Consider the following 70,394-nt stretch of genomic DNA (forward strand, 5'->3'; position numbering starts at 1 on the left):
ACGAGAGAGCTCAACATTTTACCTCCCATGTACATTTTCACAGAAAGCACCTGGAAAATGGGCTCACCAAAATGAGCCAAAGACCCAGGACACAGAAGATTCATCTTCTGTGTAAGAGAAGCAAGGGGAAGCCCTGAAAGACTATGGCCAGCAACAAATTCAGACAGAAGGAAAAGAAAAGGGCCCCAAAAGATCTATCTCCTGAGCGAGAAGAAATTAGTACTAATAGAACAGAATACTTGAGTATGGTGAATAAACAGAAAATAAAGAAGTTTTACAACCCCATGGGAAATCTGTTAATTTCAGAAAGAACAAAATGTTGCACAGGAAAGAAACTGTAATCATAATACTCTATTTGTTAGTTAACCAGTGAATAAAAGTTGTAAGTTAAACAATGAATATTAACAAAAAAAATTATATATCACTATATTAGAAAGAGAGAAAGGTAACTCATGGGGTCATCTTCCATGAGTAAAGTCAATAAATAAAAACATAGTAGAATATATCTATTCTTTAAAAATATGTTGGTAAATACCAGCAACAACTGCTAAAAGAGTTTGGGGCAATGGACTCAGGAGTGGGGTAGAATGAGATAGGAAAATGCTGTTTTTCATTCCAAGCTTTATAGTATTATTTGAAATTTTAAACAATGTACATGTATTAATTAGATCATAAAAAAGTACTTTTATTTTTCCTAAATGAGGCAGGGTAAAGATAAGGACCTGGGTGAAAGGAAACAATTTGAAATGCTTATTTTTTTTCTTTCTTTAAACATGAACATGACATCTTAGGCTCTACACTAGATCATAAAATTAAGGACAACTGAGTCCCAATGATATAAATCAAGGCAAACTACTGACTCAGGCATTGTAAACCATTTCTAGGAATAGCGAATAATTCATAATGAAGCCAACAAATGCTTCACAAATAAGTACATAATAGAATGAGCTCAATTTATTTTAAAAAGTGGGGAGAGGTATTCAAGTGTATATATTTATGTACCTTTGTGTGTGTATACACATAAAGGAAGAAAATATACTCTGCCTATAACATATACATGTTCAGTCTAAGAAGTCCTGTTACTTAAAGAAAGATTTTCAAATTATTGTTGAATAATTCACTTGTCAATCATATTTTTCAGTATCTAAAGAAATTTCAACCACAAAACATCCAACTGCATTTTTAGAATGAGAAGATGTAAAAGCTACTTATAGGAAAAAAAATGCTTTTAAGTCTTTAAAAAAGTTGAAAAAACTATAGAAAAAAAATACATATTCAATCACAATCGCAAGTTTTAAATATTTGTAACTCAATACAAAACCCCTAAAGTAGTAAATTATAAACTTTAATGATGTAAATATCAATCATACTTTTTATTTAAAATTGTATTCATATGATAGTCTTCTTAATTAAAATAAATTTAATTGCAAAAAAATTTGTCTTAATAATACAGTATGAGATGTTTTCAGTGTGCATAATGAACAGTACAAATACAGTAATTATAATATTCAAATCACAACAATAAAATAACCTCATACCTTAAAAACTTTATAGAAGTACTTTTCACTTGAACAAACACAAGGCTGTAACAAAACTTAATAGTTTGTTCATGTGCCAAGCAACAAGGCTAAAATTAAATTAATCCTTTAAAAATGTCTATGAACTGGTACAATTCTTTTTGAGTTTGATAGGCAAAGACTATTAAGGAATATTTAAAGGTTTAACAGAATCCAATCCAGCAGCAACAAAGTTAAATAAGGAGTTTGGAAAGACACCAAATAGTTCAATATTAACAGTACAGTATCTTTGCTAGCATGACCAAATCAGTGTAAACATCTTTAAAATGTGAATGCTGAATTTAGTAAAATGTTATACTTTATCTACTTAGATACCTGATGAGAGTGCCTTCTGGAAACATTTTCTTCTCTCTTACACAGGGACTTTAAAGCAAACCCAAACATATACTGTAATACAGTGCTTTTGAAAAAATATTATATTAATTTTAGAAATGCCCATAATAAGCAATGCTGTCTGGCAGTATCATTACGTGAAATGGCATGGTAACATGAAATGCAAAAAGGATAACTAGATAATTTTTACTTCAAAGCCTGAAGCAAAAATAGAAAATAGTGAGCTCATTACTTTATGTATCTATTATAACTAGGAATTGCTCCCTTTGAAATATTCCTTCTTAAAATATTCATTTTTAGATTGCCTACAATTTGGCAGGTATTGTGCTAGGGGCTCTATGTACATTGATGAAAAAACCAAATAAGGTTCTCTGCAAAGCAAGAAACCTTAGTCTAGTAAGTACTTGTTATATCCTTACAAATGTAATTAAATATGGCTTTTGGAACTAAACAGAAAATTTTTCCCGAAAAGGTAACTTTCCACTTGAATGTTTATGTATATAAATAGTAAGACAAAATTTCAGAGGACTTAGAAATGCAAAATTCTAACTATTTCAGCTAATGTAATACTTATCTCATAAACTGTACTTCTAGTGTATTCTTCCCAATGTATGTTCTTAACACAAAATTTTTTAAAACAAACATTACATCTATTCTTGCATACCTAGTCTTAATAAAATATGGAATAATTTCCAATTTTTTAATTTGGACATCAAAGATGAGTGTCAGCAAATCTGGGAAAAAGCAATTATGATTGAATATGAGGCTGTTGCAATTAGTCTTCATCATCTCTTTGCAAAGGTACTATCTGGATTTCTTTGGCTATCCTTTCTGCTAATGTTCTGTTACTTGCAGCAATTATTCTTCGTGACATCAAATCAAATGGTCCACCTAAAGTCAAATCAAATAAGGAAATGGTTATATCTCATACAAAAACAATCCATATAAAACAAGTACAGCAATATGTACCACGGTCAATCTTAATGTTTTAATACTTTCAAGTTTCTTTTAAAAATCCATGCTGTCACATAACTACAATGTTTAAGCTTTGGCAGTACATAACTGATTTTCTAAGCATCTTTTTTTGAGTAAATACTTGCTGCAGTGAGTGGGAGAGAATCTCAACTCACATCATTCTGAAAAATGTCATCTTTTCTCTTTCTAATTCTTCTCTTGCACACTCCTTACTACTTCTTTATTGTCTGAGAATCTATGGACAGAAAATCTGACTCCGGTGCACTTTCATACCACTGTCCTTCCCATTTCCTTATTTCTTCATTGCCTTTCTCCCAGATAACAAAAGAATTCTTTGAACCCAGGTTCACTCTTCACTTTAAAATTTCACCATCCACTCAAAGCAAGTATTTAACTTCTCTAAGCCTAAGACAGAGGGCAATAATAGAGGAAGTCTATGTCAACTACCACCATAGTCACCATTCAGAGAGTTCTTGGTACCAACCTCAGACTCAGTGACTGTCTAGAACTTCTCAATAGCGTTTCGTTAATTCCTGATACTCACTTTTGAAGAGGCTTAGCCATTTATCATTATCAGTCCCACATTACCATTGGCTCTTATTCTTACTTATATCTCCTAATGTTTATCTTGATTTCGCAGAAAATCATAGTTTGTTTTTGCTTTAAAAGATGAAGTATAACATATATCAAACATTTTTTTAAAAACCCACATATGGGGAGCTCCAGGCCCCGCCCCCACACCCTGAACCGGCATCACGCAGGTGAGCCCGCCAATAGCGGCTGGCAGCAGCACCAGCCAGTGGAACCGGGCAGCTCCACGTGGCCCCCTCACCCCGCCGCCTCGGACCCAGGCCGGGGGGAAGCTCCAGGCCCTGCCCCCATGCCCTAAACTGGCAGCACGCAGGTGAACCCACCAGTGGCAGCAGGCAACAACACCAGCCAGCGGAATTGCATGGCTGGATGCAGCCCCTCACCCAGCCTCAGACCTAGGGGGGAGCACCAGCCTATGGATCCGACCCACTGAGTTTGGCCCAGCAGAACTCCATGATGCTAGGCGCTCATTTTATGACCACGGAGTCTTGAATGGGAACAGAGTCCCGAAGGTGGTTTAACATAACTACCGCCACACCTACTGTCAAGCAAAGACAAATCACCCCCCACAAGAGCAACCAGGGCCACTCCACAGCCAACCTCAGTGTAATAGGAGAAGCAAATCCCCTTCCAAATGACCAAGCATCAGCGAAAAAATACTAGAAGTACAAACAACCAAGAAGAAATGACACAACTGAAAGGATACAGTAATGTCCCTCCATGGAACAAGGGAATCTTTGAAATGTCTGAAAAAGAATTTCGAGCAATGATCTTAATAAAACTTGAATAAAGGAAGACTCAATTAGAGAATACAATGAAACAAGAAAAAACATCCAGAATATGAAGGAGGAAATCTACAAAGAGTAATTCCATAAAAAAGAGTGTAGGAGAACTTCTAGAAATGAAGGACTCACTCAATGAGATAAAAAACAAAACTGAGAGTTTGAGCAGCAGGGTAGAGCAAGCAGAAGAAAGAATTTCAGAGCCTGAAGATGGTCTTTTTGAAATAAGTCAGGCAGACAAAAAAAAAAAAAAAAAAAGGAAAAAAGAATTTAAAATAATGAGGAAAACCTAAGAGAGATAGCAGACAACCTCAAGTGCTCTAACATCTGAATTATGGGTATTCCTGAAGGAAAGGAGAAAAGAAAAGGTACTGAAAACCTACTCAAGGAAATAGTAACAGAAAACTTCCCAGGTGTCGGGTGAGATACAGATCTTCAGATCTAGGAAGCTCAAAGGTCCCCAAACAGATTCAACCCAAAAAGATCCTCCCCAAGACATATTATAGTTAAATTTGCAAAGCTCAAAGACAAAGAGACAATTCTACAAGCAGCAAGAGAAAAGTGTCAGGTCACTTATAGGGGAACCTAAATCAAAATAACAGCAGACTTCTTAACTGAAACCCTACAGGCCAGAAGAAAGTAGAATGATATATTCAAAATATTGAAAGAAAAAAATTTCCAGCCAAGAATTCTTTACCCAGCAAGGCTCTTGTTCAGAAATGAGGGAGAAATAGTGTATTTCCCAGACAAACAAAAGTTGTGGGAGTTCACCACCACACAACCAGCCCTGCAAGAAATTCTCAAGGGAGTCATTCATCTGGAATCTGAATAATGGTGACCACCATCACAAATACACAAGAAAGAGGAAAGCCCACAGTTAAAACAAAAATGCCAGCAAGAAAGAGAAAGAAGCTAAATCATTCCGCCTTAAATTCCCAACTCACATTGAGGAAGAGAAACAAAAGGGGAAATAATGATCAAAAGATATATAAACCACCTAAACAAGTAGCAATTAAATTATAGGAATTAAACAACACTTCTCAATAACTACTCTAAATGTGAATGGACTAAACTCCCCATTCAAAAGACACAGACTAACTAACTGGATTAAAAGGCTAGACCCAAATATATGCTGTCTTCAAGAGACCCACCTCTAAAGACACTCATAGACTAAAAGTGAAGGGGTAGAAAAAGATATACCATGCAAATGGAAAACAAAATGAACAGGAGTAGCTATTCTTATATCAGACAAAATAGACTTTAAACCAAAAAACATTTAAAAAGACAAAGGCCATTATATAATGATAAAGGGAACTATCCAGCTAGAAGACATAACAATCATGAACATGTATGCACACAATACTGGAGCACCCAGATATATCAAGCAAACACTCTTAGACCTAAAGAAGGAGATAGGCCCTAATATGTTAATAGTGGGTGATCTCAACACCCCTCTCTCAGTATGAGACAGGACTTCCAGGCAACAAATCAACAAAGAGACACAGGATTTAATCTACACCCTAGACCAACTGGACTTGGCAGATATATACAGAACATTTCACCCAACAGCTAAAGAAATGCACTTTCTTCTCATCAGCTCACGGTACATTCTCCAGGATAGACCACATATTAGGTCACAAATCTAATCTCAGCAAAATTAAAAACATTAAAATCATTCCAACAATCTTTTCAGACCAAAATGGACTAAAACTGGAGATAAACAATAAGCAAAACACTGTAAGCTATACAAATACATGGAAAATAAATAATAGGCTCCTGAGTGACCTATGGTTCCAAGAAGAAATTAAACAGGAAATAAAAAAATTTCTAGAAACTAATGAAAATAAAGATACATCATACCAAAACTTGTGGGATACTGCAAAAGCAGTACTAAAAGGCAAATTTATTGCAGTAAATGCTTATATCAAAAAAACGGAAAGACTTCAAATAAACGACCCAACACTATGCCGCAAAGAACTTGAAAAACAACAACAATCCAAACCTAAAGGCAGTAGATGGAAAGAAATAATTAAGATCAGAGCAGAACTAAATGAAATAGAGACCCAAAAAACAATAGAAAAGATCAACAAAACTAAATGTTGGTTTTTCAAGAAGATAAACAAAATATACACACCATTAGCTAGATTAACAAAAAAAAAGGAAAGAGAAGATCCAAATAACAAAAATTAGAAATGAAAAGGGAGACATTACAACTGATACCACAGAAATACAAATAATCATTAGAGACTATTATAAACAACTGTATGATAACAAATTTGAAAATCTGGAAGATATGGATAAGTTTCTAGACACATACAAATTACCAAGACTGAACCAAGAAGAGACAGAAAACCTGAACAGACCAATAACAAGCAAGGAGATTGAAGTGGTAATTAGCAATCTTCCAACAAAAAAAAAGTCCGGGTCTGGATAGTTTACAGCTGAATTTTATCAAACTTTTAAAGAGGAGTTAATACCAATTATCATGAAACTATTCCAAACAATTGAAACAGATGCTGCTCTCCCAAACTCACGCTATGAGGCCAACATAACTCTGATACCAAAACCAGATAAAGGCACAACAAAAAAAGAAAATTACAGGCCAATATCCTTGATGAACCTAGATACTAAAATCCTCGACAAAATATTAGCAATTAGAATACAGTAACATATTAAAAAATTATACACTGTGATCAAGTGAGATTCATCCCAGGAATGCAAAGATGATTCAACACACAAAAGTCAATAAATGTGATACATCACATCAACAAGCTCAAGGACAAAGACCATATGATTATCTCAATAGATGCTGAAAAAGCATTTGACAACATTCAACATTCCTTCGTGTTAAAGACTCTCAACAAATTAGGTATAGAAGGAAAGCCCACCACCAGTATTATTCTGAATGGGGAAAAACTGAAGGCTTTCCCATTAAGGACAGGAACAAGACAAGGATGTCCACTCTCACCATTTCTATTCAACATAGTACTGGAGGTACTAGCTAGAGCAATCAGGCAAGAGAAAGAGATAAAGTGAATCCAGATTGGAAAAGATAAAGTCAAACTTTCCCTATTTGCAGATGACATGATACTATATATAGAAAAATCTAAAGACTCTACCAAAAAACTCGTAGAGCTGGTTAATAACTTCAGTAATGTTGCAGGATACAAAATAAATGCCCCCAAATCAGTAGCATTTATATACTCAAATAATGAAATAACAGAAAGAGAAATAAAGTAAGCCCATTTACAATTGTCACCAAAACAATATGATACCTAGGGATCAATTTAACCAAGGAGGTGAAAGACCTCTACAATGAGAATTACAAACCACTTCTGAAAGAAATTAAAGAAGACACAAAAAGATGGAAAGATATTCCATGCTCCTGGATTGGAAGAATTAACATTGTGAAAATGTCTATACTACCCAAAGTGATCTACAAATTTAATGCAATGCCCATCAAAATACCAATGACATTCTTCACAGAAATGAAAAAAACAATCTTACCTTTCATACGGAAAAACAAAAGACCCCCAAATAGCCAAAGCAATCCTGAGCAAAAAAAAAGGCCAGAGGCATAACTCTGCCTGACTTCAAATTATACTACAAAGCTGTTGTAACCAAAACAGCATGGTACTGATATAAAAATAGACATTCAGACCAGTGGAGTAGAATAGAGAACCCAGAAATCACTCCTCAGGCTTATAGACATCTGATATTAGACAAAGGCAACAAAAATCTACATTGGGGAAATGACTGCCTTTTCAACAAGTGGTGCTGGGAAAACTGGATATCCATATGCGGAAGAATGAAACTAGATATGCATCTCTCACCATTACAGTAAAACCAACTTAAAATGGATTAAAGACCTATGTATAAGACCCAAAACTGTAAAATTACTAAGGGAAAATATAGGTGAAACAATTCAGCAGTTAGGTCGGGGCACAGGCTTTATGAACATGAGCCCAAAAGCACAAGCAGCAAAAGAAAAAATAAACAAATGGGACTATATCAAACTAAAAAGTTTCTGCACAGCAAAAAAAAACAATCAACAGAGTGAAAAGACAACCTACAGAGTGGGAGAAAATTTTTGCCAACTGTGCATCCAACAAGGGACTAATATCCAGAATATACATAGAACTCAAGCAATTATATGGTAAAAAAATAAATGACCCAATTCAAAAATGGGCAAAGGAGCTGAATAGACATTTTGCAAAGGAAGACATACAAATGGCCAACAGATACATGAAAAAATGCTCAACATCATTAGTCATCAAGGAAATGCAAATTGAAACCACATTGAGATACCACCTCACTCCAGTTAGACTGGCTATAATCAAAAAGACAGTAAATAAAAAAAGCTGACGAGGGTGTGGAGAGAAGTGAACACTACTGCACTGTTGGTGGGACTGTAGATTTGTACAACCACTTTGGAAAACAATTTGGAGGTTTCTCAAACAACTACAGATAGATCTTCCATATGATCCAGGAATCTCTCTTCTGGGTATATATCCAGAGGAATGGAAATCATCATGTCGAAGAGATACTTGCACTCCCATGTTTATTGCAGCTCTGTTTACAATAGCCAAGATATGGAACCAACCTAAACGTCCGTCAATAGATGACTGGATAAGGAAACTGTGGTATATATACATACTATGGAATACTACTCTGCCATAAAAAAGAATGAAATACTCCCATTTGCAACAAAATGGATGAACCTGGAGAAACTTACGTTGAGTGAAACAAGCAAAGCACAGAGGGCTAAATACTGCATGTGCTAACTCATATGTGGGAGCTAAGAGAGAAAGGAAGGCAGGAAAGAAAGACCACAGTAAGTGCCGTGATCCAACAGAGGGAAGGAACATTCCTAGGGCTACAAATTGTAGTGGAGGGGAGAAGGGGAGGGGGAGGGATGTTGGGGGATAATTGGGAGGGGACAAAGGGTACAAAACTAATTTCTGGTAATGGGTATGCCCCAGTATGAATCTGGCCCCCACGTAATGGGCAGGAGGGGGGACAATCAGCTTTGTATCTCATGAATATTTGTAATAAATTAATTAATTAACAACAAAATACATATGGAGGAAAATCCAACAGATGTGAAGAGAAAACTGCTTTACTGTCTCATAATTTTACCTGTTATGTCCATTAGCACTCCACCAGCTTCTGTAACAATAATGGCAGCTCCTGCCATATCCCAGCAGTGAATTCCCATTTCATAATATGCATCTGCTCCTCCAGTTGCCACAAGGCACATATTAACAGCTGCTGTTCCAACACCACGGATCCTAATAAATGGCATTGAAAAATAAGATTAGAAAAAATCATCCTTTCAAATAAGAGATTCTTCCTTAACTTCTATTTAAGTGTTGATTGAGATAACTTGGCCCAATGTAGACGATAACTGTAAAAGAAGGTGGTATCTAATTTTAAAATAAAAATATGTAAAATCTAACTATCAGGGTATACTATATAAATCACAAAACTAATTCTCATAAAGCAATCATTTGTAATAAGATAAACATTAATACAATGATTTTTAAGGAAAGAAAACATGGCAGAAAAGGCTATAATTTTACTATAATGGCATGAATGTATATTCATATTTGTCTAAACCCAGGCATTATGGCTTACATTACTATACAAATACACACACATACACACACTTACCACAATGCAAATAGTCTCTAGGTAGCATTAAATATCATGTTATTGATCATTCCCAACTGACTGTGCATCATAAATGTGCCTAAAGGAATACAGCATGCCTGGCTTCTGCATAGACGTAGGCCTGCCTTGGAAGATGACTTCATGTTTGCCTCCTCATAGCACCTCTTCCTTGGAAATATACTAAGTTAAGATAAATATGGCTACTATTTGATAGTCATTATATAGGTTGAGTATCCCTGTAATGCCTTTTTTTTGATTATGGAATATTTGTATTATACTTACTGGTTGAGCATCTCTAATCCATAAATCCAAAATCCTCCAGTGAGCATTTCCTTTGAGCACAATGATGGCACTCAAAAAAGTTTGGATTTTGGAGCATTTAGAATTTTGGATGAGGCATGCTCAACCTGTAGTAACAAATGATTCAGGAAAGAATCATCAATAAATGCTAAAATGAGTGGGTAAAAGTTTGATATTTACATGGTATCAAAGTATCTCCCAACCAGATACGAAGTAATTACAGTGGGAAAAATAGCACCTTTACAATGGTTGACTGTTACCAAGTGATTAAAGTTAGTATCACCCATAATGGAACAAAAAGGTATCATGTGCCTTCTGATATCACGCACTGAGAAGGACAGAACATTACTTCTGTGGCATTCCTATCAAAAATGCATAATCCAAACATAATCATGAGGAAAGCAGACAAACCCAAATCAAGAGATATACTACAAATTAACTGGCCTATACTTTTCAAAAATGTCAAGGTCATAAAAGACAAAGAAAGACTAAGCAACTGCTTGAAATTAAAGGAAACTGATGAGAAATTACAGCTAAATGCAATACATGACCTTGGGTTGGATCATGAGTTAGAATTTTTTCAAAATTTGAATAAAGTTCTTTATATTAGGTTATATATCAATGTTAATTCCCTGATTTTTATAATTGTACTGTAGTTATGTTAGAGAATGTTCCTTTTATTGAAGAAATACACACTGAAGTGTGCATTTGGGAGAAAGGGGTCATCATGTCTACAAGTTACTTTCAAACGTATTTTCCTCAAGCTCCTTTTGTAATGTTTAATCTTCTGGAAATAAGGAGTGAGTTCTGTTTACTGAGATCTTTCACAGTTTATTATTTAAAATATAATGGGAAATTGATGACTAATGTGGTATTTGTTTTGTATCTAAAATATAAAAATAGAAAATATTGCATCTGAGTGCATCCTTTACAACAAAGCAATTTTTAAGAAGAGGATTAGAATGACATGATGTCTTTGATTTGGAATATGTTTGCCTGCCTATGTTCGTGCTGCACATTAAATGTTAAGAAGAACTAGCAAGTGCAACAAATTTCCACAGATGCTTGTTTTCCAAATAAATAAATCAGATTAATTTTAGTGGCTATTTTTAGTTTATAAAGAAAGATGTGTTTTTCTCCCTTTTCACATGGGATATGTAATAGTTCATTTCTCATGTTATAGAAAGCAACTACCAAGATCTTTCACAAGTAACCCCTTGGTATTTCTATCCAGAGATAGAATCCCAGGCTGGAAGAACAGCTGTGATACTACTAGTAATGCTTCTGTCTACTTTTAATGAGTATCACGGGCTCTCAGGAAAGGGGTCTCGTAGTCAGAAAGAGAATATTCTTTTGTGGACAAGTATCACTAAAAGATTACCAAAAAGATTACTTAATAACAGGTAATTAAGGCCATGGTCTAGGATTCTGTACTATGTGTTCTGAATCCTATCTTAGTCTGATCCTCCAACAGAGCTAGTATAGCTCAGAGCAAAAATGACTACCTTTGGTGTCACAAAGATTTGAGTTTGCTCCCCTGCTCAGCTGCTTAAACCTATAATCTTGAAAAAGTTTCTTCTTTGCGTTTTAGCTTTCTTGTCATCAAATGGGGATACTATCTTATTTTTCACCACTACTGTAATAATTAAAAATGATATATACGAAGCACCCCGCAGAGTACCTCGCATATATATCCTTAGTAAAATTTAGCTACGTTTATAATGTAATTATTGTCTAAACCATGATGCTAGAAAGCATAATATAACAGACATAGTGCATTTCATCTAAATGAATTCCCAAAATTAAACAAAGGAAATGGACCCACAATAATTTACTTTGTCTCATAAATGTTATTTCCTAGTTAGGAAGTTATCAGTCTGCTTCTATTTGTTTAAAGCATTCATTCAGATTATAACTTTTAGTTTCATTTTGTTTCGTATAAGTAATTCTGAAATCATACTGAAAAACGGAAGAATCAGCTGATTGCAAAAGATCATAAAAAGAAACCAATAAATCAGTACTTCTCCTTGGTAACATTTTTCCAGTTATACTTTTTACTTCAGCCAATGGCAAAATAAAAGGTTAAAGTTGTAAACCACTTGTAGCTCTTTTATGGCTAACATAACCATTTTATTGCCCGTGGTTAAAAGTCCTTGGTTCCAAACAGCACACTCACTGTAGCAGCAGGTTTTTAAATCTTATTGCTCTTCCGTCAAGGACATCATTCTGGGAGTTTCTATAGCTACGTGATAGTGACACTCTCTCTTACTTTATCTAGACCACAGATTTACAGCCCATAATTATAGTTTGTATAATGGTCAAACTATACTTCGAATGTCCTGACTCTTAAAAGAGAAGTCAAATATTGTAAAAAGAGAAATGATCTGGAAGCCAGGGTTCTAGTCATGTCACCATCTAGCTGTGTGATCTCAAGCAGCCACCTTCACTTCTCTGAACTGCACTCAACTTACCTACAAAATAAGGCTGGATTATTAGATGATCTTTGATCAGTTCTAAGAATTTTATAACTCGGTGACAATATTTTCAGAAAAATGTAGGAACAGTTGGTGGTGAAATAAAATCATAAAAGTCTGTGGCTATTCAACAGTTTTGTATATTAGGATTTTTTATGCAAACGACTACAATAAAGGTCAGAGAAATGCTATTTAATATAGCCATTAACTATATTAAATTTAAGGACCTCGAACTTCTGGTTATTCTTGAAAATTTAAGGATAAATGTAAGGACAAATATTTGCTTTTACTTTCTTCACTTATCAGACTCTTTATAGGAAGAACTCTGAGGTTTGGAGAATAATAGCACCATCCTGATTTTGAATTCCCTATCATTCTCCCCTAGAAAAATGAAATTAAATCAAGAAGAAGGACAAATAAAACCTACAGGACCCATTCCTTCAGCATTTCTAGGAATCAGAAAACACACTCTTAAACTACCTGTAAATATAAGGAAAAATAAACAAACCAATTCTAATAGAGCGTCGCAAGCTCTTGGATGCAAACAATGGGGGAGAAGAGGCAGAAAAGACTTACGACAAAAAGCAGAGAGGAACAGAGGACCCACAGGGACCACAGACAAAATCACTCTTGGAAAGAGAAAGTGAGATAATAAATGCAAAAATACTGAACACAGATCAGGACTTGATAATTCGCAGTAGTGACTACAGAGAAGGAGCTGAAATATATGCAGAACCTGACTCAGCAGCCTCAGGGAAGCTGTAATTCTGGAGAAGAATCAGATGAGAGAGAACAGGGGGTACCTCTTGGAGACAAAGAAGTGAAGGAAAAGTAGGAATTATGAATGGAAAATTAAGGATCCTGCAGAAATGGAAGAGCAACAAGACATGACAACCCCACCTCCCCACCACCACTTAATAGATATTCATAAAGGAAAATGCACAGAAGGGCAGAACTGGCAAAAGAAGGAGCTCTGAAACCAGGAACGCTGATCACAAAATGAACAGAAATAAAAAAAGTAGACCACATCCACTCAAAACTACTGGAAAGCATCAGATATTGCTAATAAAAATGTTTTTTGAGGGCCGACCCCGTGGCGCACTCGGGAGAGTGCAGCACTGGGAGCGCAGCGACGCTCCCGCTGTGGGTTCAGATCCTATATAGGGATGGCCGGTGCGCTCGCTGGCTGCGCGCAGTGTGGACTGCGCCAAGCCAAGGGTTGCGATCCCCTTACCGGTCACGAAAAAGACAAAAAAAAAAAAAAAATGTTTTTTTGGCTGATTAAGACTCCCCCAAAAAACAACAATTAAGCAGAAGAAAATCTGAATTAAATATCTTCAAACAAAGACTTGTAAATATCGGGGGGAAAAGGTTAAATGAGAAATACAGGAATTCAGAGAATGGACCAAAAAATAAAAAAATAAAACGAGATGATTATTGAACTCAGAAAAGAAATGGGGAAAACAGACAAAATGATATGAATGAAGAATAAATTTAACAAGGTGCCCAGAGGAGAACAGATGCCTAAAAAAGGGAAATGAAGAAAAATGATAAAAGAAAGAAGTAAAAAAGGGGCAGAAAGTGGCAGAAATGGAGGACACAAAGGAAGTTGAACATTCCGATGGGTGTCTTTGAAGAAGAAAATGAAATGGAAGTGAACTGATATTTAAAACAATAACTCAAGAAAACTTTCCAGAAATAAAAAATACATAAATCTACACACTGAAGAAGAAAATTGACCCAGAACGAGCAATTCTTAAATATTTGTAAGCCTATTAGTCTTTTAAAATTAAGGGGGAAAAAAAATTCTCACAGCCTTCATGTAAAAGATAAAATAATTTAGAAACCAAGAAAATGGGGCTGGCTAGTTAGCTCACTTGGTTAGAGTATGGTGTTGGTTAACAACAAGGTCAAGGGTTTGGATCCCATACTGGCCAGCTGCCAAAAAAAAAAAAAAAAAAAAAAACTAAGGAAATTAGATTGGCACCAGACTTCTCAAAAACATACAAAGCAAAGCAACAGTGAAATAACATTTTCAAGAAATTTAGTTCATACTTTCTTTCATTAAGGATATATGTCCAGCCAAGCTGTCCTTCATGTTTCAAGGCCACACAAAAACAGTTTAGAATATACCAAACTCAGGGAATAATACTATGCACATGTGCCTTCCCCAAGAAATCTCCTAGAGGATGAATTTCATCCAATCAAAACATGATTGGAAAACTTTATAAAAGGACTTTGAGAATTTTATAAAATCAAACAAAGCACTAAGACCAAAGGAGGGATCATGACTGAAGAATATATAATAATGATATGTTCTAACAAAGTACAAAGAATGCAACTTAAAAAATGGGATATAAAGAGAGAGAAAAAGGGAAAAGTGGAGTAAAATCATTTACTGTTACATAGTTAATAGGTGGAAACTTTACAGAGGTTCCAATTTTTAGTAAATGGGTAAGAAAAAGAGTATTGATGGCAGTATAAAAAGTTTTAACACCAAAGAAACCTGTTAGAATAAAACTTAACCTTTCATAAATAGAGGGGGCATAAAAAAAAAGAAGAAAGGGCACACCAAATAAACTACACCATAATAAATACAGTAATTAAAACATAAGATAATGCAACAGAATTGAGAACAAACGAAAACAGCTATATCAATAAATCAACAGGCCTAATTTGTCTATTAAAAGAAAAAGATTTTCAAGTTGACTTATAAAGTGAAGCTCCACTCTATGCTATATACAACAGATACACTTAAAATGCAATAATTCAAAAGGACTAAAAATGAAAGAGTGGACAAAGATTTAACAGGCAAATAAGAATAATAAGAAAACAGAAATTACAATTCTAATGTCAAAGGAGACTTCAAGCCTAAAAGGATGACACAAGACAAAGGATAGTTTATAATGTTAAAATTATACAACGCAGGTGTAACTATTATGACAGACAATAAATAAATAAATAAACAATATAATAAGGCAGGTCTATTGCCTATATATTGAACACCCTGAAAATAGAGAAGGTACATTTTTCCCCCCCAATGCATAGGGAACTTTCACAAAAATTGATCACAGACTAGGGTATGAAGAAGACATCAGGAAGTCCCATAAAGCAGAATTATTACAATGCAATAAAGGTACACATTAAAAATGAAATTTAAAACAAACCCAAAAAGGCCTCTCCTTATAGAAATTTAAGAATACAATTCGTGTGTAAAACACAAACAAATTACAGAATTTATGAAAAATATTTATCATGAAAACAATACATGGAATCTATGGGATACACTGAAAGAAGTGATCAAATAAAAATTCACAGCCTAAATACTTATATCAATAAAAATCAAAAAATTAAAATAAATTCTCTACTCAGAAAGAAAAAAAAAAAAAGAAAAAGGAAACAACAAGGTGAACCAAAAGAAAGCACAGGATGAAAATAATAAGAGAAAAACAGTAGATCAGATTAATAAATCTAAATCCTGGTTCTTTGAAAAAAATAAACAAAATAGACAAACCAATAGGTAATTTAATCAATATGAAAAAGAAAAAAAGCACAAATACATAAAATAACAAGTGACAAGAGGGAAATAACTATTGATACAGAGAAACCAGAAATTAATTATGAGTCTACCTCGCATTCCTCTATGCAAATAATTTGAAAAATTAGAAGAAATGAGTAACTTTGGAGGCTGTGGAAATATTCTAGATTAGAGGAGGCTAAAGAGACATGGCAACTTAATATAATGCCTGCCCTAGGCTGAATCCTGCACTGGAGGAAGGAAGATGCTATAAAGGACATTATTAGATTGACTGACAAAATTGAATACAGACAGTATATTAGATCAAAAAGTATATTTATTAAGTCAATAATTGTACCTTGGTTATGGAAGAGAGTGACACTATTCTTAGAAAATAAACTGAAGCATTTAGGAGTAAAGAGATATGATGTACATAATTTATTCTAAAATGGTTCAGGGGAAAAAATACCCACAGAGAAAGAGAGAGAGAATGATAAAGCAAATGGGGTAAAATGTTAACAACAGGTAAATATGGGTTAAGGATATACTACTGTTCTTTGTACTATTTTATTGCCATAATTTTTTGTTAAATTTTAAATTACTTTCAAATAAAAAGGGTTCAAAAATACATTACAAAATTAGAATAATGATACCGATTCCATGCCTGTTAATAAAAATTTCATTTCTAAAGGAAAATTTATTCATTCACAATGTTAAATTATCTGGAACTTTTAGGTGGGAAATAAAAAGGAGCTTACCCATGAACGGGAATGCATAAAAGCTTTTCCATATTAGAAAGAACAATTCTTACAGTCTCTGGTGTTCTACAAGAGCCCAACTCGGTCACCAAGAGTGATTTGGTAATATCTAAAAAGAAAATGTTTTAAATAATCACTAGATTTTAATAATCAGAATTCGAGAAAAAATTTGACACTTGTAAACAGAATAAAACAGGACACATTTACCCTTTTCCTAGTTTTATCAAATTTGTTTCTTTCTAAAGTCTTTAAGTATTAAAATGCTGATAAATTAATTATCCCCAAACGATTGTTTTTATAAGCATCAAAAAAAGTCCAGCTTCTTAGACCATTCCCCCAAAAGTGCAGAATATAACCAAATTGCCTGCATGTATGAAATGTTTAATGGGAAACAAATATCTTGAACATAAAGAAAGTAGAAGTTAGAAATTAAATTCAGTAAGAAATTTATGTATAGATTTGAAATGAAACTAAAATTAAGTGGTAACTCTCTTATCTGATCTCCATTTACTAATTTGACAGATTATACAGAGATTTCCATTTTCACTCTCAAACACTGTGACAAGCTCAGGACACACTCAACACTGCCCACAATTCACCTCTTCCCACCAGCTAAGGTATATGTTCACCTGCTGTATTTGTTCCAAGCATGTTTATAACTGTTGTGATACTTTCTAAGAGTTACTTAATTTAATTAAATATTATGTACAGTGAAAAATGATTATAAAAAGGGAAAGAGTTGTTTCTATGAAAGCTACCATATTCCTTTAGTTCTAAGATGCATAGTTTTTCACATGTTAACATCTCAAAACTTGGAAGCACCGCCCAGTCTTTTGGGTCTTAGAGTTCAATGAAAAGGAAATGAACTAAAAATCTGCTCTCAACTTAGGTGTTTGATTGAGGGGAAAAACTGTAAAAGTTTAGAACGATTCTGAACTCAGACTGTTTTGCAAGTATTGAATTCTTGTTGAACTAAAGAGAATCGGAAAGTGCAAACTGTGGATGATGTTAGATGTGGTTAGAAAAGTGACTCAAAACTTCAATCAGCTGTCACAAAGAAAGACGACTTAAAATGTCAATCATCTAGCTCATTAAAAATGTGTATGTATTATTTTTAATGATTCCCAGCTTTAATGGACTTCTTAAAAAATTGTCTAATAATTGGTCCAGTGGCATCAGATTAGAGGAATTCTACAAAGAATTTGAAATACAGCGGCTGAAACAACAAAACATGAACTCCTCAAAGGTAGGAAGCCAGTCTTATTCATCTTCCTGTTCCCATCACCTAGTGCAGCACTGAGCCTAAGCGTATGTTTTATTCAATTATGTTTGCTTTTCCTGCTTCTGCTACCACATTCAAAACTGAAGGCCAAATAAAAAAATAAGGAGGAAATAAACACAATTTATGAATCAGTAACACTTAAGATGAACATTAAAAAACAATATGAGTATATAGTATCACAGTATCACAATATCAATATCAGAAATTGGAGGATAAACCTACCTCCTTGTTGTGAAACCTGTAGTTTTTGACCATTACAAAAGGCACCTTTTCCTCTCCTGCCAGTATACATCTTATCTTCCACACAACTGTACACAACTCCAAATTCTATCTACAGAATAAAAAAAAGTTTCCTTTACCAAACCTGAGTATTTTTTGTCATTAACTCGATACTTTCTTGCCCTAAGAAAGTAACAAAATCTGGCATACCAACTAATAATAATGGATTCAAATGGCTAAACTGTGGGATACTTGAAATGCTAATTTCCAGCCTCAACAGAGAAAGAGTCCATCAGGCCTAAAATGCTTGAATCTCCTCCCATCCACCTCTAGACTTAACCAAGAGCATCTACCTTGCCTCTCTCTCTCCTGCCTCAGCTGAAGACAGATCTTTCCTGTTCTCTAAGGTGAACATTTCCTCCTGTGTTATAATTCCTACCCTGTCATATATTCTCTAGAAAACTGCTCCATCAACTGATCCCTCTTCTCTCAGATTCCTCTTCTGGCACCCTCTCACCAAGTTTCTTAATGTTATAGTTTGAATATCTGTCTCCTTCAAAACTCATGTTGAAATTTAATTGCCAATGTAATGGTACTGGGAGGTGGTGCCTTTAAGAGGTGATTAGGCCATGAGGGCTCCACCCCTTTGGGTGGGTTTAATGCCTTAATGAAAGGGTTTTCGGGAATGGGCTCTCTCTCTTGGCCCTTCCACCTTCTGCCATGTGAGGATCCAGCCTTCATCTCCTTCATTGGACACAACCTGCAAGGCACTATCCTGGAAGAAGAGAAAGGCCTTACCAGACACCAAACCTGCTGGTGCCTTGACCTTAGACTTCCCAGCCTCCAGAACTGTGAGAAATAAATTTCTATTCATTATAAATTACCCAGTCTCAGGTACTCTGTTATAGCATTGGAAATGGACTAAGACACTTAAAAAACCTTTTTTTCATTGCCAAAAAGTAGTCTGGACTTTATATCCCCTCACCACTTCTTAGTACATTTCAATGTGGCCTCTGCCCTGATCACTCATTCTTCTCAAACTCCTGCATGGTGATCACCAGTGAACTCTTACTGCCCAAATGCCCTGTCTGAAGAATCGGAGCCTGCTGGACATCATTAACACTTCTTCAATATCCTGTGTGGTACCTCCACACTCCTGGCAGTACTCTCCTGCTTCTCCTGCCTCGCTTACTCAGTGTCGTCCACTCAGCATCATTATTTAAAACATTCTCTGCCTATTCCTGAAAAGTTGTGTACTTCATTTTTTTTGTACTTCCATTTCCCTTTTAGCTCTTCATATTCTTATGGGTTGGTCCTTACCAGTCCACAAATTCAACAACCACCCGTAATTCTGGCTCACATCAAACCCATTATCACACGTAAAAACCTGTGCTTCAGAGTTCTTAGTTTTGCAGAAACCTTGTTCAAAGAGTTCAAAATCACTCACTGCCTAATTACACCCCATTCCTTCCCCATGAATCCCCTCCTTCAAATTTTATCTTAAAAACATTTCTTGGTTTTGCAATTTCCTTGGCTATTCTCACTGCCTCTTCTTAGTTCAGAATTCCCCACTCTCCAGTATAACCTCTACATTGCTGAAATACTCTGTCACTGTCCACTTAAAAACCTCTACTGGTTTCCTACTCCCTAGAAAAAAAATCTAAATTTTCTCACATGGTCTGGCCACAATGCCTCACAATAAGGCCACAACTCACTTACCCCACCAACCTCTGCTCTGGCCACTTTTGATGAACATCTCACTGTTCCCCATCCTCATCATGTGCATCAACTTCTCCAAGCTGTTCTTTTTGACTAAAATGCTTTCCTTTTCTTTTTTTTTACTAAGTGCCAGCTCACATGACCAACTTCTAAGACCCCTTCAGTTATAAAGATTTCTCCAACCCACTCTCTGCAGAATTGGTTACATCATTTTCTGTTTCCACAGTATTTTTTTTTTTTTTTATGGTATCTTTATCTGTTCATACATCTAACTTTGCACTGAACTGTGAGTTCAATGTCAGGGACAACTCACAGCCCAGGGCTGAGTATATGCTGAATGCTCACTTAACTCCTTTTGAACATTAGTGAGAACAATTATGTAAGACATTAGTAAACATCCTTCACTGTTTGGCCAACCACATAGCCAAACAGCAAGAAAGTGCAATAGCATGGATTTTACTCTATGGGGCTTTAGATATAAGAATTCAATTATGTTTAAGTTTCTGAATTTACTGTGCATTTTCCAACCATGCTAGGTCTCTGCCACTTCCTGGTCTTTGAATGTGTCTCTTCACTGACACCTATTAAACATTCCTAGCTCAAATCCCACCTCTTCCATGAACCATTTTAGATTACACATCAAGTCTTATATCTGACTTTATCACAACATATAATGATGATTACACACTTAATTGTATATCAGTTGCTTGTACGTATTTCTCCTTACAACTCCTGCTTCTCAGAAAACATTAAATTTCCTTCACTTAAAATCAATTGTGAAAATTTTAACAGTCCTGTAGCTTATGCTCAAAATAATGCAGTTACAAAAAATTGAATACAGAGAAAAATCTGAATTTTTTATGGAGACACATTTATTCTTTCTCAGAAAATAAGAGCAAGGCATTTTATCAACCATACATTTAAAACAACATACCTTTTTATTTATAACAAAGCCAATCGAAACAGCTACAAAAGGAAAACTAAAAAAAAACACACAAAATTATCAAGATAGAACTTATTTTCAATAAAATTCATCTTTTCATAATATAAGTGCTTACAAATTTTTATATAAATTGTCTCATCCCTCCTCTTCCAAAAAACATGTAGAACAGTATGTATAGTATACAATCATTTGTGTTAATAGGAGGGAAGAGGAGTTAATATGTATATATACATACATACATATAGGATGCTTCTACAGGCAGGACACATCTCTGAAAGGATTCACAGAAAATGATATTTATCAGAAATCTTTCTACTTTTTTGATACAAGCACTTACTGCTATAAGTTTCCCTCTTAGTACTGCTTTTGCAGTATATCATAGTTTTTGGCATGTTTTGTTTCTATTTTCATTTGTTTTGAGGAATTTTTTTTCTTAATTTCCTTTTTAATCCATTGGTCATTCAGAAGCATGTTGTTTAATTTCCATGTATTTGTATAGTACTCAAAGTTTCTCTTGTTATTGATTTCTAGGTTTCTTCTGGTCTGAAAAGACACTTGAAATAATTTCAATATTTTTAAATTTATTGAGATTTGACTTGTGGCCTAACTTGTGATCTGTCCTGGAGACTGTTCCATGTGCTGGTGAGAAGAATGTGTATTCTGCAGAAGGTAGATGAAATGTTCTGTAAAAGCCTTTTAGATACATTTGATCTATAATGATGTTTGAACCCAATGTTTCTTTATTTTCTGTGTAGATGGTCTGCCCAGTGCTGAGAGAAGGGTGTTGAAGTCCCCAACTATTATTGTATTGAAGTCTATCTCTCTCTTTAGATCCAAAAATATTTGCTTTATGTTTGGGTGCTCTGATGTTGTGTGCGTATGTGTCTACGATTATTATATCCTCTTGCTGAATTGATCCCTTTATCATTATATAGTACTCTTCTTTGTCTCTTTTTATACTTTTTGGATTAAAGTCTATTTTATCTGATGTAAGTATAGCCACCCCTGCTCATTTTTGGTTTCCATTTGTATGCAATATTTTTATCCATCCCTTCACTAATAGACTGTGTGTGTCTTTACAGGTAAAATGAGTTTCTTGTAGGCAATATATAGTTGGGTCTTGGTTTTTAACCCATCCAGCCAGTCTTTATCTTTTAAATAGGGAATTTAATCTATTTACATTTAAGGTTGCTATTGAAAAATGTGTCCTTACTTCAGACATTTGTTACTTGTTTTACGATTGTTTTACATATCCTTTGTATCCTTCTTCCTCTTACACTGTTTGTCTTTGCTGTTTAAGGGTTATCTGTAGTGATAAGATATAATTTCTCTCTCTCATTTGTGTAACTGCTCTCCCAGTGAGTTATATGCTTTTGCATGTTTTCAGGAGAGTAGGTATTGTCCTTTTACTTCCAGTTATAGGACTCCCTTTAGGATTTCTTGTAGGGCCAGTCTAGTGATGATGAATTCACTCAATTTTTGTTTGTATGAGACCCATGAGCTTCTTAACACTGTTTTCTTTCCTGGACTGAACTCATTCTATATACACAACATTCCAATAGTGTTCTCTTGATCTCAAAGAAGCAATGGTGCTAGCTTACATTTTTATATGGTCCAATGGTGAGAAAAGGAGTAGTGAACAGGGCACTTTACAACAAGACAAGTCCATAACATTAATATTCCTTCACTGGCTTCTGGTCAAGTTGGCAGAATAGACAGTCCCCAGCCTCACTGTCTCCCACAAATCAACCAATTTATAACTATTAAAAAGTAATGATAGCCAAGCGGGGGCCACTAGAACTCAGGGGAAGAGAAGGAGAGACCTACGGAGTGCAAGAAGGTGAGAGAAGCTACAATGAGAGAAAGAAAGAAGTGCTTCAACCATTTCAAGCCCCAGCCACTTTAAGGCTGGAGCTGGTGAGTGCACATGGAACAGGAGCTGGCAAAAGCTACAGTTGTGCCCTTTGGATAGAGTTGCTTGGAGGCTGCAGAGGAGGAAAGGGCGTTGGTGGCCCTCAGGCCAGCAAGTCTACTAACAAGGTTCCCACAGACCCACATAGGAGCAAGGAGCTACAACAACTGAAAAAAAGGAGCCACTCAGAGGCCAGTGAGTCACTACAAGGGATCGGCATATGGCCCGTCCCATGGGAAGTGGTTGGAGCACAGGCAGTAGGGGAGATGGTCCCACTGGGAGAACACTGGGGCACAGCAAGGACAGCTGATCTGCCCCCCATTCAGCACAGGACCACTCAGTGGATACTGGTCAGGAATACAGAACTGCAGGGGGTGCTGTTTGCTGAAAAGACTCAGGCCCAGACCAGAGTTTCTATACAATGCAGGTGTACTTGATCACATGAGTCCCAGAAGTACCTATAAAGTCAACCATTATAACCTGAGCTACACAAAAAGCCTTCCCCAGGGAATCAGCAGCAAAACAATTTAGCTCAACCACAGAGCTAAAGTACTGGTCCCCATAGGAAGTTCCCACATTTTAGAAGTAAGCAAAGGACAACAAATTAGTTCCAGTGCAGAGTTTAAGTGGTAGGAACAGCAAATAATCCAACACAGAACTGAAAGAAAAAACAAAACCCCCACAGACCAGAGACAAAGTTTGACATTAACTAGTAAAGGTCTCTCATCACCAAAGAACACCCATAAAACCTAGAAGAACCGTAAGTACCCTGGCCTACCAAGCCAGGGAGGGGAAAGGGCTGAGTGCCTCAACCATGCCCCCCTGACACCTGCAACAAGTCCCAAGGGAAGGGGGCCGAGGGCCTCAGCCAGGCACCCCCAACACTCACAACAAGCCCAGCGATGACACTGAGTCACCACAGGAAGTGCCCCAGGCTCTCCCAAGCTGGGGCATTGGGGGTCAAGGGCCTTGGCCATACCCCCCTGACACCCACAACTAGCCCAGCAATGACCACTGAGCTGCTGCAGGAAGTGCCCTGGGCACCTGTGCAGGGGTGGTAGCAGGGGCAAGGGCTTCAGCCACACCCCTCTGACTTCTGCACCCAGCCCAGCAATGACCAAGCCACCACTGGCTGGAAGCCGCCTGGTCTCCCATGTAGGAATGAGGTGCCACAGGCCTCAATCCTGCCCCTCCTCTTTTGCCTCCCACCCTATTTTCTTCCCCTTTCCCCCTCCCTCCAACTGTTCTGCAACAACATCATAGAATGTAAAAAAAAAAAAAAAAAAAAAAGAAATAATATTAATAAATAGACTTAAAAAGAAAATATTCCTTCACTTCCTCCATATCTGATAAAAAGTCTGCACAATACACTTTGCTCTACTATTACATTTTATATGTACTTTCTTAGAATAAAGAAGCATAAACAAATTACACAATTCTCTAAAGTGTATATGTTCCTCAACGGAGTGCACTAAAGGTCCATCCAGTTAATATATAACAGTAACTACATTAAAATTTTAAAAACATACCTATGTACAAAGTTAGTTGTTCCATCAATGGGGTCAATGATCCATGTAGGGTTGTCCGTTAAGACACTTTTTTCCCCAGCTGCCACAGATTCCTCACCAATGAAACTAAAAGCGAGAACGACAAACTCCTTATTTTTACATTGCTTTCAACAATTTTCAAACCATAACATTTCCTCAGCTACACAGACTTTATTGTAAAACTTAACAAATGTCTATACACTACTTTTCTATTGTTGCTCCTTTTTCCTTCCTATAGAGACTAGTAAAAGAAAGCTTTATTTTATTTCCCCTAAATCAAAGTCATATGAAAAATTACAGAATTCAAATTTTTAAATGCAATACCAGAGTACATAAAGGCACACACATGTGCACACACACACACACCTGAAAAGGGCATTTGCTGCAGATGAGAAATCATTAAGGAAATGTGGTTATTTTAAAAAGTAGTCCACACATTCTCTAATACTCCTCCCTTCAAGAGATAAAGCCTACTACCCCTTGCCTTGAGTGTGAGTTGAACTTAGTGACTAGTTTCTAACCAATACAATAAAGTGGAAGTGACAGCGTACAACTTTGGAGACTAGCTCACAAAATGGCCTTTTCCTACTCTGGGAGAAGCCGGCTGCCATGTTGTGAGCAGCTCTGTGAAAAGGACAACATGGCGAGGAACTGAAGGAAGCTGCCAACAGGCAACCCACGAGGAACTAAAGCCTGCCAACAATCATATACATGAAAGAATCCTTGAGCCCCAGTTCATCCTTGAGATGACTACAGCTCTGAGAGTTTGACTAACTTCATGAGAGACTTTGGCCAGAAACATTCAGCTAAGCTATTCTCATATTTCCAATCCCAGGAAACTGTGAGATTACAAATGTTCATTGTCTGGAGCTCTAAGTTTTTAGGGTAATATGCTTTGCAGTAATAGATAACTAATACAGAGAATATTAAATAAGGCAATGATAAAGCAAATCACCCACCAAATTAGTGTGTGTACATGCTTTCCTAAAACATGCTATGCAATAAATCTTAGGTAAATTCCATAAATAGTGTCTGAGTTCATTGGTTTTCTTCTTTCCCATTTTCTTTTTTATTTATTTTCCTTTATTCAACAATGAGCTGTCCTAATAATCACTATCATGATCATCTTTTATCTCTTTTTCTCTTAGCTGTAAATCCTTTTATTGGGAATAAGTATATGTAGCTGCAGCTTTAAACATTTTTCCTTCTCAATGGCTAAAAACACCAGGAATGACCAATGGCATGACTAGGAAGAAGTGCAGAATGACAGTGCTAAAACTGTAAAATGATGACAATGTTTCTACTATATTTCTGTGCCTGTAAGAGAGCTCTGATTTTAGGATTTTCTCTCAAACTCCTTAAAGCTACTGCCACTTTAGCATATATAGAAGTTTATAATATACAAAATAAAATCAAACTTCTAAATCACGTCTATCTATGGCAGACATTTGTCACATCAGCATCTCAGCACCCGAACATTCCTCTTACCATGTAGAAATCCAAATACTCCCTCTTCCCTGATCCCAGGCAGCGTGAGCATGGGCGAACAATCTAAGCTCAGAAACCACATGTTCCTGCTCAGGACTTGTAATTTTAAGCTAATAAGGTAAAAATATAAGGTTGGTTAGAAAGTATTCAAAACCACCAGAGTCAGGAGTTAGGCCACCAGTGGCATCCTAAGCAATGGTTCCTGTGTCCCCAGTATGCCTTCCTTCTTCCCATGGTTCTTGCCTGAGCTACCCAACACCCTCAAAATAAATTCCTTTTCAGTTCAAGTTAACTGAAGTCAGGTTTTGTGTAGAGTCAAAATTATTGCCTAGTATATTGACTCCAACCTAGGCATTATTTTATCATATGAAATTGAAATAAGAAATACCTGTGAGATGGATACTTTTCCTTTATAGAAGAGATAAGCATTTTTTCAATTTTTTGGTCAGTAGCAGTTACCAAATCAGCGGGAGAACTTTTAATCATAACGTTCATTTCATTTTTTAGAGCTTCACGAACCACCTAAAAAGATTTTTTGGTAGGAAAATAGAAAAGGCACAAGTAATTTTAAATCAAACAAAAAGATGAAAATAGAAATAATTTAAAACATTCACTCTGTCTTATATGATATTCTTAAAAGATATTCTTAAAAATGTCTTACAAGAATGTCTATAAAATAAGCCTTTAATAGTTATGACATTATATGTACAAAATTATACAATCCTTCATCCTATTTTAGATTCACAACTGACATCACGAAAAGTTTAATGATATAAAATTGTAGTATTCACTCTATTTAAAGTGTTTAATAAAATGAAAACAAATGTAGATTAATTAAAATAGGTGTTTCATTTAACAAGGCAACCATACACTGTCTATATCCATCATATTATAGCTGACAAAATTTTAGTTCATACCTCTCCAGCTTGTCTTGCTAAGTTTACTGCATAATCCATGCATTCCTGCCAAGGATCAGCCATCTCCTGAAAATATTTAATACCTATCAGTGCAAAGTAGTTACAGTTCTCTAAAAGTCTTAATTATAGAATAGTTCACAAAAGCATTTCAATTAGCAACAGACTTTCATTTCATGATTCATCCCCTGCCCTATTCTAAAGTCCAACTTTTTTTCTAAGATTTGGGAAAATGGGTTTTCCCAGTAAAAACCATTTTTTTATCTAAGTTACTTCACTTCTATTGTAGAAACATTTTCATAACAAAAAATATTCTATGAAATCATCTCCCAAAGTGTCCATACCATATCACATTAAAAAACAAAACAAAACACTAGTTTGAGGAATAAAGAAAGGACAAAAAATATTTTAAGATATAGGTGCATGTCTGGGTGGAGAATAAGGCAAAAATAAGAAAGAACACTGGGAATACTGTAATAAAAGCTTTGAAGGGAAGTAGGAAAAGGTGCATTTACTAACTGAATGCTAGGCAGCTAGGTGCTTTACATATGAGACTTTTAAAAAGATAAGATTGTAAAAATGAAGAACTTAAGGCTCAGAGATGAGATATTTGGCCAAAGTTATAGAGACAGATGACATGGTCAGAATTTAAACTCAATTCAGATTTTTTTCTGTTCTTTCTATTATAACATTCTGAGGTAAGAAAGTCCCAGGACTAAAAAAATAAAGTAAAAAGCAAAAATAAAATTTATTTTCCTGAATTTCAGAGAGGGGTGAAAAACAACATAATTTTGTGTTCTGGACCGTCCAACTTTCCGCTGATTTCTGATGACTAAAATAACTCACCACTGGTTTGACCATACTCTAAAATCTGTACCTTGCACAGTGAAGCTTTTTAAGTCGTCAGACTCAGAAAATGTGGCATCATTTATAAAGCAACCCTAATTTTGTCTTCTTCATAACTGAGGATAACTGACACACTTATCCCTAAACACAGTGCTCACATTATCCCTATCCATGGTCCTCACGTTACAGCAAAAGGGAGAGGAGAGAAAGGGAGGGCAAGGACAGATACAGCTGGTTTCTGCTAGTTGCATTTTCTTCTTGGCATAATCATTTAACATCTCTTTAAAGTGAGGCCACTTTTGGAGTTATATAAGTAGCTTCTTAGAGCTCTTGAGGAATTGTTTCCAAGCTTAGTTTTTCATTCTTACTCCCATTCCATTTGACTAGTCTTAACAGAATTAGATGTTCTCAAAGTGCATCTGCTTTCTTGCCAGAAACTTTGCTCAAGCCCCTCGCACCACCACCTTCTAATAGCACTGATATAACTCCTACCAGGTATTCAAGGCTCATTTCAAAAGCTACCCTCTCTTCTAGGGATTCTCCACCGAGAAGTCACTATTTGTTTAATCATTCAACAGATACTTGCTAAATACGTATTATATGCTGTACACTGCACCGTGATGAGGAAAAACAGGAGTCAAATATTAATAAAAAAATCACAGTCTACATGCAAACTCATAAATGTAGTAAAGGCTAAGTAAGAGAAGTGTAATGAGAAGCATTTAACAGGGAAACTTTGAACAGGATTCAGGCATCAGATAAGGTCTCCCAAAGGAAAAGATTAAACCAAGATGTGAAGGATAAGTGAATAGGCATTAACTAACTCAACTACAGGATGCCTGGTACATGAAGAGTAACTGAAAGGCCCAAGTGTGACAGTTCAGAGATCAAGGGCAACCGGAAGGGTAAGGCTAGGGAGGTAGTAGAGATCTTCCCTTACCGTGCCTTACAGATTAGGTTATGATTTGAGAGCCATGAGGAATGATTTCATTGAACAGAATGCATTGGAGGGTGGAAGGAAGAGCAGAAAGTGAGTGTGGGTGGATGAATTAGCAGATTTAGATTTAGGATGCAGTAGTTCAGAGGACACCATTGGTTGGCTGAAACCTGGGGAGGGCGGTTTTCTAAGCAGAGAAATTGAGAGAATCAAGAGTAATCTGTTTGGGGAGATAAAATTGGGGGGATTTTGTAATAGATTGGATATGGCATATGAGGGAGAGGAAGGGTTAAACAATGCTCAGATTCCCCACTTTGGCAACTGAATGGATACATCTACCAAAACAGGGAGCTACAAAAAAGAGTCAAATTTGGGATTTGGGTAGGAAGTTGAGAAATCAAGAGTTTAATTAGCAGAGGATGAGGGGCCTTTGTGAAATCAAAAGGAGGGCCGAGCCCGTGGCGCACTGGGTAGAGTGTGGCTCTGGGATCGCTGCTACGCTCCCGCCGCGGGTTCGGATCCTATATAGGAATGACCCGTGCACTCACTGGCTGAGTGCCAGTCACGAAAACGACAAAAAAAAAAAAAAAAAAAAAAAGAGAGAGAGAGACATTAATTAGACGGCTGGCTAACTTATATATGGATTCCGAGTTCAGAGGAGAGGTATGGCCTGTAAATATAAATATGTAAGCAACTGGAATATGCAGCAACTGAGGTCCTGAGTCTGAATGACATTCCCTAGGAGGGAACTGGGAATGTTCTGGCCTGAAATGCAAGAAGCTCTGAGGAAGCCTTTGCCTGGAAGAGTCCATAAAACTTCGTATATCCCTCTTAGGGCACACAGCAATGTCTTTCTTGCATCTTAGCCATTTGTATGCAAGCCATATTTTCTCAAGTTTGAGTGGATTTCTTTATGGAAAGGGGCCATATTTTATTCAATTTCATTACCCCAAAGCCATAAAAACCTGAAACGTTTCCAACTGTTTCTGCCCTGGTCACAGCCTTCCCGGTAGTGGGAGCCATATCACCATCCTCTCTGTCACCTGTCCCCAGCAGCGCTACATCATCACTTACACGGTGACTACGTGACCCCGGGAATGTGCCAGGTCTTTCTGAGCTTCTTCGGTACAATGACAAGGGGCAATTATTCTACATAAGCTGCCCAAGGGGTAAGTGAGATCGCGTGGGTGAAACCGCTACACCAACGTCTGGACCGTTGCCAGTGACACTCGGCGGCGGCTCTGGGTAGCACCGCCGGACAGAGAGGTCGCTCCAGCTGCGGCCTCCGCCCCCCACCCCCCGCACCGCTGACCGCGACCTCCCACGCCGGCCACGGCCGGAGAGGGGCCGCTCCGGGCCGCCCAGCTCCGCAGCGCCCACCAAACCCGCTAGAGGGTGTCCAGGGATCGCGGGAGTAACACGGGTCTCACCTCGGGTTGGAGGGCGTCCTGCTCGCTGTGCACCCCGCGTCGTCCGCTGCTCAGCTTTTCCGGGGAAAGAGGGGATACGCCGGAAAGGAAGTCCCGCCTCCTTAAGTCCCGTCCGAGATGGGGGCGTGGCTTATAGGCCCCGCCCCACTGCTGGAGCCCCGCCCCACTGCTGGAGGCGCGCCCCCGGGAGGCTTCTGCCTTGCCTCTCCGCCTTCTTGGCGCTGTTTCTGCTAACTTCCTTTCTCCTGCTTGTCCTTTCTTCTCTAAATTAAAAAAAAATTCCTTTCCTCGTTATTTTTCCGTCCCTTCTTTCGTCTTCCATTTGTTCATGTTTTCTTATTTCTCTTTCTCCTTTTCTCTCCTTTATTCCATACTACCATTTTGACAAAACGAATTGGAGATATGACTCCACTTGTGTAACTTTTATTTGCTAAACCTATACTGGATTTTGTTGTTGTTTAATCGATAACCAGAACTAACTGCCCCTATTCTCGATAATTCATTTAGATGCTATTTATTGAGCACTTTCCATGCATCAGGCAATTGGGTTTTTATATGCATTATATTTTATATGCATTATATTTATATGCATTATTTAAGTAAAATAACTTAAATGTGGCAATAGTTCCACGAGGAAGGCATGATTAGCTTCATCATACAGATGGGGTAACTGAAGCTAGGTTGCATTATACGAGGTACAAAGGCTAGTCTACAGTTCCTAAAATGTTTCCTCTTCTTGAAAGGTGTGGCAACATGGTAAATATATCATCATAATGCAAAAAACATTCACAGATATAAGATGTCCTAGACATAAACAAGACAAGAAAAGTGGGTTATTTTGCTTCTTGCTTGTGAAGAGATTGTTTCCCTTAGTTTAATCAAGACAAGATGTTCTCACCAATGTGTTACAAATGAACCACGTCTTAAAGATGAATGACGTGAACTGTGGATCCAATTCTCAAACCTCACAAACAGCCAGAATTTGTCTTTATTCTCCAAAAGAATGATGTCTTAGGTTTCTGATTGGGATACTTCTATTTGTCTATCAAATGATACTTTTATTTTCTTGATTTGAAAAAAGCCTTTAGAAACTAGCTTTTTCATTCTTCATTGTCAATCATCTTAAAATAAAAATCTTGCCAGCTACACGCCGACACGTGTTGACTTGTAACCAAATAAAATTTTCCAGGCGTTTGCAGACATGTCATAAGAATCATCTTTAAACCTTTTATAAATGAATTGTCCCAGTGACTTGGCAAAGCTGCTAAAATTATGTAAGCAATTTGAAATAAGACAGATAAAAGATCAAATATTAAAAACATTTCAAGCTACATCAAATGAGCAAGAGGTCAATTTTTTTCAAGAGACCTCGGCTGCTACTTCACAATTGTTCTTAGGTAACTCATTTTTTTTTTTCAGTCCAAAGAGGCCGTTCTGCTTCCAAATACCTTACTGAAAGTGAAATGAAGAAACTGCCAGTACACAGGGAAGTCTAGTGGTCAGATCTGGTTGTGGCAGTGTTGCAAACTGGCCCCACAAAATCCAAAAGACCTCTGTGAAAGTAGTTCAGATGGTTGCAGAGACCTCAGTACATGACACATTGTGCTTGTGTTTCCAAGGGGGCAGTATTTAAAGCTACAGTCACATCTGCAGCCATTGTTTCCAATCCCAAAGAACATCCGCTGTGCCAAGGTGGTTACAGCTGGGGTTGAGGGTGAGAGGACAGGTTCCCACCTCAGTCACACACTGTGCCGGGACAAAATCTTTCCCTGGTATGGTGTCCTGGTCATCACTGTTCCATCCTTTCTTAATGATGAGTCTCTTCTAAGAGGCCTTTGATATCCTTGCCTGCCACCTGACTCTCTGTTGGGGCTCAAAAGAGGATAACGCAAAATGAACACCTAAGCAGCAGCCTCAAAAGCAAAGTTTTCCTCTGAGTTTCTTCTGCCTTCTTGTCTTTCAGCCTCATTCTCCCCTGAGGCAAGCTACAGAAACTAGAATCCTTCTTCCCTAAGGTGGGTCATAGAAACCAGAACCCCATTTCCCCAAAGTGACCCATAAAGACTATATTATTAGTAAAGACTACTAATTATTCTAATTATCATAAAAACACTAATTATTCTCTAATCTTCCCCCCTGCTTTTCTGTCTTGGAGCTGGCCATAAAGAAATTCTCTGGCTTACCTTGTCTGATTGTAGGTCATTAGACCCCCATTCCAGAAGGGGTCTTGCCCCATACCTGGGAGGAAGGAATGCTACATAGAGAGGCCAAGAAGAATCTGAACAGCCAGGCCTTGTTGAGTTTCCCCACTCAGTCTATTAGCATTCTAACATACTTTTTTTTGTCTGATCACATTTGTACATGGCTGTCTCTGCTTCATAGAACCTAAGCATAAAATTGGAATTCTCAAAATAGAATTAAAATATGAATATTTCCATGAACTTTTTGAAGTGCCCTCATATCTTTGGGTCTTTACTCTGAAGGCTCTTGTGTCACATAAAACTATGATTAAATAAGTTATGCCTTTTTTCCCTTATTAATCTTGTCAGTTGATTTTTCAGCAAACCTTCAGAGACTTCTTAGATACCTGACTGTACAGAGGAAGACTGAGGAAGGATGCCCTTTGTCAAGCCAAAGTGGTCTGGCCATCACTCCCCATAGACAATAGGTGCCTAATTGCCCTGTATTTGCATAATAAAGAGGGACCACCACCAGATTACTTTCCCAGAAATTGTGGGCATTTTCTAACTCTAGTCTCTGGAGCTGACTTCTTTTAAATGGCAACTTCTTTTAATAAAAACTTCAGGTTCCATATACCAAAACTTTCTTAGTTAATAAGTAACTGTTTAAGTGTACTTTGATAAAATACGATCAAGGTTACATAAACAATTTGCAGCTCAGTGATAGCCTGTAGTCCCTGCCCTCAGGAAGCTCATATTTTGGTTGTTGCCTTTTTAGGGGACAAACGAAAAACTCCTTCTGTGCCATGAACTTTCACTGAAAAATCAACTGACAAACACATATTAATAGGAAAAATAGGCATAAACATTTTTATTTATAGTTTTTTTCACTTTCAAAACATCAAAAAGTGAGTGTATTTAACTGTACTCAGGTCATAATAGAGCTAATAGGTGAACAGAATAATTCATGCTATAGCATGTTTAATAAACTGGCAAGACAGAGAGTTGGTCAAAGGAAGGCAGAGGAAGTTTGTCCTGTATGAATTAGAACCGAGGGGCTCCATAACCATCTGGCATTCACTCAATGTTGTACCTATGGTTAGAAATGTACATGATAGAAACTCCAGGCATCTTCTGGATTCTTTAAGGTCAGGGTCAACTGTGGCCACAATGTAACACTTGTGCTGAGTTACTCTCTGTATTAAGCAGTTATCTGCATAGGTTCCTTTGTGTGTTCATGGTAATCACTGAACTCTTGGATTCTTGGCAATCCTGAGAGCCACTCGATATTTCTGCCCCAATCTCTCAATTTCAGCCATTACATTGGGATACACTTGGCATACAGACAGCCCACCTTCAACTGCACTAAGTCCAGTTTGGCTTAAACGGTAAAGTTGGTATCAACCAGGATGTGGTAAGGTAGGCCCAGCTGTGTATTATATTGGAATAGGCAGGAAGGGTGTTGGGGACTTCTCTTTCCTTCAGTGTCCTGGGGTCTTTCTTTCTTTTTCGGTTTTAATCTATCCTTTTCTTTAAGCCTCTGATCTCTGAGACTAAGCATTCACTTCAGTCGCATACTTCCTTGTTTTCTTTTGCTTCCCCATGCTTACGCACACTCTGGTTCTTCTGGGATCTATTTACTTATAGTTTTATGTGACAAAGGAGTCTTTAGAATGAAGACCCAAAAATACAGGAAAAACTGTCCATTTTTTTTTTCTTTTTTAGGTTTATTTATTTCTTCCAAATTTTATTTTATTTTGTCAATATAAGATGTGGTTGATTATTGTGGCCCATTACCAAAACCTCCCTCCCTCCTCCTTCTCCCCCCTCCCTCCCAACAATGCCCTTTCTGTTTGCTTGTCGTATCAACTTCAAGGAATTGTAATTGTTGTGTCTTCTGCCCTCCCCCCGGTTTTTTTGTGTATTTATTTATTTTTAGCTCCCACAAATAAGTGAGAACATTCTGTGCCTGACTCGTTTCACTTAATATAATTCTTTCTAGGTCCATCCATGTCATTGCAAATGGCAGTATTTCATTCTTTTTTATAGCAGAGTAGTATTCCATTGTGTAGATGTACCACATTTTCCGTATCCACTCATCTGATGAGGGACATTTGGGCTGGTTCCAACTCTTAGCTATTGTAAAGAGTGCTACGATGTACACTGGAGAACAGGTATACCTTTGACTTGATGATTTATATTCCTCTGGGTATATTCCCAGCAGTGGGATTGCCGAGTCATATGGTAGATCTATCTGCAATTGTTTGAGGAACCTCCATACCATTTTCCATAGAGGCTGCACCACTTTGCAGTCCCACCAACAATGTATGAGAGTTCCTTTTTCTCTGCAACCTCACCAGCATTTATCGTTCACAGTCTTTAGGATATTAGCCATCCTAACTAGGGTGAGATGGTATCTCAGTGTGGTTTTGATTTGCATTTCCCGAATGCTGAGTGATGTTGAGCATTTTTTTCATATGTCTGTTGGCCATTCATAAAACTGTCCATTTTTATGCTTAGGTTCTATGAAGCGAGACAGCCATGTAGAAATGTGATCAGACAAAACGTATGATATAATGCTAATAGACTGGAGTGGGGAAACTCAACAAGGCCTGGCTGTTCAGATTCTTCTTAGCCTCTCTGTGCAGCATTCCTTCCTCCCAGGTATGGAGCAAGACCCCTCTGGAATGGAGGTCTAATGACCTACAATCAGACAAGGTAGGGCAGAGAATTTCTTTATGGCCAGCTCCGAGACAGAAAGGCAAGGATAAGATTAGAGAGTAATTGTTGTCCTTATGGGTGGCATTGGGTGAAAGGGGCTCTGGTTTCTACGACCTGCCTTGGGGAAGATGATTCTAGTTTCTGTAGCTTGCCTCAGGGGAGCAGGAGGCTGGGAGACAGGAGGGCTGGAGAAAGTAAGAGGAAAACTTTGCTTTTGAGGCTGCGTTTTAGGTCTTCAATTTGGGGTATTGTTTTCTGAGCCCCGACACCTAATTGGAAAGCAACAGCAGTGTGTGGTTATTCTCATCAACCTGAACCTTCTTCACTTTACCCCATCACTCTGCCCACGGTGCTATGTCCAGAATCACAAACTTACATAGTTGAGCTGTTTTACAGATTTTCTAACTGAAACAGAGAAGTGTTTTGTTGAGATCACATGGTTAATGATAAAGTTCAACTAGAAAGGTAGGTCTCAGGTCTCCCAATTAGTAAAATATGTTCATTAAAATGTATGTAAATAAATTTGTGCAAATTTACTTATATTTTAACCCCCTAAGTAGAGATTTCTGTTTAAAGAAGTCAGTAGTAAAATATTCCACATAGGCAATTATTATTTTATAAATCAAATAACCATCCACCATCACACTAAACCAGGCCTTTTATAAATCTTTGTATTCATACACCGGATTTGGTGGCATCAGAAAAAAAGGAACCTTGGTTGTCATATCAACTGGCAAAATAAACAAAAATTCCCTAATACTATGGGCAAGAAATGGTAAATAACACCGATAGGAAAATGTTAAGGTTTCAGGTTCCATACATAATTATCAGATTGATATTTTCAAAACAGCAGCAGATATGTTAGGGTCAGAAGTTTAAACTCTGATAAAATAATAACAGCAGCTAATGATTACTGAGCACTTAACTATGCAACAGGCACTCTTCTAAGCACATATGATTTCATTTAATTCCCAGGACAATCTGACAGCAATGGAGTTGACACCATTATCTTCAAGCTTTAGATGTGGAAACTAGATTGCAGGAAGATTAACTAATTTGCCTACAACCATAAGGCTAGGAAATTAAACAGAATTATTTAGACTGATATTTCCTATTCTTGATGCCCATACTTTTATTGGAGAAAAATGCAGACTAGTCTTAGATACTAAAAGTTTCCTTTGAAATTTCAGAAGTGGTATAGGAAAAAGCACACTACTCATTTGGGCCCTAGTCTGTGCTTCAACACTTTATTTGCTAGACATTACGGGGAGCATCCAAATGAATAAACATAATTCTCATGCCCAAAGATTTACAGCAAAATAGAAAGGATAAAACAGAAATATAAATAGCTGTGAGACAAGAAAGTTTGGCTAGCATGAACAAAGACATATTTGTAAGATACCAAGTCATTCTGTTTGATTGGAGCAAAGACTGTGTGTAAAGGAGAAAAAACTAGAAAGCTAGATTAAGGTGAGATGGTAGATTATAATAAATGCTTCACTAAGGAATACAGACATTAAGGCAAAAAGGCTTCGTTGCAGGGAAGTTACATGATCAAAGTTAGAGTTTAGGAAGATTAATCTCACAGTGATTGGAGGGTAGACAGAGAGGCCAAAAGCCAGTTTAGAAAGGTTTAGGGAAGAGGCAATACAAGGCAGAACAAAGGTGGTAGCACTGGGAATGGAGAGGAAACTGATAAAATGATACTATAGGCAATTTTCTGTAGAAAATGAAAAGTTGTCTCCTTCCACTAAACTCCTGTGTATTTTACCTTCTGTACCATTCATTAGCACATATGATTTTATAAATATATATTCTCCACCCAATGTCAGAATTTTAACTACATTATCAGTGGCTTAAGAGTAGACATCATTTCAGACATTCTTTGAATCTCCCACAGTGCCTCCCCAGGGTAGGAATTCAGTAATGCTTTAATTATTAGACTAGGGAACATTTTTTTCTTTTATCTTCTATAGTACAGATACATCTTTTCTTAGTTTTGTAGACCAGAAGGATTAGTAACATTTCACATGCAGAACACATGGCTACTGTAAAAGGAGCCACAGAAGCTGAGACTGCCTTGGACTGTGGAAAAGAGAGCTGAATAACAGCAAGGGCTAAGAAACTATTTAACATCCCACTTTCGATAGCAACAGTTTTACAAATAGGGAGAGGCAGCATACAAACTTTAGCAAAGGAGTACCCAAACAACAAACCCAAAGTGGGAACCATAAGACCCAGTAGAAACACTTTCAGGTTAGTTGCTTTCAGAAACATGAATCCCATTCTAAGAGTCAAATAAATCCCTACAAACATTAAAATTAAACTCAGAGGTCTAATTATTCTCTCTAAGAAGTTTGCTTTTTCAGGCATTCTATGCTTGATGACTATTCCAACTGACATTGGTATAAGTATGAAAAGGAGTGTTGACACGATTTTAAAAACAGGATTATGAAACGCACCTGATGATCCTAATATCCTACTATATATAAAAGAATTGACAGGCATTATTATCAGGGCCAATAATGTTGATGTGCAAGTCATCAAAATGGCCAAAGTAATATCTCCTTCCAGCAGCAAAGCAAAGAGATAGCCCCCACCCCCTCCTGGGCATGAGCAGGTCATTACAAATCCAAAAGCTTGTACCTCAGGTAATGCCAAAATCTGAGACAAAAGAAATCCACAAAATGGCATTAGAAAAAACTGTGTAACTGCTCCAAGAATTATTGGTAAAGGTCTCTTCCATACTGTTTGAAACACTTGTAATTCAATCTTGCAACCAAATGCACACTTATTTAACAGTATCACTGGTAAAATAAGCATTAGGATATTTCTATCAATAGGCATCGATGATTGGAAAAGACTGTCTTTTGTTTGTTTGAGCACTTTGACTTTGACGTTCTTTATTTCTTCAACGAGTCTTTCTTGCTTACCTTCAAAATCCCAGAGTTGAACGGTCAAATTTGTCTCTCCTTCTTCTTCTGTCACTAGGTTTATGGTAAAATTTGTAATATCCAGTGTGGTCTTGGTGACATTCACCACTTGCAGCATTTTAGGATCTTCTAATTGTACAAAGAGGTAGCTGGAGTTAGGCTGTTTCTCTTTGTAACTTGACCTTACAATGACGCTTTCTTCAGTCTTTGTGAAAAAAAGTATTTCAGTCTTTTCTAAATTCAGAAAACTGAGAAATGATTTTCTTTCTTCTCCCAGAGTCACAAACAACAAAAGTAGGACAATAAAAAGTTTTCTAATCATTTTGAAAGCTTAAATAAATCATATACAGAAAACCGTTTTTGAAAAACCAAAGAAAATTCTTTGGAGAGGTGTTCCAGTGAATGTCTGAGTTTGAGTTAGGTAACTGTAGTTTTTGCTGGATGAAAGTCCAGTAGGAGGGACTGTTGTACCTTTCAAACAAATATGTAGCTATCTAATAAGTGACACAACCTGTTTAACATGTGGTTAAGAAAATTTAAAAGCCATTGCCATGACACTTAGGTTTAATTTATCCCAACAGAAACCTAATCTCTTTCCCCCTAACTTCCTCATTTTTGCTAATTAAAAAACAGCCTTCTATTTACCTGAATTTAAAATCTTGGTGTCATATTTTTTTAGTTCTCTTCCTTGCTAAGGAAAATTTACACTAAAAGCAGTCAGAAACAAAAAAATATAAAATAGATATTGAAGAAGCCTGGAGGTCAGTGTCACTATTTTATTCATTTGAGTCAAAGTCAAATAAATACTTACTGAACATGTTTGCGGGAGCACTGAGCTAGAAGGGGTTACACCACAGCGATCAAGCCAGATGCAGTCTGTTCTCATGGAGCTTAGTCGGAATGCACGTTATCATTATTCAGAAAACTGCAGAGACCATAAACTAGCCTTGACAGCATTCTTAGGCTGGTAAGAGTTTTCCTACAACTCTAAAAAGTGACTGTATCCATCAGGCAAAAACTGAAATTGTTTTTGGTGTGCTTACATAGGAAAATAATTTCCTGGATGGTTACCAGATAACTTGGGAATGTAAGGATAGTAGGTAGCTGGTACCACGGTCAAAGGTACATCGTGGCAAAAGGACTACTGCTACTGAACACTTGGACCTTGACACAGTGGGGCAATGGAAAGACACTGGCATTAATTCTAATCTCTTATTCCTTCTGTGTAACACTACAGTTAGGAACAAGGACATTCAAATGACACAATTTAGGTCATATGCCTACGCCGCAGATGCCAGGGATAAGGAATAGCATCAGGGTTTTGGGAGTTCAACCCACAGACTCACAAAACTGTGTATTTTCCAAACAAGGGGAGGGAATTCTGATGCTAAGCAGCAAAAACCCAAAATAAAATAAAAAACAAAAACCCAAAACAGTACAACTGTCTATTATTGAGCCTACAGGTATAGCAGTCTTTGAACACATGACCTTTTCAGATCTTTCATGTAATCATGATGCAATCTGTGCTAACTATAACAGCAGTATATATTATTTTAGATCATATTAGCTCCTCAAAAATTGTCAAAGCGATTTTTATCAGACATTTTGTCAAGTTTTAAAAAATTCTACTTACATTGGTTCATCTTTCAAATGTAACAGACTTTAGATCTCATAAATTTTATTTTCATGTGCCACATTAAGAAAAAGAAGATACACTGTACCAATGGTGAGAATAGGGAACAGAACTAATCTGTTTCAGTAACATTTCAGTTAAATTCCCAGGGAACTTCCTAGTTTACATGCGAAAAACAAAACAAATATAAACAAAAACTTTATAAAACCAAAGCAGTCTTTGCAGTTGTGACCAAATACTTTAATTTCCAATTTTTGTTGTGCAGGTCAGAGATGTGAAGTATGCCATTTTTTTCCCCCTCAGATTCCTGTATCTGCAACCTTTTCCCTTCTTCAGATTCTCAAAGCCTTCTCCTTAACTGAAAACTGTGGGAATAAAACCTGACAAACCTGGAGAAAATCTGATAATCATTCACTAGGGTGGGGTGGGGACAGTGAAATCCTAAAATTTCAGTAAGTTATTTAACTGAAAGCCCTAAAGGAAAGCCTGAGAAAGATGTCTGATTTCAGAGTAATTTGTAAATAGGGAGCTAGAAGGATTCATATTCTCTCTCTCCCACATCTTGTTCTGTTTAGGAGACTACTCATGTTGGAGCTGCCAGTCCCTAGCACTGGAGATGCTAGTACCGAAGTCTCCTCCAGACTAGTCTGCTCTACTGTCTGGGACTTGACCTAACAAGCAGTATGCCTACTGATATACATAAGTCTTTCCCTCCATGCTGTTTTGTCTCTTTTCTGTCTAATCATTAATAGAAACTCTTCTTCATTCCCCCTATGTTTAATTCAATCTCTGCAGCCTTACTTCCCCTCTTCTTAACCCCCCCAGTTACTGTATCTTCGGAATATTTAGTTTTAGTTCAATTCATGAGACATGTGTTGATCACCTACTATATGCAATAGATGTGATAGATGGTAAGGAAATACTTTGTATTAAAACTTTATGGTTTTATATATAGGAATATATTTAAGGATTATTTCTACCTCTAAAACATTTTATAGTTTCTAATAAAAGAGCTATTGGAACGTAGCTACACTTATTGTTTATCTACTCATTTGGCACTTTCTACACTACTTGGTATTATAGTTATAAATATGTATACACCTCTTCATTGTATCCACCATGGCAATCAGAAACAAATTACATTTAGTAGGTACTCAAACAGGTATGATAATGAATGAATATATAAGCACCTGATAAAAGTCGGAAATTATCTCCATCCTCACATGAAAATAATATGAAGAAAGAATTAGAGACGAAATAGACCAAATGAGCATTCTGACTTTATTGCTTTAAATCTAAAGCCATTATACATGTCCAGGATAATTACAATAGAAAAGGGAAAAAGAACAAATAGAAATAGAAAAATTTCTATTCCTTCTATACAGTAGTACTTTGTTAGGTATAGATGGAAAACATCAGTCAGAAGCATTAATTTGAATTTGTTGATAAAATGTAGTTAATTTTGGCATGTGTTTTACTTTGGTATATATACAAAGACTGTAATGAAGTTGAACTATCCTACCTTTCTTCTCATTTGTAATACTTTCATACGAACAAAAATGATGAATCCTACTGGAGGGGAGTCTTTATCAGAGACATGCCCCAACACAGGTGAAACGAAGAAAATCATTTTCCCTTCTTAGACCTCAGATTCCTAATTGAAAAACTTAGAAGACTGAATGAGATGATCTCTAAATTTCTACAATTCACATACACACATCAACTTATATATCATGATGTAGGTGGACAGCAAGACTATACTTTTTGGCCCCACGATACTAGGGTTGTCATGTGACTTGCTCAAAGCAAAAGTGATACATCCTAAGAGCCAAGTGAAATAAAAGTCTGGCATCTCTTTCTAACTCTGCCATAAAAATGGCAACATCCCCAAAAGAGGTTTTTCCTTCAGTTTGGATCCTGGAATGAAGATGACATGGAGCAGAGCCACAGCTAGTCAACAGCTGGCACTAACCAAAGGGAAATACACCTTTCTTGTTATTACTACAGAATAACCTAATAAAAGCTAATTAAATACAAAAATTTGCTAAAAATTGAGTATCGGTTTGTAGTTAAACTTTAAAACACAAAAACTCACAATCAATAGAAATCTGATCATGTAAGTTATGACATAATGGAAATAAGTTAAAAAGCAACTTTTAAAAATAAAAAAAACATTGTATTTGTAGTAAAAGAAATTAATTTAAACATATACATAGCATTTTCCTTGTGATTTCTGGCTTGAATCCTTGAATGACTATTCCAAATAAGAATCAATATTTCTTAAAAACTGTTCTTCATCACTAAGATATTCCAAGATAATACTTCCGCCATTATATAAAGGATAATTTTCCTTAGTAATCCAGGTTTCCAAAGTATGATCCAATGGTAAGGCTTCTCCTGAAGGAATATGACATAACCTTAATTTCTGTTTGGAGAGAAATAAATCATACTAATGAATAAACATGCTTGTATAGAGTATCCTAAAACTTTTAGAGAAAAATGATTATAGCTAGATGTTACCTTGGCTATTAATTTGTTATTGTCATTTTTAAGACTGGCTAGAGAAGCTGCACAGTCTATGACCTTTCCAATGCTCCATCGATGGCAAAAGAACATTGGTTTGCTCTTTTCTTTGCTCCCCTTAGGTAAGAAAACCTGAAAGTAAATTCTTTCTGTCTGTAAAAATAAAAAGTTAAAATACAGATTATATATATGAAATAGACATCTGTTTATGTTATGTCTGGTGACATCCCTTCCTTTCTTCTTCTGGTAAGAAGATTACCTTCTAACAATGCAACTTTTAGCAGGAATACCAATCATAGTAGCCCAGCATCCACCTAAATGCACAGGCATATGACCAGGACCTAGCCAGGGTGATCTTTGTAAAGACAAGCAAGTGACCTAAGTTGGGACAATCATGGAATTTTATGTTCAAAAACTGGGGGGAAGGAAATCCTCTTTTTTCTGAGTTTTTAAAGTCTTACTGAATTAAACCTGGAGCTGCCTGCAACTATTCCCCCCACTCCTTAGACATTCCTAAACTAATGTGGAAAAAGTCACCTTAAATGGGAAAGAATGAGTACAATACACAGAGAGAGAAGTCAAGAAAACAGATGGACTCTTTCTGTATAATTTGAGCCCCTTGAGACTAGATCAATCCATCATTCCCCATTATATGAGGAAAAAAATTCATTTTGATGGTGCTAGTTGGAGTCAAGTTTCTGTCACTTGTAATTGAAAGCTTCCTGACACATATAACATTTCATGTGAAAGACCTCACTAAATATTTAGAGACAGCAGAACTTTTTAGAAGAAAGTCAAAACGAAAACAAAACAAAACAAAAAAACCCCCAGACAAGTACCTTATCAGCAAAAGAGAGAAACTTGGAGATGGTTTCTCTAATATTTTATACCCTATCTGCTTCCTTATATTGTATTTTCTTGCTTAACTAACAAATGCAGGAAAAGGAAAAGTAGTAGCAAAGATGCTAGGTCTTTAATCTTCCCTGATTCCTAAAAACTGTAAGTGCTGGCTTGATCAATTATTGCTACAATAAAAATTTTGGCATACCTGGAGCATCTCTAAGTATGGGGGAAAACATCATAATTATTTAAGATATAATAGATTCAACACAATTCCCATCTCAGCACTAAGGAATTTAGATGTCTTGAAGACAAGAGGAGTATGTTGTTACAAATAACAAACGTTAAAAGAAAAAATAAGAAATAATTGGAAATTCAAGCTTTGGGCCAACTCTATAACCAAACAGTCCCTGCTCCAAAAACAAAGAAACAAGAACACACATATGAGAAGAGAAAATTAAAAAGACATAGCCTCACCTAAAAAAAAAATTAAATAAATAAATAAATAAAGTCTGAAGATCAAAAATAAAACAGAAATGCAAAGTGATAGGCAGGCTGAGTCAGTGGCTTTCAGAGCTTCAGAAGAGGAAGAGGTAGTTAGGAGTTCAGCTTGTGGATAAAGGGGAAATAACAGCACCCCATGGAGATAATGATACAGCTCCTGGGTCAGGCCCACTGCTTGGAAGTGGAAGCTAATGTGGGACTTGTGCTCTAGGAAAGGAGACTAAAGAAGTTACTGCTGTATGTTGACTAAGGCGACTGCTTATGTAAACCAATATTTAGGGAGGCAGAAAAGCACAGATATAACCTCCTGACAGTGAACAAAGTCACAGTTTTCCAGCCCAGTAAATGCATGTATAACAACCTGGAAATCTCTGTAGGGCAGAAGCACAAACTGCCAATCTCAAAATTGGATTTGGAATGAAGGTCCTGGGTGAGTGGGCCAGGAAGAAGAAAATGTAAAATTGCCAGATAAGCATTGTTGAGTAAGGGGAGGAAGAGAGATACAGAAAAAACCTCCTACTTGAAACAAACATATAAAATCAGTAAACTAAAATTTCAAAACTAATTGTAGGTTATTAACTAGCTCGTTATGAGCAAATAACTGAACTTAAAAAAAGACATTCAAATTAGTTATTCGGGATGCATGAGGAGATAAATTAAGGAATAACATCCAGAAAAACTAACAGGAAGTTATGAAACCAAAACAGGCAGAAACGAAACAAGAAAAAACATAAAAGATCCAATTACAAATATAAAAGTTAAAGAAGTTTCATACACTGTGAGTTCTGCAAGGAAAAGAAAAAGAAAAAAACAGTTTCTGAAATAAGAAACTCAAACAGGATAAATTTTTATAATTCTCAATAAAAAGGCTTAAAAGGCTTAATTCATTAAAAGATGGATTTGAGGAAGTCATCTAGAATGCAGCACAAATAGACACAAAGAGAAAAAATTACAGATTCCCAAAATATGTCAACAAGAGTTACGAATGAGAAGGAATGGTGAAGAAGCAATATTCAGAGAGAAAATTACTTCAATTTTCCAAAAGTGAAGAGGTAAGTCAAAATTGAAAATGTACTTGAAGTGCCCAGCTGGATAATTAAAATAAATCCATACCTAGAGAACACTGCACTGGACTCAAAATTTTTTTTCTCTACATTAGTAGTAAGTACCTAGAAATAGAAGTGGGTAGAAATATTTTGTTCACAATAAAAACAGAAATCATAAAATAATTAGCAATGAGAATAAGGAATAAGACAAAATGAGAAAAATATAAAATGCTACAGGAAGCAATAAAACATGATTTGAATAAATTAAAAGGTTTTTTTCATATGAGGTTCTTAGGAAGGCAATGTCATAAATATGACAATGTCAAAAAAAATTTCCTCCCCAATTAATATATATCATATAATGCAAATCCAATGTGAATCCTTCAGGAGGGGTCCTGAGTCAAGCCTAAAGCCCAGAGTTGCTAATAAATTGCAGGTAGGAAATTGCATTTTACTTCAACTAAAATCACAGAAATCACTCAAGAATGAATTGAAGAGGTTTTGCATCAGTTACTAATATCTCACGAGCAAGGAAGGGGCCAGAATTCCTAGGTCAAAAAGGAGGATGCCAAGAGGGTATAAAATCCCCATGAGAATGGCAAAGGGGCCTTATAAGAAATGGTTGAATCCTCACTTCCCACAGCCACTATTATTCACATCTTACACCCTTGAGGGAAACATTGGGGGATGTAAGCCACATTTTTAATACCACGTTGTGATATCTCTTGCTTTTTATTTTTTTTATAATCGTACTCTCATTTTCACCTTTAAAGAGTCTATATTCTTTAATAGCAACTGTTGGAGTCTATCGTTCACAATATTGTCCCATGAGGCAACCATGAAAATCCTGAGAGGTGTTTTTCAAAATTTGGATATAATAATCATAAAGTTCATACGGATTAATAAATGCTAAAGATAAAAAAAAAAAAAAAACCTAAGAAAGAAATATGGAAAAATATGGATGAAACTTGCATAATCAGATACAGAACATTCTTTAATGCCACTGGATCAAATCAATTTGGTATTAATGCATGAGTAAAAAATAGATAAGTGGAATAGCATAGGAAATTAAAAAATAGATCCATATATATAAAATGCTATAATTTATTGTGAGGTCATGTTTTGGTATTTCAATTCGATGAAACAAAGATTATTTATTTGTTTGTTTGTTTGTTTATTTTGGTGGTTGGCTGGTACAGGAATCCAAAGGTGACTTATCTAATAATTAGTGATGGAAAAACTAGCTAAACAAATAGAAAATAATAAAATTGGACCCTTAGTATATTTCATACACTAAAAAGAAAAATCCAAATGGATTAAAGACAAATAAAAAAACAAATCTTAAAGAAAACCAAAACGTAAGTGAAAAAAAAGACAGACTTTAGAAAAATTTAAAACATTGAGAAATGAGAAATGTAAGTGAAATCAACACATTTGATAGATTTTGGAAAAAAGTTTGCAAAGCAGATTGATTATAGATAAAGGATTAATATCTATACACTCCAAGAGCTTCCATAAGTTGACCAAACAGAATAAAAAGACAAACCACTCAAAAGAAAAAAATCAAAGACTATAAATGGGCAAATCAGAGAAGAGCAATTCCAAATGGGCAAAGAAACATATTAAAAGATGCTCAAACTGAATAGTAGTCAAAGAAATACAAATTAAAGCAATCATGAGATACCTTTTTACAGCCACCAAACTGGAAAACAATAAGAGTGAGAACAGCTACTGGAAACCATGGCAGGAGAAGGGCACTCTCATGTCTGGCCACAGAGGCATACTAAAATGGTTAGGATGGCAGGCTCTTACCACCTGAGTGATCGTAAGCAATACTTAATTTTGGATTACTTATCTGTGAAATGAGGATAATATCACAGAAAAGTTTTTGAGTACTAAAGGGGATAAAAAAAAATCTACAGCCCAAAACAATGCCTGGCATAGGTAATCAGTCAATAAAATTTGACTATTATAATTATTGCTGGAAGAAACATGAATTATTGCAACTTCTTTGTAATGTACTTTGGCAATAAATACTAAAATTTAAAATACACATACTCTTTGATATGGCAAACACACTCTTGGGAGTTTATCTCTCACAGAAATAATAGTACCAGAGTAAGGCTACTTAGCACAGTGGCAAAAACTAGAAACAAAGTGATTGCTCACCAATAGGAAAATGGCAAAATGAATCACAGTACATCCACACCACACAATATTATGCAACTTTTAAAGAAAATTATTTAAAGCCACACCAGCTCACTTGAGGGAATTTCTACTAGGCATTAATGAGAGAATATATAATCTACCCAAAACCTCCGTTATTTTCAATAATATCCCTAATCACTATATGACATATTATATATTTAATAACTGTCTCACCCCAATAAAATATAAACTCCACAAGGGCACTGTTTTACTCACTGCTGTGTCCCCAGGGCCTGGTATAAAGAATATATTCCAAAAAAGCAGCATGTTGACTAAATGAATATAATGCCATTTTTGTAAAATAATTACAGAAAAACGCTCTTTATGCCTTTGCATACATATACAAGTAGAATACATTTCCATTTATGTAAAATTAAACATACGTATATACACATGTACATACAGTATATATGGATATGTGCATGTATATATATGTATGTGTTTATGTGTATGTATACATATTATATATGTAGGTATGCACACATAAATACACACATATACATACATATATCTCTATACACCTATATTTACACACGTACACATAAAAATTGATGATAAGGGTAAAAACATATCTACAAACTTGTGGAGTGCTCCATAATATATGGTTAAGTGTTTTAAGAACATTGTTTCTGAAGCCAAGTTACCTGGTTTCAAACATTAGCAGTTTTCCATTTACAGCTATGTTACTGGAAAGTTACTTAACCTTTTTTTGTCTCAGTTTTCTAATCTGTAAAATAGAGTTAATAGTGCATACCTCATAAATTTGTTGCAAGGATAAAATGTGTTACTTTGTTACTAGAACAAAGTAAGTGCTATACAAGTTTTTACTATTATGTTTTAAGTAATAAAAGAATTGCAAAGTAATGTGAATAATATTATTGGATACTTTAGCAAAGGTCTCCTCAACTCTGTCACTATTGACATTTTGGATCAGAAAATTCTCTGTTATGGGTCCTGTCCTGTGTACTGTAGGATGTTTAACAGCATCTCTGGCCTCTACTCACTAGATACCAGTAGCCCCCCATCCCCAACTGCGACAAGCAAAAATGTCCCCAGACATTTTCATATGTCTCCTAGGAGACAAAATCACCCTCAGCTGAGAACCACTGCTTTAGAAGGATGGAAATGAGTAAGGGACACAGGAGGGTGTGTTTGTTTTTTTCTACATGCATCTTTTAATATACTTGTTAAAGGTATGTACTAACTTTGCAATTTTAAAAGTATCAAATAAATAAAATTTCAAACAGGAAAGATATTAAGGATAATTATTAAAATCAGAAAACTGTTATCAATGGTTTTTAAACCAGAAGAATAAAAGTGAATATGGAAAATTCAATCAGTACAAAAGACGACAGGAAAGAGAAAGAATCAAAGAAAAATGATTATGAACAGAAAACCTAAGATGGAAGAAATACGTTCAAATGCATCAATGATTACAATAAATATAAAAGGATTCAACTCACCTATAAAAGAGAGATACTATCAAACTGGATTAAAAAAACAAAGTCCAGCTACATGCTGCTTACAAGAGACACCCTAAAACAAAACAACACAGAAAAGTTGAATATAAAGGAATGAAAAAAGGACATAATAGTTAAATATTCACCAAAAGAAAGCTATTGAAACAATATTCCTATACTTCAAAACAGGATTTAACACAAAATTCATAAAGAAGATAAAAAAATGAAGAAACCCTATTCACCCGATACTACACAATTCAGCAAAACTGTTAGAATTATAGGAAAAAAGATAACAAAACCAAACCCATAGTGGGTGATTTTAGCACATCTGTCTCAAAAACTGACAGATTAAGCAGACCAAAAATTAGTAAGCACATGAACACACAAACACATATGCATACATATGGACAGAGATAGAGAATGCAAATGATAATGCCAATAGGACAAAATGTAAATTACTGGTGCATTTGGGTAAAGGATATGGAAAAGTTCTTCGTACTGTTCTTGTAACTTCTCTGTATTTGAAATTGTACAAAAATAAAGATAACCAAAAAAAACACACCCAAACAAGTACATTGAAAATAAGTAAGGTGACATTCTAGATGACAAGTTGGAAAAAACAAAGCAGAAAGAAATAAAAGAGTAGAAATTAGTGCAACAGAAAACAAAGAAACAACAGAGGTCAATAAAACCAAAACATGGTTCTTTGAAAAGACTAACATGAAAATAAAGATAAACCTCTAGCAACACAGTTTAAGGGGAAATAAAAGTACAAATGAAAAATATTCAGAATGAAATGGAACAACTAAAGACACAATAGAGATCTTGGATCATAACACTTAAACTTCATAAAAATAAACTGGAAAATCTACATCAAATAAGAATTTTTTTAAAAAATATGATTTACCAAACTGATTTCAGAAGAAACAGATTATCCAAATAAACCAAGTAGTATATAACACATTGGAATAGTATTCAAAATTCTCCTCTCAAAAAAGAAAACATATCTAAAAGTTATAACTGAATGTAACCACCTTCAAGAACAAAAAATCACCACTTTCTACAACTATCTCAAAGAACAGAAGAGGGAAAGCTGCTTAATTAATTTTACTAATATAATCTTGATATTAATGCCACCAAATAACACTAAATAATATGTTAGCAAATGAATTTGGTGATGCATTTTAAAACAATTATATACCAAAGTCAAGTGGTTTATCCTGAAATACGTGAATAATTTAACAATAGAAAAATTGATCAATGTAACTTATCAAATTAATAAGGAAAAAATGATCATCTTATTATATGCAAGAAAAAAATTATAGTAAAGTTTAATGCTCATTCATAATATAAATTCTTAGCAAATTAGGAATAGGAAGAAATATCATTAACCTGATAAAGACTACTATTAAATACCTACTGAAAACATAATACTTGATGAAACTTTAGAAGCATTTGCATTAAGTCAGAAACATGATGAAGATGCCTGCTACTACCCATACTATTCAACACTGTTCTGGAGATCTCAGCACTAAGACAAGTAATGATAATAAAAAGAAGGAGTAAGAGGAAAGAAAATTCTTGGAAAAAAAACCCAACAAAAACTGGCATTTGCAGAAGATATGACTGCACAAAAAATCTACAAAGTATGAGAAATATTAGTGATATATTTGTGGGATAGCAATAAATAATTACTAAAATGTAATTTTTTTTTAAAAGTATCATTTACAATGACAGCAAAAATTATAAAGAGCCTAAGAATGAACCTAAGAAAAGAAAAATGAACAATTATGGCAAGCATTATAGAATATTGCTTAAACATATTAAAAAAAGACCTAAAGAAAAGTTGGAAAGATAAACTATAGACACGGATGGGAAGAGTCAAAATTCTAAAGATGTCTACTGTCTCTAACCTAAAATTCAGCACAATTCTTATGAAAACTGTAATTTTACAGAACAGAACAAAGTGATCCTAAAATTTTTAAGGAAGAATAAATGGACAAGAATAAATATGGTGGAAAGCACTAATGGAAGGAGATAAATCAGTACTAACACTGACAATAGGAAGTGGACAATGTCTAATAAAGCTGAAGATTAGCAAATCCCATTTCCCAGCTTTTTTATTTCTAGATATATTCCTAGAGTAGCATTTTTTAATCTTATGGTCTCAATCCATCAGGGGTTAGAAAATTAACCTAATAGGTTCTGACCAACAATCTTTAAAATAAAATAAAATAAAAATTACCAGAATATATAACACATATTAAGGCTAAGTATAATTTAATGAAACTGTGTTAAGGTGTGTGTTAAGGTACACACACACACACATACGGGGTTGTTGTATAAACTAAATGATACTGTGAAGTTTCTTGGCAGCTAGCCAGTAGGAGGAACCAAACCCTTGACCTTGGTGTTACTGGCCAGCCAATATTATGAAGTTTTAAAGAAACTGTCCTAGAGAAACTGTCCAACACATATGCAAGGATGTTCACAGCAGAATACTTTATAATAGCAAAAATTGGAAAAACCTGAATTTTGTTTATTAAGGGAATGCATAAACTGGGGTATACTCACACTATGGAATAATGTACAGCTATCAAAATGAATAAACTAGATCAAATGTATCAGCATGGATAAATGTTAAAAACACGATGCCACTAGAAAAAAAAAGTTGCAGAAGGATACATATGGTTCACTGCCATTTCTGTAAAGCGAAAACACAAAACTATGTATTATTTATGCAGACATATACCATGTAATATAAATGATATATGTCAAGTCCAGCTTAGTTACATGATGAGAAGGAGGAATAAAAAAGGGACTTCAACTATATTTGGAAATTTTTGGTTTTCAAAATCCCCTAAGACCAACCTGTGGCAATGACTTGTCCCCATCAGCATGCATCTTTAATTTCATCAACGCAACCTTTGCAGCAGTTTCACTATTTTTTGCACCTCTCCATCGTTTATTTGCTGTCTCTCCTGTCTTGGAATCTAATAAATAAGTGTATGCATGTAAGAACATAAGAACTTTTATATTACATTTTCCCAGAGTTTTATTAAACAGCATTTATTAATTATGGCCCTGAAATATACACAAATTACACACAATAGATATATAGAGACCACATTTATTGTATAGGCATTGTATTTACATGATCAATGGAAAAATATCATTGAGGTTTATCTAAGCAAATTCCACATCAAAAAAATCAATTATATGCTTCTTTCCAACTTAAGGCTATTTAATCTAAAGTGGCCACTAATACTTTTACAGTGAGCCCTAAGATTTGGTTATGAAAGATTTTAATAAAGGTACTATCCTTAATACAGAATGAAAATTCTGAACTAATCTATTAGCAGAGAGACTGACTAAGTCACAGATACATTCTTTCCTGGTACTCCATATCATCAGCAGCATTCATAGTACGGCTGACAAGCCTTAGAATTTAGTCTTTAGAGAAAGCAATCTACTACTTCAACCTCATGAATACCATTTCTAACCATGATGGTTAAATACCTGATCTAAGTGGCCCAGCAAAAGAGAACATACGGTAGCATACTTCCAAACAATTTCCAAATTTTCTTTGGTCAAGCAGGCATTTTGAGAAATACTGTCACAAGAATGTCATTAAAATGCAAGTTATTACCACTGGGGCTCTTAACAATGCCTTCTATAGCTGGTAAACAGACATAAGATGCAGGAGCTCTAGATCTAATAGAGTTCATGGCAATGAAGAGAGCAAGAAAACAATCTTTCTAGATACTTACCAATAATGTCTTTAACAAGTTTCTGAGTGGCAGCCATACGAGGCTTTGGGATTTCCAGTTTTTCACACTCGTGATCTGACTGATGACGGTGTCTATAGGCAACAGAAAAGTGACAGTAGTTCATGTATTTGTATACAACTTAAACAGATATATAAAGCTTCAATGGTCTAAGTGATCACCTCAGGCAAAAATTTTTCTCACAATAAGGACATATAACTGCCACAAGCTCTCTTTCAGCACAGTCCTTGAATGAACATGGGTAAGATTTATGTTTATCTGTCTTCATTTGCTCATTGGTTACAGTCACCTGTAAATGTAAAAAGGGAAAAATGACATTATATTTCTATTTCACATTTAAAACAAATCAAGAAATCTGTTTTGGAAGGCAGCATTCATATCATTTTTGCTTAAACTTATTACAGGAAACTACACACTCACAAAAATTATAATGAGTGTTTGTGTAAGAAATGATTACTGTGCTAACTGTTTTACGTTAACACATTTTTCCTACTTTGGTAGTGTGCTATTATGATATATACATGTATATGTTGGTTTTGGTCCACGGTTCCTGGCTCCTAACTCCCACCGTCCTTGTTCTTTTATTAGAATGCTGGGGCACTTTAGGCCTTAGAAGCAGGACTCAGAAAACAGAATCTCTCTCTCTGCCCTTCTCCTACCCTCCTTTCACCTGCTCCTTTTTTTTCTCAAGGCTAATAATATACTCTAAACTTCCCCCTGCCTTTCTGTCTTATAGCTAGTCATAAAGAAATTCTCTGCCCTACCTTCTCTAATAGTAGGTCATAAGACCCCCATTCCAGAAGAGCTTTTGCCCCATACCTGGGAAGAAGGCATGCTGCAGAGAGGCCAAGAAGAATCTGCACAGGCAGGCCTTGCTGGGTTTTCTCACTTAGTCTATCAGCATTAGCTCAAATCCTGTTTGTCCAATCACATTTCTACATGGTTGTCCACGCTTCAATCATACCTATCCAATGAAGTCTCCATAAAAGGCCCAAGATGAGGTGGTACAAGAAGCTTCTGGACAGCCGAACTCTACTGCCAGAAGGTAATGAGCTGAACCCATTACCTCAACTCCAGAGCAACAAAAGCTCCTGAGCTTGGGACCCTTCCAGACCTGGCTCTAAGTACCTCTTCATCTGGCTGTTTATTTGTATCTTTTAAAATATCGTTTATAATAAACTGGTAAACACGTTTCCCTAAGTTCTGTGAGCTGCACAATCAAATTAATCAAGCCTAAAGCATGGGAACCTCGACTTGAAGCTGGTAGGTCAGAAGTTCCAGAGGTCCTGACTTGTGACTGGTATCCGCAGTAGGTTCAATCTTGGGGGACTAAGCCCTCAACCTGTAGTATATAACACTATCCCACTGGAGGAAGAATATGATGAAGACATGAATTCCAATGTATATTTATAAATATATAGCCTAATGCTGTAAGTGGAATTACCTAAACAGAAATGTTAAGAACTAAGAATTATGAGGATCAGAATTTATAAATACCAAGTAGACCAATTTTTCTTTAAAACACAGAAAAATAACATAAATGAAACAAAAGCCTCTTTACATAATCAGTTTAAGTATGCTAAACTTTAATCTCTGCCCACACTGACTGGCTTTAAATCTAAACAAATTCTAAATGAAAATATACGAATATAGATATGTCTTATCAGATTGCAGAACTATTAACATACCTCAGGACAACCATGAGACTCTCTGCTTCTGTGTTCAAGGCTTAAATAATAATAAAAAAATAGTGTTTATTTAAATGCAATCGAATAATTAAAATGACTATAGTAATTTGAGATATCTTAATGTTTAGCATCCTAAAAATAAATTACGTTCAAGCTACATTAATAACTTTGCACATAAGAATAAACTGAAATGACAGATAATTTACATATGAAGCATTTATAGTCTCCAAAGTTTTAAAACACAAACCTTCAACTTTAATATAAAACAATTCACCACTCCAAATTACCTTTACTCTCAGTGCTTTCAGGTGTGTGAATACCAACAAATTTTTCAATTCCTTTTATTTCTTAAAGACCATCAGTAGGAAAATATCAAAGAAGTGCTGTAATTCTAAATGATTTAAAAATACGCATTACTTTTACTTACTTCTAATGAATCTTCCTGAATTATACTCTGAAAAGAATTTGTTCTTTCAGTGCATAAATTAAATGCTTGATTTTTAAAAGCTTAACTGTAAAGAAAACATATTTTTCAAAATTCCTGGTTAGTTCCCAGGCTTTACTTTGCGTGTGATGTGTTCAAATGACATTTGATATCATTTTAAGAATTTTACAGTTTGGGCTTTTTTCATTTTATTAATTAAAATAAAGAGTAATAAGTATAGCTGGGTATTTTAACCATATTCCTTATATAGTAGATATTATTTTCTGCTTGTAATTAAAAGACACAAATACAGTTTTTACATAAAATTCACATATATAAACCCCACTTCTGGATGTGTAAAGATCAGTCACAAATAACTAATGAGAGCCTATGTATAGTCTGTTTCTTTTTTCCAAGTGATACTATACCGAATATCAAATATCAAGAGCTAAACTAACAACTACTTTAAATCACTCTGCTTTTCAGAAATAATACACATTACAAACACTAAAATTACTTCCAAATTCTGCATAAAATCTTAACTTACCAAAATATTCCTGAACAACCATCACATACAAATGGAAGAAAATCTAAAATATAGAAAAAATGTTGTATGTACAGGTAAATATCTGATTTTGTTTTAGTTTCCTTAAGCAAAAATAACCTTATAAGTAATGAAGCACCTCTATAGGAGAACTTCCCTTTTTGAGTATTATCCAAACACAGCAAGTCACTAGGTAACAACTGTTGAACAAAAGTCATCCTCAATAACTCTAAAAGAAAGTAACTGGATTGACAGGAGATAGATATTACTTGTACTAGCTTTGCTATATCAGAGGAAGTTCTCATGGTATTTATTATTTTGATTTGTTTTGTTTCCCAGATTTACTGGGTGTTGTTTTTAAGAACTATACTGCAAAAATTCTGCATTTAGAGTAAAAAACCTGGGCTTCAATTCTGATTCCAGTGTTTATTAATCTAGCAATGCCAGATCAATACTAGCAATTACTTAATAGTAAATTACTTAACAGTAAAGCTTTGGATATATTTATTTGGTATAGTATATAGTGTATGTGTGTTGGTCTCTGTATGTATGTGTATATTTGTACACAAAACCAAAGCCCTATTATATAGATATAAATAGATATGAGGGTACTTCAAAAAGTTTGTGGAAAAATAGAACTAAAAGATAATACAAATCTCTCTATATAGATACAAGCCTATTTATATATAAATATATAGATACAAGCATATAGTATCTGTGTATATGTGTATGCATGTATGTATATATTTCTATCTGTATCTATGCTGTATGCCATACTTGCCTCATAGAGTAAATGTAAAAACCAAACGAAATACATGTAAAAGAACAGTAACAAAGCAACTATAATTAATAAGAATAATCACAACAATTAACTTCTTTTGAGTATGCTCAACTCAAAAAAATACTGCAGTGACTGGGTGGAGATACTTTCAAAAGAGACCTCAAAAATTCAATAAATGATTGATATTTCAAATTAATTACTGAATTGTTTCTTTCTTTGCTCTTAAGTTAGGATCAAGTAATTAAGCAACAACTAAGTTGGAATCTGAACTTTTGGAAAGCACATAAAAGTATTCATTCTCAGATGTGGCAACTAACTATTAATCACTATCTAAATTGTTTTCAGTACACTTCATATTCAATTGCAGTATACAGCCAAGTGAGGCTGGATATATCCAATCATACCACTTTCACTAACTGAAAACCAGGAGGTAGTACTCATTCCCACTTTAGAGAAAGCTACAATTGCCTTGAAAAGATCTCATTCCACAGGGTATCCTAACCCAAAATAGAAAGAAGATGTCCTATTGTATCCAAAAAGGACCCCTGGATAATTATGCCATCCACAAGAGGGCCTGAATAGTTCTTGCCTCACCTGAGAAGTGGGCTTGATGAACCGTCAGTGTTGTTAGTAAAACATGATACTGTGAGCTTCTGCTTCATATCAAGAAATTATGGATACATTTGTCAACGAGAGAAAAAAAGTCAAAGCATGTAATACTCTACAAAACTTTTATGTCTTTTTCAATATGGATAAATTGTACATGCTTGCTATTTTGCGACTTTTGGTAACCGAGTAAGTATTATATGCAAACCAGAAGGGCTCGGGGGAAAGAGTTAAGATAATTTCCTTGTACCCGATACCATCCTTCTATTCATCCAGAAGCTAGATGAAATTTAAGATACCAAATTAAATCTTAACCCCTTTCCAGTAGTCCCAAAGAGATAGGCCCTGCCCTGATCTCATCTCAGATATTGACACTAAAGACACATGAAGTTGTAAAGGAAGATGAACTATGTCCCAGACAGCAGATAATATGTATTGGACTCATTACATGTGAGGTTGGAAAGGAAGATGAACTGTCATAGATAATAGATGACATGCATTAGACTCCTTAGGGGGGATCAGGCACACCTGATATACATAATTACAGTCAAAACTCAAATGGCTAAGTTTCCACATGAAAGGACTGCAAGGAAACAGGTTCTTACCTGTTTAGTGGCTGGTGATTACAGCTAGTGGTAAAAAATTCATATACAGAGTGCTACAAATAAAAAGAACCTAGCAGGGATTGTGATGTTTGTCCTTTCACCCATGCCCATGGCAGGTATTATTAATCAATTATGACACACTGAACCTGGGCTCAACCTCAGAGTCCTCAACACAGTGATTCAGGCACTTGCTATAAATGACTGAAGCTGCAGGAGGAAATGAAACCTATTTTCCACCCTATGTAGTATGTGCCAAATATGATGATACACATTTGGAATGAGACCCAGGTATCAACGACTGGGCAGTCTGTGTGGCTCTAGTGCTTCAGGAACTTACCTGTTCCAACTGTATAACATCCTGAACCTGTACCACACCACTACGCGCTTTGTGTATTGCAAGGTCTCTCAGTCCAATGGAGGGAGGGCATCACCGTATTACTAATACTTTCTAAAATGCAGCTTACTAGGCTGAAAGTTCCTCTGTGTAAAAGACCATAGCTTATACCCTTATGTGGTCCCAGCACCAAAATCAATGCTCTGTAAATGTTCGCCCAAACAACGATAATCAGAATCAATGAATGATCAAGCTAGGAGAGCACAGAATAGTCTGAGGATCAGGATCCCTTTGAGAATCTGATAAAAGCTAGGAGCCTTCTCACAGACACTCTTTTCCTAAGAAGCCCATGAACACCAGGTTAAAAACTGGTCTCACCCAACTCTTCCGTCTGATAGATAAGTAACTGGTAAGTAAACAAAAGTGTGAGAAAGTGCCTAGCCCAAGGTCGCAGTGGCAAGGCCAGAGGAGCGCTCAAGTGTCCCGAACCACAGACGCAAGCGTCCTCCCTCCGCGCGCTCAGCAGAAAGGAGTGGGGGCTACGCGACCCAGCAGTGTGCTCCGTGGACTTCCCGGGCAAGGTGCTCTCGAAAACCAAAGAGAACACTGCAAGGTACGTTTTCAGGAATGCACAGCTCCCTTCCAAGGAGACCATAAGTCTCTTCCAAAGGCACAGGAGCAACAAAAAAGCCTCAACACACGTCACTGCAGACCCAGGAGGGACGTGCCCGCCCCACTCCTGCGGCTGGCCCCGGAGCCTCCCCTCACCCGCCACCCACACCTGTAGAGTCAAAGCGGGGCCCGGGTCTCCGTGGCCCAGAACGGGGACGCCCTCACCTCGCTGCCGGCACTGCTCCACTTGGCAGTGTTGCCCGATATCCAACTCCGCCATCTCCGCAGCAGAGGCAGGGGCTGGCAAAGCCGGAGGGGGCGGGGCGACGCCGCTCGCGCGACGCCTGCTGGGAGTGCGGCGGATCCAGGGGCGGAGCCTGCTGGTGGGGGCGGGGCGAGGGCCGGAAACCCGCTTGCGCAAAGTCCAGAATACACGAAGTCTAGGTGCCTATTGCGACGGTCTGCCGCCTGGTTCTTAAAGAAATACCCAGCTGCCTTACTGCAGGGTTGCGTGCCGCAGGTGCCTGCCTGCAGCCACCAGAATCGCGAACGGCCTCACAAAGGTTGTCTTTTTTTTTTTTTTTTTAATTCAACTCCAGGAACCAGCACAACTCTTGGCACAAGGTATTGCAAGAATCAAGTGACAGAGACGGACAGTGGTTTTTCAATACCAGTGTTACTTTATTATATAGTTTAAAGTAAATGCCCCTTGTAAGGGAGTCATTGGGCTTTTTAAAAAGTAAACGTTTCTTTTTTCTCTCTCTCTCTCCGTCCCCCCCCCCTTTTTTTCCTTCAATTCTGGTAGGAAAAATAAAAATCTAACTCTTCAGTTTAGAGAGTACAGACTCATTTGACAAAACTACCTGAAGAAGGCTTAATGAGGATTCTATTGGGATGTAAGGGAGTATCAGGTGCCTGGTGAGCCACCTCAAGGGTGCTGAGGAAGGAGATGCTCTTGGGATCAAATGTATACCATTCCACTGACGTGAAGCCAGACACCGCTCAGAGTGGATGTGTGACAATCAGCTACACTCACGACAGGAACTGAAAAAGTATCCAGTGCCTCCTACATAACTTTCAGGATTCCCAAATCAGTATTCATCGACGAAGGGGAATGGTGGGATGGGAAACAGGAATCGTTACTTGAAGATTTGCTCTTGAAAACTATTTAAGATTTCCGTTTCAGAATTGCTCGGGTGTCTGGAGAATTTAGAGCTGGAATTAGATTTTAGAGCTGGAAGTAATGTAAGGTACCATCTAGCTAATCCCAACCTCCTTAGCTTTTCTTTTTTGACGGATGAAACAGTTTATAGAAATTAAATGATTTGCCCAGATTAGTGGAAAAGACAACTAAAATCCAAGTACTAAGGACTTCTGGCATTCTTGAATTTAAGGATCGGTGGCCTCCCTGGATTTTGTATGTTTATTTTAGCTGATCAGGTCAATCAATAGTAAATTTTCTAGAATTTTAGTAGGTGTTTGAAATGTTCTAGATGAGTGGCAAATGTATTTTTTGTGAGTCCAATCAGAATGGGAATATTTTTATTTGGTTAGTTCTAGTAGACTTCAGAGCCCGAAGATAAAGTAGCCAAGATTGCAGTGGCTAGCTCCCCCATTTCCATAAATTCAGTTCCTTTTGCTGATTGGCCCTATAAGTACTACTTATAACACATCTACTTCCCCATAATTTTGTCTTTGGTCCATGTGTCAATTTACATCCATATAAAAGTGACATTCTCATGCTTCAACGTCAGAGACTTCCGTATCCAAATTCGGAGTCCTGAGAACTTTTCCCAAATATGAGGTCTCTATTGCCAACTGCGCATTAGAGGTATCAACTTGGTGTCATTTGTCATGTAAAACTTAAGTCCAAAATGGAATACTTTCTTACCATACATCCCCTCCCTAACAAAGGCAGCCTACCACATTAGATAGCTCAGATTCATTCTCTACCTCTCCTTTCTTGCATTTCTCATGGAAGTAGCCATTAAACACTATCAGTTCTACCTGAGAAATGTTTCTTAAATCTGTACTCGTAGATTTCTCTGGTTATCGTCCCCCCTCCCCCCACCAAAACTCACTTTCTTGCCTAAGATCTTCCACTGGGTCCCCATTATTCACAAAATTCCTTAGCTTACCCAATAAAGCTTTTCACAATCTGGCCTCAATCCTTCTGTCTAGCCTCAGCAATAACCTATTCCCCACTGATTCCCTGTCACCAACCATTTCCTGAATATACTTTCTGGCTCTTTAACATGCCTTTCCTTTTCCCTAGAATGTTCTCTATAACCAGGATTTCTCAAACTTTCTTGAAAATAAGAATCAGGTGGAGTGCTTGTTAATAAATACAGGTGCCCATACCCTTCCTTGGGTCTGACTTAGAGGATCTGGGATGGTCCTAGTAATCTATATTTTTAACAAGTTTCCCTGCATTCATTCTTACCATTAGGCAAGTTTAGGAAACACTTTTCTCTTATTCCACATTCAGAATGTAATTGTTACCCTTCCTGTGGGGAGCCTTTCTGAATACACAGGCAAAATTCAGTCCTCCAGGACGTCACCTCTGTTCTAGTAGCACATCCTACATGCTCTTCTTACTAGCACTAACCAGGTCTAATTATAAATTATAACTTACCTGCTCTTCTCAAATTTTTCAGTGGCTTCTACTAGCTACAACATAACTTGTGCTCAGGTAAATTCAGCAAGTGTTTTGAGCATCTACTACATATCAGATACTGTGCTATGTCTGATGCAGAATTGAATAAAACATGGTTCCTAACCTCAAGGAGTTCACATAGTCTAGGAAAGACTGCCTTTTCTTGATATTTATAGTCTTTCAAATCTTGGCCCAATCTATCTTTCTCTCATTTACTATCTCTTGAAGGCCTCTTCACTCTCTCTGCTCTCCATAGCCTCAGGCCCTTTGCACATGCCGTTTCTTCCACCTGGAGTGCTCTTCCTTCCCTTATTTGAACTAGTTCATTTTTGTTTTTCCTCCAACTGTCACCTCAAGTATATTTTCCTTAAAAAATTCATTTTTGTTTTCCTTGAGTAGAACATTATTACATTCACTTTATATCTTCTTCAAAGTAATTTTCCCTGACTCAATTTACATTTGTTTGTGTGGTTATTTGATTAATGTTTATTTTTCACCTAAGCTGTAAGCTCCACCAAAGACAGAGACCATGTCTGTATTTGCTGTCCATTGTATTATAATTTCCCTGAGCCTACTTTTCAGATGTTAAATACTTATTTAATAAACAAATGAGAAAACTATTCTAAATTCTCATATTCACTGGGCACCTTGAATTACTCCATGTTTCTTATGCATGTCCCTTGCTGCCTTACCTCTGTGTTTTTGTGCTGTTACCTGTGCCTTGAAATGTCCTTTCACCCTTCTATACAAATCGAATTTCTATTTATCCTTGAGAATCAAATTTAGATTTCATCTCCTCTCCAGGGCATTTCTTCTTTCTTGCCACTATAAAGGAGTCACTTCTTTTGAACTCCTGTTATGTTCTGTACCTCTCTATTAAACTTAGTTATTTCCAATTTTTATTATGATTGTTCTATGCATATCTTCTCCCTTACTAGGCTATAACTATTCTGATGGTTGAATTGATATTGCATTCATTATTGTAATTCTTTCAATCTACCATGATGCCGTTAGGCCTCATAATAAACATTTGATATAAATCTGTGAAATAATTAACTGAAATTTAGATTTTTACTTGATACCTGATGAGGGCAGAGCAATTTTTCCCAAGGTTTAGAATGGAAAAGTGATCACAGTCTAACCATCTGGAAGTGTAATGTTGCTATGTACCACAGAGAATATGAATGCAGGAGAGATATACAAGGATGCTCACATCAGCAGTATTTGTTATAGCCCAAACTGAAAATAATCCAATAGCAGAGAAGATAGATAAATCATGGTATAGTCCAGCATTGTCATATTTTACCACAATGAAAATAATTACAACTGTACATGAGAACTTTGATGAGACTTAAAAATGTAATGCTGTTTGGAAAAAGAAAACTCAAAAGAATTGATACCTTATTATTCTATTTATATAAAGTTCAAAAGAGGCATTATTAAATTACATTGTTTAGGAATCAATATATAGTGGTATACCTATAAAGAAAAGTCAAGAAATCAGTTACCTTGAAATACAGAAGAGTGAGTACCTGCGGAGGTGATGAAAGGGGTTTTGATCGGGAAGAAATACATGGGATGGTAGAGGGGGCTTCTGTAATTCCAGCAATGCCCTAGATTGTGATGTGGGTTGTGGTTATATAGATGTTCACTGTACAACTCTTTGTTAACCCGTCTCTCTCTATATATACACTTTTTAGTAGATTTGTTATGTTTTGCAATAAAAATGTTTTTTTAAAGGTAATATGCTAATGGAAATTATTCTAATTAAAGATTTGCCACACTTGGGCAAGGCAGTAGGAAAATATATGTGATTTTGCTTAACGCTATAAAGATGTTGAAAATTCATTCATGACATACGGTTGGAGTACTGATGTCCTATTTTATTTTTTAACTGGTTACAACAGGAGTTAATTTTGGCTTGAATTTTCTAGCAATAACAAAAGATGTGATTAAGAACATAAATTTAGTCCCTGTGGTTATCCTCAGTAACTACTCTCTAAAAAAGAAATTATGATTGCTTAATGATAACATTTAAATTTTTTAGTTAAGTAAAAATGCCTAATCTATCACCATACATTTGAAAAGAATGCAAAAACATTTTATTTTAAAATTCCATATCATATAGAGGTTATTATTTACTATATAATATTATTTTTAGATTTCAAATCCCTCATATTCAAAGTTTCTGCTAAATACAATACAAATAAATGTGGATAAAATAGAAAACATCAATTGTTAATTGAGGTTATTATTTCTTAATATATAATTTTATAATTTGTTATGAACTATTAGGTATGACAGTCTGAATTACTGTTCAGCAAATATTCACTCCCCTACCCCCTCACAACGTCAGGGTGTATTCTACCAACTCATTAATGTTGGGCTTGGTCATGTGACTTGCCTTGGCCTATAGAAAGTTGGCAGATTTTACCCTGTTAGAGGCCTTAACTGTGCTTCTGTGGTGTGGCTTGACCCTTGTGCTTTAGGGCAACATCATGAGAAGAACATGAGCCAGGGAGCTGCTTCCCTTCCGTCTGGGCCCCAGAATGAACATGTAGAACCAGACCTGAACCCAGCACACAACCTGGAGGCAAGCTCAGCCAACTCATAGCCTGAAGAAGAGCTACCTAGCCAAGCCATTTTCAGCCCAGCCAAGTCACAATATACCTGAAGGTCTATGGGCATGAGTATAAATGCTGACTGTTGCATGTCCCAGAGTTTTGGGGTGTTTTGTTACACAGCCTCATCATGGCAATAACTGACTAATATACAGGCAATAAATAAAAGAAAAAGTGAGATATTTCATAATTTACATGACAAATAAAATAATTTATTTTCTCTGAATATCAGTTTATCTTGCATACCATGTTCAAAATCAAACTTGAACATTCTAAACGCAAACTTGAATAATAATAACAGCTGAAATTCTTTGATTACTTACTATGTACCATGCACTTAAATGTTTTATTTCATTTAATCGTCACAAGAACAGTTTAAGATAGGTATTATTGTTATCCCTATTTTATAGAATGGCTTATAAAAATGACTCAACTCTTGCCTCCCTCTCTCCAGCATCTAAACCTACTCTCTCCCTTCATGTCCCCACTGACCTCTTAATTATTTGCACTTACCAGCTATACTCCTTCCCAACCTCATGAACCAGTCCCTTAGTATGGAACACTTCCTCTTTTCTTCAAGTTTGCCTGGTTATCGTCTTCTCATCTCTCAACTCTCAAAAGAGACTTCTAGGATCTGCCCCAGATTGGATCATGTCCTTTATTATATATACTGATTTCCTATTGTTGCATTAACAAATGAGCACAAACAGTGGCTTAAAACAACACAAATTTATTATCTTTAAGTTCTCAAGGACAGAATCAGAATATTGACAGGGCTGCAGTTCTTCCGAAGGCTCTGAGGGAGGAGTCAATATTTTGTCTTTTCCATCTTCTAAAGGCTGCTTGCTTTTCTTAGAATATGACCCCTTACTCCACCATCAAGGCCAGCAAAGTGGCATCTTCAAATCTCTCTCTTTCTTCCCAAGCTCCTCCCATTTCTCCTTGTGCCACATCTCCTTCTCTGGCTCTAATCCTTCTGGCTTCCCCTCTTAATGACCCTTGTTGTTACATTGGGCTCTCTTGGATATTGCAGGATAATGTCATTTCTCTTCAACCTTCATTTAATCATGCAAAGTCCTTTTAGCCATGTAAGGTAACACAGTTTCAAGGGTTACGATGTGGACGATTTGGGGGGCTGTTGTTTTAAATGCCCTAATATACATTCTCAAATTTCTCATTGTTGGGAAAATAGAATAATTTAATCAGACCCCCTAGCCTTAGGTCTGGTTGGGGGTGGTGCAGTGCATTCTTTGTAAACAAGTTGTGTGGAGATGGAGTTAGTGCACATGCATGGTGCCACCACCTGGCTGACATCTACTACCTTGGGTGTCCACTCTGTGTGGCCATGCTCTCGAACCTATGGCTCCAAGGACCTTTTTGCTGGTTATCTAGCTCATAAACCTGCGTGTGAGGGGTATGGTGACCCAGCCTGGCATATGAGGGGTCTGGTGACTCAGCCTGACATGTGAGGGGTCTGGTGACCTAACCTGGCATGTGAGGGGTCTGGGGACCCAGTCTGGCATGTGGAGGGTTTGTGACCCAGTCTGGACAATGGGCTTGAGGGGTCTGTGAGCTCCAGACCCAGACCTAGCTGGACAATTGGTGTCGTTGGCAGGATTACAGGCAGGTAAAAGAGCTTGACACTCATGTTTCCATACTTTCCTTCAAAACATTTATCACAATTTGCAAATTATTGTTTGCATGATTATTGATTAATATCTGCCTCCTCTTTGTCATTTGAGGACAAAGACTGTATCTTATTCATTATTATCTCCAGTTCATTGCTCTGTGCTTGGCACATGGTAAAGCTTCAAAAAATATTTGTCCACTGAATCAATGAATGAACAAATCACCATTAAATACAGCTGCCCCCAAAGCTGTTATAGTCTTAACTAGTATTAATAAAAATATTATCTTAAGAACAAGGAACATGAACATGGTAGTTTGTTTGACCCTGGGTGGCTGGTCAAAAACACCTGGAATATTTTACTTGGTTCAGAATACCACACTTCAAGTGTGAAAGAGGCAAATTGGGGCATACGATACTTAAGAGAACAGGATAGTGAAGGAACTAAAAACAGAATTATATAAAACTCAGAGCATTTATAATGTTTAGGGCTTCATCACTAGAGATGAGAAAGGCTGTGAAGCAATGAAAATCCCACCATCAAAACTACCATCCCCACTATTTTCATGGCAGCAGTTTTATGTGTGTATGAGTGTATGTATGTGTGTGGGTATGGGTGTGTACACACATATGTGCTGCATGTGTATGTTTTGAAACACATCATATTTTTTATCAATGCCTTGCCCCAGAAGGTAATTTTATAATATTTACTCAGATAATTATTCTTTAGAGAGACAATTTTAGTAATCCTGATTAAGCATACATAAAATTATTCTGAAATGATGACTTAAATTGGCTTTTGGCACAAATTGGATATTCAAGTGTAATTAATCTAATTAAGTATAGAAATTTTTTTGAATGGTGCAATAACATCTACTTAACCTTACTCCTTGAAATTCCTGCCAATGAAAAGGAATCAAATATTTAAAAATATGAATTAGTTTCTAGAAAGTACATTTTCAATATGAGAAGATTACCTCTTTCTCTAGTATTAGGTGCAATATCCATCCAAAGTTTTTAGCTTTGCTCCCGTTAAGATGGGCCAAACATTTTGTGGGAACCTTTGCAAACTGGTCTCACAAGTTTAATGCTTAGAATTATAGGTGTCTCTTCTGTATCTTCAGAATGATGACAAGATTCATGTGTCTAGGAAATGCGTTTCTACATATTTTCGTATGTTGTACCATCATTTGGATATTTTATCACCCATGTTGTATTTTTTGTCTCTTCATTCATTCATTCATTCATTCAATAAATATTGGTAGAGTGCCTATGATGTTCCAGGCTCTGTTGTAGGAACTGGAACACACTGGTGAAAAAAAAAAAAAAATCCCTATTCTCAAGGGGAGGATTCTAGTGAGGGAGGGAATGGAAAATAAACAGTATAAAAGACCAAAAGGAGCATACAATAGATGGTGGTAAGTACTATGGAGAAAAATTAAGCTGGGAAAGGGGGTAGGAGTGCTGTGAGGGTGCACGGGTGAGAGGAGAGGATTGCAGTTTAAATATGGTGGGACAAGGAGGGGATAAAGACCAAAAAATGGTGAGGAGTGAACCAAATTGCTGTCTGGGGGCAGGTTTGTAGCTGGAGGAGCAGCCCGTGCAATGGCTCTGCAGTGAGAGTGTGCCTGGTATGTTCCAACCACAGTGAGGATGCCAGTGTGGCTAGAGCAGAGTGGACCAGGGGGATGATAGGATGTATGGACAAGGAGGGGTCAGGTAAGGGTGTAGGTCAGTATTACTGTATATAGGGGCTTGAAGACACTTGTGAAGTGGCTTTTAATTAAAGTGAGAGGGGAAGTCATTATAGAGTTTTGACCTAAGCTTACCCTGGCTAGTGTGTAGGAAGATTGTAGCAAAAACAAGGTGTTGATAGGGAGGTCAGTTAAAGTCTACTGCAATAATCTAGGTGAGAGATGGCAGTGGCTCGAAGCAGTGTTAGCAGCGTTGGTAGTAGCAAGTGGTCAAGTTTCTGTAGTAGTTAGAACCCATGGTATTTGCTGATGGATTGGATGTGGGTCAAGGATGACTCCAAGGTTTTGGTTCTGAGCCAAAGAAAGTTTGGGGTTATCATTAACTGAGAGGGAGAGGGTCAGAATTGGGTAGAAGTTGTGTGTTTCTATATTAGGTACAAATCTCATGTGCTTGTACTCAGGTATAATGAAATTCTGAGGGTAAAAGGAAGGTGTAGAAATCAACTTTGAGTAGGTTATGCAATTAGTGATATTGAGGTAGAGGGGCTACATTTTACTTTAAATCTATTCAATGGTTGATGTAGGAAACATTTTACAGTCAAGTCTGATTAACCTTGGGTTCCTTAACTTCTTTCTGATCAGAGTAGGACAAAGGTATGAGAAACATGGATAAAGAGCTATGCAGGCAAAAGTCAGTCACAAGCACCATATATCTCCATTAAGAATTAAGGCAATGAAACTTTTATTTTTGCGAAATTATTATTTTTTCATCATGGCTACTTCTGTGTTCATTACCATTTTTGAGTATTATATACGATGAATATTTGGTTTTAAGAAACAGTAAGAACTGATGAAAAGAATGTGTGCATGCTTGTTGAGCTGCTTAATAAATAACTATTTGATGATGATTCTGCAGTCTGTTTAAAGGGTAATTCTTCTTCTGTTGCTTTAGAGAGTTCATTTGGCATTCTAAAAATGGATGTAATTTCAACGGGTGGCCAAAATGTATCTATTAGCCTGACATCTAGGTCTTTTTAACAGATCTATAAATTTCCAATTTTCTTTGCCATCTTAAACATGGTAAATCATCCTGAACAAGATCATTCTTTTGAACAACAGCCTCCTTATTAGCTGAGATCAATTGAGATTAGAAAATGAAAAATACACTAGATGCTGAGAAATCTTCATGAAACCACATTTGTAGGTTAAGTGTTGAATGAAGATTAATGTGTTATTTTCAGCTTCTAAATTATTGATTTTAAAATTTATTTTTTACATCGCACTGCTGGATTAAACATCAACATATAGATTTGGATGGTTTACTTGCTTACAAGTATTATCTTTTCTCCACTGAGTTTGCTTATTAATGGGAGGGAATGATTTTTAATTTAAATGTGTCTTGCTTTGCTTACCACATGTGTTTCTGAAAGTGCTACATATTAAATTGGGTAAATTGATTATTTTTTCCATCGAATTATAAAGTAATGGCTAGATTCTTTGTTTGAAATTCTGATTTTTTCTACTTGCTCTTCGGGTAAAATACAGGATCCTTAGCACATAGTATGGACCTTACATGATCTGGACTTTGCCTATCTTTAAAGGAAATCTCACTACACTCTCCTCTTCTATCTCCAAGCTCCAGCTACACTGGCCTTCCTCCATAATACTTCATACTCAATATTTTTGTACATATTGTTTAAAATTTTAATTCTCTAACATTTCCTACTTTGTTTTTTCCATATAGCACATATGGTACATTAGTTTCTTAATTGATTGTCTGTCTTCCCTTACCTAGAAAGTAGGCTCCAAAAATGCACGAATTTTTGTCCTTCTATTCACTGATGAATCTCCACATCTAGAACTGTGTTGACTATTTAGAATACACTCAGAAAAAAAATGATGAATAAAAAAGTGACTGAATGAGTGATTCTTTCCTATGGGACATGAATTTCCCTTCTCTAAACCTAGATAACTTCCATTCATCACTCAAATTCCAGCTTAAATGTCACTTTTTTAGACCACTTTGACCCCAAGACAGATTCTTCTATTATTTTTTTCTCATAGTTCCTGTACTTCTCCATAGAATTTATTAGGACTTTAACTTATAAATTCCATAATTTGTGAGATAATGTGTTTAACTTCTGCCTTTTCCAAAAGTTGTAACCTCTGTTGGGATGGAAAATATCTCCATCTTGTTCTTAATCATGTCCCCAACACTAGCACAATGCCTGGAGCACAGAGATGCTCAAAGAGCATGTTTTCTATTGAGTGAAAACATGGCTGGGTGAATGGTTAAGCAACTCCTCATTAATACTTTCAGGCCCTCTGTTCCACTCATTCAATGTTCTCCCAACCAGAAAGGAGTAATTAGTGAACAACAAAAGAGTGTTTAGTGTACTGGATAAGTTCCTACTTAAAATGTACTCCTCCGTGAATTCAATAATGCTTGTAGTTACCTTAAAATTAATGCCTCACAACAAGCTCTTCACCCCATGTTATTTAATTAAACAAATACTTAATGAGTTTTTCCTCTGGACCAGGTCATGCAGAGGGACAGAAGTTTATGTAAATAGTGAAGAGACCATAGGTTTCAAAACACACAGATCTCTTCCACTTTTACTGCCGGTGTGAATTTGGCCAAGTTATCAATTGAGCCTTCGGTTCTTCGTTTGTCAGACAGAAATAGCAATACCTATTTTGTGGGATTAAGTAGGGATTATTGATAATGCATGTGGTGTGCCTGCCACACAGTAAGTGCTCAAAAGATGGCAGCTGTCATTACCATCAATAGAAGGTAAGCTCCTAGAGGGCAGACGGTATTTGGGTTCTCAGTACCTTATATATAGAACACACTCAATAAAGCTTGGTTAAAGTGACCAGCAATGGGAACTGTAGCAGAATATGTGCTATTTCTCAACTCTCAAAAGGCTTAACATCTAATCAGAAAAATAAGTTCCAAAACATATTCATGAGATATTTAGATAATATAGAAATTCAATTTTATTACAGTTTACAATAGATACAAAATTAGAGCAAAATATTTTTTAGACCATAAGTGCTTTGGATAGCCAAGCAGGAAATGATAGGAGGTGGCTGGCTATAGTTACTGGTAAATGTTAAGTTTACATGTTTGTGTGTGTAAGATATATATTGTTAAGCCTCCTGTGAAAATGTTCAATTTCTTTGGCGAAATTTGATGCTGGTTATATCAATATTGAATAAAAGGGATTAACTCACTGCATGTGTTAGTATGTTGGCAGACAAAATTGGGTTATTGATCTTGGGTATGAAGGTGAATTTGTCATAGTAATGGATGCTTCCTCCTCTCCCCGTAACAGTGGTTAGCTAATGATCACAAATAGGTTCAGATGATGGTGGGTAATATTGCTCAAATAGGGCTGTTTTATGTAGGGTACATTGCTAGTCCTTGAAAACTGGAACATAGACTCAATTCCCTATTCCATTTCTTTGTAGTGTGCTCAGTGCAGGTTTTCAGTGTTATTGCATGATTCATAATCATTATATATTGCTGTCCTTTCATCTTATCAAACTCTTTGCTTGTAGCTCTAATAGAGGGGACTGAGATAGTGAGCATGAACAAAATTTTTCTTTTCTCTAGGATATTCTCTACTTTTTGTTACCTAGGTGTCTATGTAAAATATGTGACATAGATCCAAATACAAAGGCAGCCCCATTTAAGGTTTTTGATATGCTAACAATTACAAAGTTTCAGATTCCTAATCATTGAACTGAACGCAACACTCAGATGTCCTGACATTAGGAGAAGAGGTGGCCACCATAGTTTACTCATGCCAACTGGCAGCCAGGGACACATCAGTCTGCCCAGACCATTCAAATGCAGAGACAAACTCAGTCAGACCAGCTGCTGCTAACTTGCCCACACACCTGCATCACAGTGGCAGACAAATGTCCTGGAAGCCCTGTGTCCACATGCTCACACATACACGACATCCACCTAGAGGAAAACATCTAAATGTTCACAGGAACAGAGCCCTGAATACAGAAAAACTATGCTCCCCCCACAAACACGCATGGAAGAAAGCATTTTGCATATGCAGGTAGGTAAAGCGCACTAATTACACACGCGCTTTCAGGCGCCCCGCACAAGACCCCTGGAACGTTGCTTTG

At 36.4% G+C, this 70,394-nt stretch overlaps 3 protein-coding genes and 1 pseudogene across 4 annotated transcripts; all 4 read right to left on the reverse strand.

Annotated features, from left to right (window-relative positions):
* Positions 1 to 2,596: 2,596 nt before the first annotated feature.
* On the reverse strand, positions 2,597 to 30,290 carry IMPA1 (inositol monophosphatase 1). The gene is made up of 9 exons (XM_063079698.1): positions 30,218 to 30,290; positions 27,008 to 27,073; positions 26,479 to 26,612; positions 24,585 to 24,689; positions 21,135 to 21,180; positions 18,485 to 18,593; positions 16,981 to 17,089; positions 9,398 to 9,549; positions 2,597 to 2,801 (listed from the first exon to the last, which is right to left on the reverse strand). Exons 2-9 carry the CDS (start codon positions 27,068 to 27,070, stop codon positions 2,686 to 2,688), a joined length of 834 nt encoding a protein of 277 aa, XP_062935768.1. The 5' UTR covers positions 27,071 to 27,073; positions 30,218 to 30,290; the 3' UTR covers positions 2,597 to 2,685.
* Positions 30,291 to 33,441: 3,151 nt separating this feature from the next.
* LOC134363559 (rRNA-processing protein FCF1 homolog) lies at positions 33,442 to 34,001 on the reverse strand (annotated as a pseudogene).
* A 3,055-nt stretch (positions 34,002 to 37,056) lies between these two features.
* SLC10A5 (solute carrier family 10 member 5) lies at positions 37,057 to 38,373 on the reverse strand. Its single transcript, XM_063079104.1, has one exon. It carries the CDS (start codon positions 38,371 to 38,373, stop codon positions 37,057 to 37,059), a length of 1,317 nt encoding a protein of 438 aa, XP_062935174.1.
* Positions 38,374 to 40,974: 2,601 nt separating this feature from the next.
* On the reverse strand, positions 40,975 to 57,931 carry ZFAND1 (zinc finger AN1-type containing 1). 2 transcript variants are annotated; one of them, XM_063079808.1, is made up of 8 exons: positions 57,873 to 57,931; positions 54,713 to 54,755; positions 53,742 to 53,781; positions 52,215 to 52,342; positions 52,036 to 52,127; positions 51,137 to 51,258; positions 42,205 to 42,360; positions 40,975 to 42,081 (listed from the first exon to the last, which is right to left on the reverse strand). In XM_063079808.1, exons 1-8 carry the CDS (start codon positions 57,925 to 57,927, stop codon positions 41,965 to 41,967), a joined length of 753 nt encoding a protein of 250 aa, XP_062935878.1. In that variant the 5' UTR covers positions 57,928 to 57,931; the 3' UTR covers positions 40,975 to 41,964. The 2 variants fall into 2 exon arrangements, with proteins under 2 accessions (XP_062935878.1, XP_062935877.1); XM_063079807.1 differs by having other exon boundaries at positions 40,975 to 42,109.
* Positions 57,932 to 70,394: the final 12,463 nt, after the last annotated feature.

The sequence above is a fragment of the Cynocephalus volans genome, chromosome 15 (genome assembly GCF_027409185.1).
Source record: "Cynocephalus volans isolate mCynVol1 chromosome 15, mCynVol1.pri, whole genome shotgun sequence".
Taxonomy (NCBI): Eukaryota; Metazoa; Chordata; class Mammalia; order Dermoptera; family Cynocephalidae; genus Cynocephalus; species Cynocephalus volans.

Coding starts and splice junctions, on each gene's coding strand:
- IMPA1 (XM_063079698.1), bottom strand. CDS start 27,070: ATGGCTGATCCTTGGCAGGAATGCATGGATTATGCAGTAAACTTAGCA. Junction 21,181..24,584: donor ACAACTAACTTTGTACATAG/GTATGTTTTTAA, acceptor GTTTTTTTTTAG/TTTTCCTTTTGTAGCTGTTT. Junction 9,550..16,980: donor TTATGCATTCCCGTTCATGG/GTAAGCTCCTTT, acceptor GCCATTTATTAG/GATCCGTGGTGTTGGAACAG.
- SLC10A5 (XM_063079104.1), bottom strand. CDS start 38,373: ATGATTAGAAAACTTTTTATTGTCCTACTTTTGTTGTTTGTGACTCTG.
- ZFAND1 (XM_063079807.1), bottom strand. CDS start 57,927: ATGGCGGAGTTGGATATCGGGCAACACTGCCAAGTGGAGCAGTGCCGG. Junction 53,782..54,712: donor GGTTGTTCAGGAATATTTTG/GTAAGTTAAGAT, acceptor TTATTATTTAAG/CCTTGAACACAGAAGCAGAG. Junction 51,259..52,035: donor ACTTGTTAAAGACATTATTG/GTAAGTATCTAG, acceptor CTTATTTATTAG/ATTCCAAGACAGGAGAGACA.